The sequence below is a fragment of the Tachyglossus aculeatus genome, chromosome 14, assembly GCF_015852505.1.
Source record: "Tachyglossus aculeatus isolate mTacAcu1 chromosome 14, mTacAcu1.pri, whole genome shotgun sequence".
NCBI classification, from domain to species: Eukaryota; Metazoa; Chordata; class Mammalia; order Monotremata; family Tachyglossidae; genus Tachyglossus; species Tachyglossus aculeatus.
Genome location: NC_052079.1, coordinates 13,471,528 through 13,532,475, shown reverse-complemented (window position 1 = coordinate 13,532,475; position 60,948 = coordinate 13,471,528). Strand labels below are relative to the sequence as shown.

The window sequence follows — 60,948 nt, the reverse complement described above, 5'->3', positions numbered from 1 at the left end:
CCCGGGGGCGTGTCCCACAGAGGGGCGCGAGCACAGCCTTGTACCAATCTCGGGGGCGGGGTCCATAAAGGGGGCGTGTCCTCGGGGCGGGCGGGCGCGGTGACGTCACGATCCGGGGCGTGGCCCACACAAGGGGCATGGGCACAGTGACGCAACAATCACAATCTCGTGGCGTGGTCCACAGAGGTCCACGAGAAGCAGTGTGGCTCAGTGGAAAGAACACGGGCTTTGGAGTCAAAGGTCAATGGGTTCGTATCCCAACTCCGCCACATCTGCAGTGTGACCTTGGGCAAGTCACTTAACTTCTCTGAGCCTCAGTTACCTCATCTGTAAAATGGGGATTAAGACTGTGAGCCCCCCGTGGGACAACTTGATCACCTTGTATCCCCCCAGCGCTTAGAACAGTGCTGTGCACATAGTAAGCGCTTAAGAAATGCCATTATTATTATTATTATTATTATTATTATTATTATTAGAGGGGGCGTGGCCGCAGGGCGGGCGCTGTGACGTCACGATCCAGGAGCGTGAACACAGTGACGCAACAGTCTCGGGGGCGTGGTCCACAGAGGGGGCGTGGCCGCGGGGAGAGCGGTCGCGGTGACGTCACGACCCGGGGCGTGACCCTCAGAGGGGGCGTGGGCACAGTGACGTAACAATCACCATCTCGCGGCGTGGTCCACAGAGGGGGCGCGGCCGCGGGGCGGGCGCTGTGACGTCACGACCCCGGGGCGTGTCCCCCAGAGGGGCGCGAGCACAGCGATGTACCCACCTCGGGGGGGCGTGGTCCCCAAAGGGGGCGTGTCCTCGGGGAGGGCGGGCGCGGTGACGTCACGATCCGGGGCGTGGCCCACACAGGGGGCGTGGGCACAGTGACGTAACAATCAATCAATCAGTCAATTGTATTTATTGAGTGCTTACTGCGTGCAGAGCACTGTACTAAGCGCTTGGGAAGCCCAAGTTGGCAACATCTAGAGACGGTCCCTACTCAACAGTGGGCTCACAGTCTAGCATCTCGGGGGCGTGGCCCACAAAGGGGGCGTGGCCGCAGGGCGGGCGCTGTGACGTCACGACCAGGGGGCGTGTCCCACAGAGGGGCGCGAGCACAGCGATGTACCCATCTCGGGGGGGGCGTGGTCCATAAAGGGGGCGTGCCCTCGGGGGAGGGCGGGCGCGGTGACGTCACGGTCCGGGGCGTGACCCACACAAGGGGCGTGGGCACAGTGACGCAACAATCACAATCCCGTGGCGTGGTCCACAGAGGGGGCGTGGCCGCAGGGAGGGCGCGGTGACGTCACGATCCGGGGGCGTGGTCCGCAGAGGGGGCGTGTCCTCGGGGAGGGCGGGCGCGGTGACGTCACGATTCAGGGGGTGATCCACACAAGGGGCGTGTGCACAGTGACGTCACAATCCCCATCTCGCGGCGTGGCCCACAGAGGGGGCGCGGCCGCGGGGAGGGCGCTGTGACGTCACGACCCGGGGGCGTGTCCCACAGGGGGGCGCGAGCACAGCGATGTACCCACCTCGGGGGGGGGCGTGGTCCCCAGAGGGGGCGTGTCCTCGGGGAGGGCGGGGGCGGTGACGTCACGGCTCGCGGGGCGCCCAAAGGGCTCGCGGGCGGGCGGTGCGGGGCGGTGCGGGCGAAGCATGCCTCGGGGGCCGGCCATGCGGCGGGACCTGGAGAAGCTGGCGCTGGAGTACATCGTGCCCTGCCTGCACCAGCTGGGCTTCTGCTACCTGGATAACTTCCTGGGCGAGCGGGTGGGCGACTGCGTGCTGGAGCGCGTGAAGCAGCTGCACGGCGGCGGCCAGCTGCACGACGGCCGCCTCGCCGGGCCCCAGGCCGGGGTCTCCCGGAGGCACCTGCGCGGGGACCAGATCGCCTGGCTCGGGGGCACCGAGGAGGGCTGCGAGCCCATCAGCTTCCTCCTCGCCCTCCTCGACCGCCTGGTCCTCTGCTGCGGCGCCCGCCTGGGGAACTACTACGTCAAGGAGCGCTCCAAGGTGACGGGCCGTGAGCCGCGGTGGGGTGGGGGCTTGCGACTCGCAGGGCCTGGGTTCCAATCCCGCCTGCACCCGGGTGACCTTGGGAGAGCCACTTCGCTCCTCTGAGCCTCAGTTCCCTCATCCCGGGAAATGGGGATGAACGAGGGACAGCCTCATCACCTTGTATAACCTCCCCAGCGCTTAGAACAGTGCTTGGCACATAGTAAGCGCTTCAGTGGAAAGACCACGGGTTTTGGAGTTGGAGGTCATGGGTTCCAATCCCGCCTGCAGCTGGGTGACCTTGGGAAAGCCACTTCCCTCCTCTGAGCCTCATCCCGGAAAATGGGGATTAACGAGGGACAACCTCATCACCTTGTATAACCTCCCCAGCGCTTAGAACAGTGCTTGGCACATAGTAAGCGCTTCACCAATACCATCATCATTATTATTCACTTCTCTGGGCCTCAGTGACCTCATCGGGAAAAAATGGGGATTAAGACTGTGAGCCCCCCGTGGGACAACCTCATCACCTTGTATAACCTCCCCAGCGCTTAGAACACTTCTTGGCACATAGTAAGCGCTTCAGTGGAAAGACCACGGGTTTTGGAGTTGGAGGTCATGGGTTCCAATCCCGCCTGCAGCTGGGTGACCTTGGGCAAGCCACTTCGCTCCTCTGAGCCTCAGTTCCCTCATCCCGGGAAATGGGGATGAACGAGGGACAACCTCATCACCTTGTATAACCTCCCCACCGCTTAGAACAGTGCTTGGCACATAGTAAGCGCTTAGCAAAAACCATTGTTATTATTAAAAAGAGAAGCAGCGTGGCTCAGTGGAAAGACCCCGGGCTTTGGAGTCGGAGGTCATGGGTTCCAATCCCGCCTGCAGCTGGGTGACCTTGGGAAAGCCGCTTCGCTCCTCTGAGCCTCAGTTCCCTCATCCCGGGAAATGGGGATTAACGAGGGACAACCTCATCACCTTGTATAACCTCCCCAGCGCTTAGAACAGTGCTTGGCACATAGTAAGCGCTTCACAAATACCATCATCGTTATTATTCACTCTCTGGGCCTCAGTGACCTCATCTGGAAAATGGGGATTAAGATTGAGCCCCCCGTGGGACAACCTCCTCACCTTGTATAACTTCCCCACAGTTTAGAATAGTGCTTGGCACATAGCACTTCACAAATACCACCATCATTATTATTCACTTCTCTGGGCCTCAGTGACCTCATCTGGAAAACGGGGATTAAGACTGTGAGCCCCACAACCTCATCACCTTGTATAGCCTCCCCAGCGCTTAGAACAGTGCTTGGCACATAGTAAGCCCTTCACAAATACCGTCATCATTATTATTCACTCTCTGGGCCTCAGTGACCTCATCTGGGAAACGGGGATTAAGACTGTGAGCCCCACAACCTCATCACCTTGTATAACCTCCCCAGCGCTTAGAACACTTCTTGGCACATAGTAAGCGCTTCAGTGGAAAGACCACGGGTTTTGGAGTCGGAGGTCCTGGGTTCCAATGCCGCCTGCAGCTGGGTGACCTTGGGAAAGCCACTTCGCTCCTCTGAGCCTCAATTCCCTCATCCCGGAAAATGGGGATTAACGAGGGACAACCTCATCACTTTGTATAACCTCTCCAGCGCTTAGAACAGTGCTTGGCACATAGTAAGCGCCTAACAAATACCATCATCATTATTATTCACTTCTCTGGGCCTCAGATACCTCATCTGTAAAAATGGGGATTAAGACTGAGCCTTCCGTGGGACAACCTGTTCACCTTGTAACCTCCCCAGTACTTAGAACAGTGCTTTGCACATAGTAAGCCCTTAACAAATACCATCATCATCATTATTATTAAAAAGAGAAGCAGCGTGGCTCAGTGGAAAGACCACAGGCTTTGGAGTCGGAGGTCCTGGGTTCAAATCCCGGCTCTACCAACCGTCAGCTGGGTGACTTTGGGCAAGTCACTTCACTTCTCTGAGCCTCAGTGACCTCATCTGTAAAATTCAATCGTATTTATTCATTCATTCAATCTCTGGGCCTCAATTCCCTCATCTGGAAAATGGAGATTAAAACTGCGAGGCCTCCTGTGGGACAACCTGATCACCTTGTCACCTCCCCAGCGCTTAGAACACTGCTTTGCACATAGTAAGCGCTTAACAAATACCATTATTATTGCCAACTTGTACTTCCCAAGCGCTTAGTACAGTGCTCTGCACACAGTAAGTGCTCAATAAATACGATTGATTGATTATTATTGTTAATAATAATAAAAAGAGAAGCAGTGTGGCTCAGTGGAAAGAGCACGGGCTTTGGAGTCAGAAGTCCTGAGTTCAAATCCCGGCTCCGCCAACCGTCAACTGTGTGACTTTGGGCAAGCCACTTCACTTCTCTGCGCCTCAATTCCCTCATCTGGAAAATGGGGATTAAAACCGCGAGCCCCCCCCCCCCCCCCCCGTGGGACAACCTGATCACCTTGTAACCTCCCCAGCGCTTAGAACAATGCTTTGTACATAGTAAGTGCTTAACAAATACCATCATCATCATTATTGTCATTATTATTCACTTCTCTGAGCCTCAGATACTTCATCTGTAAAAATGGGGATTAAGAGTGTGAGCCTTCCGTGGGACAACTTGTACACCTTGTAACCTCCCCAGCGCTTAGAACAATGCTTTGCACATAGTAAGTGCTTAACAAATACCATCATCATCATTATTGTCATTATTATTCACTTCTCTGGGCCTCAGATACCTCATCTGTAAAAATGGGGATTAAGACTGTGAGCCTTCCGTGGGACAACTTGTACACCTTGTAACCTCCCCAGCGCTTAGAATAGTGCTTTGCACTTAATAAGCGCTTAACAAATACCATCATTATTGTTATTATTATTAAAAAGAGAAGCATTGTGGCCCAGTGGAAAGAGCACGGGCTTTGGAGTCAGAGGTCGTAGGTTCAAATCTCGGCTCCTCCAATTGTCAGCCGTGTGACTTTGGGCAAGTTACTTCGCTTCTCTGGGCTTCAGATACCTCATCTGTAAAAATGGGGATTAAGACCGTGAACCCCCTGTGGGACAACCTGATCACCTTGTAACCTCCCCAGCGCTTAGAACAGTGCTTTGCACATAGTAAGCACTTAATAAATGCCATAATTATTATTATTATTCTCTGTGTCTCAGATACCTCATCTGTAAAAATGGGGATTAAGACCGTGAGCCCTCCGTGGAACAACCTGATCACCTTGTATCCCCCCCAGCGCTTAGAACAGTGCTTCGCATATAGTAGACTGTGAGCCCACTGTTGGATAGGGACCGTCTCTATATGTTGCCAACTTGTACTTCCCAAGCGCTTAGTACAGTGCTCTGCACACAGTAAGCGCTCAATAAATACGATTGATAGTAAGCTGTTATTATTGTTACTATTACTTCACTTCTCTGGGTCGCAGCTACCTCATCTGTAAAATGGGGATTAAGAGTGTGAGCCCTGTGTGGGACTGGCTCCAACCTGAGTACCTTGTAGTAGCCGCAGCGCATAGAACAGTGCTTGGCACATCTCGGCGCTTAACGAGTACCATAATTATTATTATTATTTCCAAACCATTTGGCCGCCCGGACCTCTCCGGCCCCAGGGGGTGCTTGCCGCCAAAGACTCGGATATTGGATGACTCTATCAAGTGGAAACTAAGCCGTGTCTTCAGTGAGGGCTGAGGCCCAGATACTGCATGCACGAAGTTTACCAAACTCTCTCCGTGGGTGTATTGTTACTGTCATTACTATTAAGTCCTTACCATGTGTTAAATCACTGTTCTAAACGCTGGGTTAGAAATGAGTTAATCAGATCGGACACAGGTCCCTATCACATAAAGGGTTCCGTATCTTGGAGAGAATAATAATAATAATGATGGTATTTATTAAGCGCTTACTATGTGCAAAGCACTGTTCTAATACAGGCATGGGATTCCCCCACTTTACAGTTGAGGAAACTGAGGCACAGAAAAGTGTGACTGCCTCGCCCAAGGTCCCATCTCCCTCTGCTTGCTGTCCCTCCAGTTTGCTCCCCCTCTGCTCCCCACCCCAGCAGATGCCCTTGGCCTGTTGACCCCAAGATGTAGTTAAGCTATATGTTTGCACGTATTTACACTCTATTTTACTTGTACATATTTATTCCATTTATATTATTTTGTTAATACGTTTTGTTTTGTTGTCTGTCTCCCCCTTCTAGACTGTGAGCCCGCTGTTGGGTAGGGACCGTCTCTATATGTTACCAACTTGGACTTCCCAAGCGCCTAGTCCAGGGCTCTGCACACAATAAGCGCTCAATAAATACGATTGAATGAATGAATGGCATTGCAAATCCTTGTTCAAGTCCTTCCTTTCTTGCAGCCCCCGAACGCACTGCCAAGGTACAGATAGTAAAATGCACCTGAACCTGATTAATTGGCCACAGGGGAGTAGTCACGTCCTGTAATGAAAACTTCACCTCTCCTTAGGTGCTTCCCTTGCTGGTGATTTCTTCTCGGAGATGTTTACAGCAGGTAGATTGGCAGAGCCATATGGAAGGTGGAAAGTACGTTAACTGTTGCACGTACGCTTCTCTGCACTCCCCTCAGTGGCATGCAGACGCTTAAATTGTCTTTAGATGTTGCTCCAGCCGTTTTTTTTTTTGTTCCCAGATGTTGTTTCAAGTGGCCAACACCATTTTTTTAAATCATGGGCCAGTCCTGAATTCAAAAGCGCCTTAACATTTAAAAAGCCCGAGGGGTCACGGAGAAAGAGCAAACTCAGAACTGAGATACTGTTTTGCCATCCAACTGATCGGCTGAGATGATTGTAACCCGGACAAGAATGGAAAAAAAAACAACCCTACAATAAAAAACAAGGGTTTTTTTTTATCAGTAGATGGGGAATATCTGTAGCCTTGTAGCCGGAGTTCATTCTTTTCCTCGGTAAAGGCAAAGGTGGTTTGAGGGCAAATAGTTGCTTTTAATTAGAGGAAACTAGTTTGCATTAATTGGGTTCAGAGGATTATTGCTGGTTGTTGGAATACTCTTTGTTCTCATCACTTTGCCCAAGAAATACCCAAGTTAATAGTTAATTGAATTATGTATCTTGCCTTTTCTGTACTTTTTGTCCTTCTTAAACTCAGGATTTCGTTCAGGGTAGTAAGTGGGGGGCCCTGTAGGGAGGAAATAAAGAGCCCAGGGGGGAGAAATCGCTGTCAGTTTATTATTCGCATAACTTCAATGAAATGTGGGATAGGATTTCGTGGTAAGGAGAGAAAGAATTGAAAAGCCCGTTTTCAGAATTCTGTCGGAGGGATCGGTCGTCATTTGAATGAACTGGTTTGTTAGATGATTTCGTTTCTGCGTGAGTTCAGACCTATGATTCTCCAGGGTGAGCCTGCCAACGAAGTTGGGAGATGAGAGGGAGGGGGGCATGCAGGGGATGAGTTTGGGGAGCCCGAATAAGTGCCTACCAAACTCTTTCAGAAGAAGTGAGAGTTGGAGCGAGGCAAGAAAATGGAACGGTTGAAAAGAGATTTGTGATTCTTCGGGAGGGAGTTTCCTCTATAAGTACCTAGATTGTCATTTACTGACAGGTTAAAGTTCTTTATAGTATCCTGGAAAATGATCAACTGACTAAGGGAATTCTCATGCCAACTAGAACAAATTTAAATGAGGTTTGAGCAAAGCGTACTCATTGAGGAAGAAATAGGGTTGCTAAGCGATGCTTGTATATTGAAAGCTTAGTAGCCTACATTGGGTTTTTCTGGACAGCATTGTGCTAGTCCACCAAAATTGAATCATTTTACAAAACGTATCTCTTTTTTCCTTCTCCCCTCCCCTTTTTATATACTTGCCAATCCCTTTATCCTTTATAACCTCACCACTCTTAGCCATGAAGCAGCATGGTCTTGCGGAAAGAGCACAGGCTTGGGAGTTGGAAGTCCTGGGTTTTAATTCTGGCTCTGCCACTTCAATTGTTCCTTCTTATTTATAGAGTGCTTACTGTGTGCAAAGCATTATACTAAGCACTTGCAGCGTGGCTTAGTGGAAAGAACACAGGCTTGGGAGGTCGTGGGTTCTAATTCCGGCTCCGCCACTAATCAGCTGTGTGACTTTGGGCAAGTCGCTTGACTTCTCTGTGCCTCAGTTACCTCATCTGTAAAATGGGGATTAAAACTGCGAACCCCACGTGGGACAACCTGATCTCCTCGTATCTACCCCAGTGTTTAGAACAGTGTTTGGCACATAGTAAGCGCTTAACAAATACCATCATTAGTATTATTATAAGGAGAGTACAGTACAGCAGAGACGGTAGACATGTTCCTGTACTTGCTGTATGACCTTGGACAAGTCACTTAACTTCTCTGTTCCTCAGTTTCCTCATCTGTAAATGGGACTCAGATACCTCTTCTCCCTCCTAGTTAGCCTCTGAGCCCAATGAGGGACAGGGACCAAGTCTGACCTGATTATCTTGGATCTCTACAGTGCTTAATTATTATCAATCAATCAATCAATCGTATTTATTGAGCGCATACTATGTGCAGAGCACTGTACTAAGCGCTTGGGAAGTACAAATTGGCAACACATAGAGACAGTCCCTACCCAACAGTGGGCTCACAGTCTAAAAGGGGGAGACAGAGAACAGAACCAAACATACCAACAAAATAAAATAAATAGGATAGAAATGTACAAGTAAAATAAATAAATAAATAAATAGAGTAATAAATATGTACAACCATATATACATATATACAGGTGCTGTGGGGAAGGGAAGGAGGTAAGATGGGGGGATGGAGAGGGGGACGAGGGGGAGAGGAAGGAAGGGGCTCAGTCTGGGAAGGCCTCCTGGAGGAGGTGAGCTCTCAGCAGGGCCTTGAAGGGAGGAAGAGAGCTAGCTTGGTGGAGGGGCAGAGGGAGGGCATTCCAGGCCCGGGGGATGACGTGGGCCGGGGGTCGACGGCGGGACAGGCGAGAACGAGGTACAGTGAGGAGATTAGTGGCAGAGGAGCGGAGGGTGCGGGCTGGGCAGTAGAAGGAGAGAAGGGAGGTGAGGTAGGAGGGGGCGAGGGGATGGACAGCCTTGAAGCCCAGGGTGAGGAGTTTCTGCCTGATGCGCAGATTGATTGGTAGCCACTGGAGATTTTTGAGGAGGGGAGTAATATGCTCAGAGCGTTTCTGGACAAAGATAATCCGGGCAGCAGCATGAAGTATGGATTGAAGTGGAGAGAGACACGAGGATGGGAGATCAGAGAGAAGGCTGGTGCAGTAGTCCAGACGGGATAGGATGAGAGCTTGAATGAGCAGGGTAGCAGTTTGGATGGAGAGGAAAGGGCGGATCTTGGCAGTGTTGCGGAGCTGAAACCGGCAGGTTTTGGTGACGGCTTGGATGTGAGGGGTGAATGAGAGAGCGGAGTCGAGGATGACACCAAGGTTGCGGGCTTGTGAGACGGGAAGGATGGTAGTGCCGTCAACCGAGATGGGAAAGTCAGAGAGAGGACAAGGTTTGGGAGGGAAGACAAGGAGCTCAGTCTTCGACATGTTGAGCTTTAGGTGGTGGGCAGACATCCAGATGGAGATGTCCTGAAGGGAGGAGGAGATACGAGCCTGGAGGGAGGGAGAGATATATTATCATTATATCCCTATTATTGCATTTGGAACCATTGGAAGGTTGGCAGTTTGGGATCCACAACTGTTGAAGGAATCTGAGAGCTCCCTTTAGATACTTTTTAAATTGACCTTTTTGCTGTTCACACTTGTATTATTTAACTTCCAAATCGTTTCGTTTGGTTTAGCTGATGTTCTGCATTCTGTGGACCTTTCTTCCCCTGCCACCCAAACCCCCCAAAATCACACACTTAGATTGTGAGTCCCTTTTGAGTCAGAAGTCTGTTTTATTGATTTTTTTTGTTAAATTTACCCCAGTGCTGCATATAGTGCTTTACATATTGAAGGTGCTTAATAAATGTTAGTAAATAACACATGTCTGCAATAGATGCTATAGCTAGCTTTATGAGAAGAGGTAATAGAGGAAAGGCAACCTGTGCTAAATTTCCCAAGAGCAGGATGCCGAATAATGTGTGTACAAGTGATCCCTTTGCCCACCTAAAATGCTTATTTTGGGGTCTAGTGAGGTATTTAGCGGCCCTTAATTGCACCTGACAAAAAAATGGGAAATTGCAAAAGGGAGTAGATGGTTATACATCTACGATGTAGCTTCCATTCAGAATTTAGCCACAGCATCCAAGTGAACTGGTAGCACCAATACCCGGTTCATCTGTGGGAAGGGCTGTAGAGGGGTGAGCAATCCCCCGGGAAGTCCTTTAAGAGCTATTTTTCTGTGAAAGATAGCGGCACAATGCCCCCTAACTCCAAGCACAGACTCTGCTCAGTAACCCTCAATTGAGTAATTTCAATTCAGAAGTTACCAAAATAAGCTGGTCACCACTGTCGTCCCGAAAAAACTCTCACTGGTATTTCACCCAGTTGTATTTATTGAGTGCTTACTGTGTGCAGAGCATTGCACTAAGTGCTTGGGAGACTACAATATAACAGTAAACAGACACACTGCCTGATCATAGCGAGCTTACTGCCTAGAGGGATTTATCTTCCAATTGAACATGACTAAAATCACCCTGTTTTACAATAGCTTATTTGATGACTTACAGGTACAGGTTTCTAAGTAGAAGTCAACCCATTTAAACAGCAGATCTCATTAATTCTCACTGCACCATAGTGAGACTCTCTGCTTCAAAAACTGAGGATGTGTAATAGTGCCTCTTGCCATTTAAAAAGATGGACTTTACTATTCCATCAATAGGCTTAATGCAAGAAACTTAGTGCAAGTGAGAAGCAATGTAGCCTAGTGGATAAGAGGACAGGCCCAAGAGACAGAAGGACCTTGGTTTCTAATCCCAGCTGTCCCACTTGTCTGCTCTGTGACTTTGGACAAGTCACTTCTTTGTGCCTCAGTTACCCCATCTGTAAAATGGGGATTACTACTGTGAACCCCATGTGGGAGATGGACTGTGTCCAACCGGATCTTGTATCTACCTCAGCCCTCAGTATGGTGCCTGGCATATAGTAAGCACTTAACAAATACCATTAAAAAACAACAACAACAACAAAACTCCCCATGATTCTGTGGTTAAGGACATGTAGAAAACCATTCCTTTCAAGGATTTACAAAGTAAACAAAGGTCAGACTTTTTTCTGCCTAAGATAGCATCACAATGATTAAAATCACCCAGTTTGTTGAAATAAACAGAATGTGGCATATTTAATAATGTGGGATTTTTAGTGATTTTGATCCCTTGCCAAGGAGCAGCACTTTCAGGTTTTTTTCCCCACTTCCCCTCACATAATGGTCCATATGTATCCTGCAGCTATGGAACTGGTGATTTTTTTTTTTCCCACCAAATGGTTAATTGCATGTGAAAGTGGGTCCCATTCCCGAGTGTGAGATGAGGGCTTCCAGATAGGCTTGTTCGAGTCATTGGTGCAAAAGGACCCAGCCTGACCCGGACTTGGGCAAACAAGTCAGTATTCATATAACCAGGTATGGTCCTGTGCCAAGGTTCAGCCCCTGAGTGCAGTTTGTGAAACTGAGCTGTGCAAGTGGATGCCACTAGCCAGCCCTGTACTAAATTCTGGGATAGATACAAAAGAATCGGATTGGACACAGGGCTCACAGTCCAAGTGGGAAAGAGCTGGATTTAGTCTCCATTTCACAGATGAGGGAACTGAGGCACAGAGGACTTGCCCAAGGTCCCACAGCAGACAAGTGGCAGAGCTGGAAATAGAACCCTGGTCCTCTGACTCCTTGGGCTGTATTCTTTCCACTAGCCCACACTGCTTCCTATTGATACCACCGATTGATTATGGCCGAAATAAGCCACGATCAAATGAGCAAGGCTTATGATTGTTTGGCACAGGCCAAGACTGCTTGAGCCTAGGCCAACCAGAGCCTACCCTGGGCAGCAGCAGCTTCAACAAAACCTACTCTGTGGAGCAGGGACTGAGTCCAACCTGATTAACTTCTATCCCCCACAATGCTTACCATAGTCATCATCTTTGGTGGGTCCGACTCCACCTTGGAGCATCCAGGAAGGCTTGGCCCAGTTGGGTCCTCCCATGCAACCCTGAAGTATGAAGCAGTCAGTGCTCTTACATAACGACGCAGGTAGCAGTCTTCATTGGTAATCCAGGGGCGGTTGAGCACCACTTGAAATACTATATTGAAAGGAGTTAGACACAAGCCATCTATCCTGTGCTTAGCCCCCACACACCATTCCTGTTAATTCAAGGCACAATCTCCACATAAATGCATCCTTGAACTATCTAACCAACTCTTCATATGTAGTAGTAGTAGCATTGGCGTACACACACAGAGTAAAGCACTGCACTAGGCACCTGGGAAGTACAAAACAAGCCACTGACACATTCCCTTCCCTCAAGGAACTTACACTCAACAGGGAGGTTAAACACCACAGTATTTACAAACAGAGTGATAGGCCAAGGATGGGTATAAATAGTACGAAGTGCATAGAGAAGCAGCATGGCCTAGTGGCTAGAGCACGGGCCTTGAAGTCAGAAGGACCTGGGTTCTAATCCGAGCTCCACTACTTGTCTGTTGTGTATGAACTTGGGCAAGTCACTTAACCTCTCTGTGCCTCTTACTTCATCTGTAAAATGGGGATTAAGATTATGAACCCTATGTGGGACAGGGACTGTGTCCAACACAGTTACCTTGTATCCATCCCAGCACTTGGTACAGTGCCTGACACATAGTAAGTGCTTAACAAATAACACAGTTATTACTGATGGTAGCTGAAGGGTTTTGGGAACTTGAGATGGGGGGGAATTAATCAGGGAAGGCAGATTGAGGAAGTGGGTTTTCAGGAGAGCTTTGAGTATGTGAAGGCTGTGGTCTATCGGATTTGGGGGAACAGTGAGTGGGGCAGTGGAGATGGGAGTTAAGAATGAGATATAGCTGGAAGGTTGGGATGAGAAGAATAAAGAGAGCGGATATGAGGTGGGTTGAGTTGGCTGAGACCCTTGAAGCCAATTGTGAATTTTTGTTGGATATGGGGGTAGACAGGTTGCTGGTGGCGGGGTTTTGAGGAGCAGTGAGTTGCGCCGAACTCCACCCTTAGAACAGTGCTTGACAGGGAAGCAGCACATATTAGAACACTTATTAAGCGCTTAACAAGTATTTTTTTTAAAGTGGAGGTAGCCCAAGCTGCAAAGCAAAATCTAAATTAGAGGCAAGGAGGCTGATAGAATATACTGTGCAGAGTTTTCACCAGAGTGGTAACTGTATGGGTGAGAGGAAGAATCTGCAGGATTTTTAGTAGATAGAGTTGAAGGAAAGCTAGGAGTTAAGGGTGATGCCAAGGTTATGGAGTTCTGTTGGCTGAAAGACGGGAGTGCTGTTGACTGAGATAGGAAAGTTAAGAGGAATAGATTTAGGAAGGAAAGGGAGTAGCTCAGTTTTAGACATTCAAGCGGGGTTGTTCTTGAGAGAAGAGCGATATATGACTGTGCAGGGAGACAGATTTGGTAATCGTCCAGGTAGAGGTAGTAGCTGAAGCCATGGCAACAGATAAACTACCTCCCTAGGAGAATGGGTGAAGAGCAAAGAGAGAAGGGGATTCGGAAAGGGCTTGCAGGACACCTAAACTTAAGGGATAAGAGCAGCCTGCGAAGGAAACTGGAGAGAGGTCAGAGATGTAGGAAGAGTACCAGGTTAGTAACGTGTCAGCAAAACTGAGGCCCGCGAATGTTTCGAGGAGGAGGGAGTGGCCCAGTGTCATATATAGTTTCATTGAGGAAACTATATATTACTCCCCAGAGGCACAAGAGGTTGTTGTCTTGATGAGAGAAACTTTTCCTTAAGCCCTGAGTCAATTGTGTGGGGCTCTTAAGGAAATTTTCAAGTGATTTAATGAATCCTAAAAGGGATAAGTCCCATAAGGGACCTGGACTCTAGTCCCTTTTTTTAAAGTAAAATTGGGTTTGCTGAACACTGATTTGCCTTGCGCTGTCAGTTTGCACAACACAACCTCTGTGAAAAGCAAGGGAGAGCTGTATTCCAATATCAAATAATGATGGTGGTGGTCTCTGCTGGCTCCATTGTGCCACTGGCTTCTGTGGTCCCCTGTAAATCACTTAATATTTTTGTTCGTTCTTGGTTTCACCATATGCAAAAAGGAAATGATCAGTTGGGTCACTGTGAGGCCAATTTGCAGTGTTTGTACAGAATTTGCAGTTTTTCTATTGCCGATTGTGCTCTGTAAAGTCAGCCCAGGTGGAAAGGAGGAAAACTTATCCCCATCTCCTGCAGGTTTTTATATAATTGAATGTATTTGGAGCCTCATGTGTAGGACTGATAAACTAAGTGATTATTGCAGAATTTTAGAGTTCGGATTTCTTGCTCAGCATTTTGTTTAGCTGGATTGAATATCACTTTATTAGCAATTTTTCGTGGGGATCTACAAAAGGTGATTATAGTTGTTACCCCAACTCAAACTGATAAGATTAGTCATTTGGTCCAAAAGTTAGACCCCAGTCAGGTACAAGTACTTGTTCACTTCTTTCTAATCGATCAGTTGTATTTGAGTGGTTACTATGTGCAGACTGCTGTACTGTACTAAGTACTTAGGAGAGTAAAATATACAGAATTAGCAGACTCGTTTGGACCTTTGGGCAGGAACTCAGTGGGTTCTGTATCATTGGATCTCCCTCAGCCGGGGGCCCAGTTTAGAGATGGTCCTGTCAGTCCATGGTTGTCAGCAATGAACTGGGGACTATTATTTAAGAGTTTTGATTTTCCTTGAAGAATCTGCACAGCCAAATATCTCATCTAAGATCACCCATCAGGGTAGTGGCAGAGTTTCTTTAATAGCTTCATTTATTTCAGATACAATTTCAAATGTGTTCTCATGGCACCGATGGCTAGGGGAGAAGTCAAAATGGGAGCTTCTTCAATATTCTACCCCAGTAGCAAGTTCAATAGAGTTGGATGAGGAGGTTGCAGTAAGTCTCCAAAAAGCTGCATAGCAGCATGCATTGCAATTAACCAACAATAGCCGCTCTGATGATGAGTGCCATCCTGAAGAAATATGTTTCATCCTCTCTCTTCCCTCTAATCAAATGCACATGTTTTGGCATAATGGTGCATTGAGTTCTGTTCTACTGGTCTCCTGTCAGAGTGCCCAGTGTGGAGTGGAGTCCAGAACCACTGGAACTGTAAATACAACAGACAAGTCCTTTTATGATATCAGACTATGGAATTCTTCTTGGCAGGAAACCAAGAGCAGTTAAGTTGGCTAGGATTCAGAGCTGATGTTTATATCTTTGTTTGTCCAGCAGGATTAGTTAGCTTGGTTAATTATACACAGGATTGATTCTCCTTCTACCCCCACCCCTTGATTTCAACAGAAAAACTAGTACAGTATGCCCTCCCCCTTCTTCATGTTGATTGTGTGGTTGTTTTTGTGCTTGGCTCTGCAAATGAGCTAGGGTAGATTTAATATATACGTGTGTGTATGGTATTTAGCTGGAAGTGTCGGTATATATGAGTGTATATACATATATATGCATTCACAGGGATGAATCTTGCAGCGTTATTTTACCAAACATAGCTTCAATAAACACAGTTACTTCTCAGCGTTCAAGGGGAATGGGATTGTGGAGATGACCTAGTTTCTATGTGCCCTTAAACCGAGGTAGTGACTTTTCATTTTGAGTCTGGGGACGAAAACAGGTTGGATGAGAACTGGGAGAGGGAGGGCTTCAAAGAGCTAAGAAGTCAGAAAGCCACCATCTTGGACCTTGCATATGGGCATCTCATTCAGTAGTATGTATTGAGCACATACTATGTGCTGAGCACTGTGCTAAGCACTTGGGAGAGTACAGTAGAGTAAAAATAAAACCCGCTCTCAAGGAGCTTACACTTCACCCGTAGATGTTACTTTTTCTGTCTTCAGTAGCAACCGGCTATGAGTGTAGGGTAGGAAAGTTTTATTTGCCTTGTGTTTTTAACCAAAAGTCAGTGAACTGACTCATTCCAGCAAGCAACAAATAGGGAATACAGCAGCAGGGGCTGGAAGGACAGAAAACTTCCTGTTTACCTCTCTGCTTAGATTTAAAGAGAAAGGTCAGGAAAGGCAGCAGGTATGATGCAAAACTCTACTCACTCCCAGGGAGAGACCCATGCACACGGAGGCTCTTAAAAGGAGATAACCATTTTACATGAGTACGCCTTAAGTACCTGTCAATAGTTTTAATTATGAAAAATCAGATCAGGAGAAAATAAACCCCAATTTCTTTCTGTGTTGGTTTTTTTTGTTTGTTTTTTGTTTTTACATAGAGAAAGAAGAAGATAGGAAAAAAGGGAGTTGCACTAACGTTTCTTTGGATGGTGGCACTCCCTGTACATAAACGGACTGGTGAGCCCATTTTCTGGCCTTTCCAGAGAAGCCAATGGGTGAGGGATAGCAATGAGCTCCCAGTCTTCCTCTCCTGTGATGATGATGGGATTTATTAAGTGGTTACTCAGCGTGGCTAAGTGGAAAGAGCACGGGCTTTGGAGTCAGAGGTCATGAGTTCAAACCCCGGCTCTGCCAATTGTCAGCTGTGTGACTTTGGGCAAGTCACTTAACTTCTCTGTGCCTCAGTTCCCTCATCTGTAAAATGGGGATTAAGACTGTGAGCTTCCCATGGGACAACCTGATCCCCAGCGCTTAGAACAGTTCTTTGCACATAGTAAGCGCTTAATAAATGCCATCATTATTATTATTATTATCATCAGGGGCTGTTCTAAACAATGGGGTAGATACAAGTTGATCCCATTGAACACAGGGTCTTTCTTACAATGGGTTGTGAGGCAAGGTTCTAGACTATAAGCTTCCTTCCAGACTCTAAGGTACATGTGGGCAGGGAACGTGTCTACTAATTCTGTAATACTGTATTCTCCCAAGTGTGTAGTCCAGTACTCTGCACACAGTAAGCTTGTTAAATACAATTGATCATTAATTGAAGGTTTCTGTTTGTGGCCCACCATCTTGATTTGACTAGGAATGTGAAGAAAGCACACAAATCAAACACCCGCCCACCAAATCAAGATATTGGCAAGTGAGAGGCAGCATGGTGTAATGGTTAGAGCATGGGCCTAGGAATCAGAAGGACCTGGGTTCTAATCTCTGTCTGCTGTGTGACCTTAGTCAAGTCACTTAACTTCTCTGTGCCTCCATTTCCTCATCTGTAACGAAGGGATTAGTGCTGTGAGTCCCACTGTGTCCAACCTTGATTATCTTGTACCTACACCAGCGCTTAGTACAGTGCCTTGCACAAAATAAGTGTGTAACAAATGCCATTTCTTTTTTTTTTTCTTTGAAAAAAAGTGCATGAGATTGCCAGGAGACCCAGGCTCTAGACGCAACTCTACCCCTGGCCCGATGTGAAGCAAATGTTATTTAACTGCATGTTTCCTCAGCTTCTTCATCTGTAAAATGGGGATAAGATAGGTTATGAGCCCCATGTGGGAGATGGTTTCTGTTTGATTTGATAACCTCATATCATCCCCACTAAGTGCTTAATAAATGCTGTAGTGAACTAGGATGGTGTGCCAGTTGGGAATGACTGATCTAGGGATTGGATTCTTTTGATATCAATGTTTTAAGAGGAAGTTTAAAAAAAATATATATATATATTTGTTTTTTAAAATTCCACGATTGAACAATTTTCAGGCTCAGGGATGGGATTTCATTTGTGATATCTTTTTAAAGTTGTCAGACTGCATGGCTCAGGAGACCGAGTGGCAGTATGGCCATTCCTAACAAAATAGAAGTGTGCTTTTGATGGGTGAAAGGAAGGGAACAGAAAAGAAGCAGCTTTCAGTTAAGGGATTTGGGAGTCCTCATTTCAAGTACCTTCTACAAACAAGAGTACTTAAAGTCAGCTTCTTCAAACGAAGACCCTCTGAAGGATCCTGTTAGTAAACAAAGTAATCTTTTCATGACCTGCTCCAGACACTAACATCCTCACCTCCTTGCCTCCTGAAAAGATGGTTCACGGGTTGTCACTAACTGTTGGAATACTGAATATGGAACCTTTCTCCCAAGGATTTATTTACTTGCACTTAGGAATGAACGAATGATTCTGATGGGAGAAACCTGACTTGCTTGGTATTTTGAATGAACCATAGTGAAGATTTTCCTTACAGAGAATCTGACATGCCTCATTCATTGAGTAATGTAAATCAAAGCACAAATACCCCTCCCCACACACATAATTCAGGCTGATAGGAAGATAATGGGTGTTTAGCCCTGTTCCCTAAGGCATTAGCTGGGAAGAACTGGGGGCTATGCACAGGGGGGTACACAAACTCTTCTCCCCCGCCCCCAACCCCGACATTTCACTTTGCTGTCTCAATTTCCCTGTGCCTGAGCTCCAACCCCAAAGATTTTGAAATATTTTCAGGAGTTGGAGGACTCCCTCCTAGCTGTCACCAAAGCTCATATTGGAGCTGCAGCATTGGACGAGAGGATGGACAGTGGGGTGGGTTGTTTCTGTTAATGTCATAAGGTGCTCTGAGGCCCTGAAGCCAGTTCTTCTGGCAGGTTGCCTCAGTTCCCATTAGGGAAGGAGCCAAGATTCTCTTTGAATCCATAGCTCTGATATCCCCTCTGACTCCACCAGAGCAGCCCCAGCTTCAAGCAGATGGCTGTCCGTTCCTGATTGCATACACTGGCACCACACTACATTGGAAGCCCATACAACTTAACAAAAAGATGTTATGCGGAAACCTATTTGAACACCCAAGCTTAAACCGTGTCTCTAGAAGAGGTTGTAGATCCACCCCATTGCTCTGGAGCCAAGTAGTTTCTCTCACGATGATCTTAAACTAGCCCTAGTAGAGTAACTATGCTTTTCCCCACTTCAGGAAAGTGCCTCACTAATCCATCTGTGGTATTTATTGAGTGTTACTGTATGCAGAGCACTAAGAACTTGGGAGAGCATAATGCAGTAAAATTGCCAGACATGATCCCAGCCCACAAGGAGCTGGTTGGGGCAGGGACTCTGAGAGCCTCGGCGACTTCTGAGCCATAGTTTGATTATCCTTTGTTTTTATTTTAAGAATGAATAGACAAGAGCTTTGTAATGATAGAATTCATTTAATAAATGAGGCAGAGTGGCCTAATGTAAAGAGCACAGGAGTCCTGGCTCTGCCGCTTTCCTGCTGTGACCTTGGACAAGTCACTTAACGTCTCTGTCTCAATTACTTCAGCCATAAAATGGGGATAAAATACGGTTCTCTCTCCCATTTAGACTGAGTCTCATGTGGGACAGGGATTGTGCTTGATGTATATACCTTATATCTGCCACAGTGCTTAGCACTATGCTTGACACTTAGGAAACACTGTAGTAAGCTCTGGGGTAGAAAGAAGATAATCAGGTTGGATCCAGTCCTTGTCCCAATTAGGGCTCCCAGTCTTAATTCTCATTTTACAGATGAGATAATGGAAGGGAAGGCCTGGGGTAGGTTGTCTGAGAACATGGGATGATTTGAGAGGGAAATTTTCTGCCCCCAAGTGCTTTTGGGACATGCATACTTTTTTGTGTGGTATTTGCTAAGTGCTTACTATGTGCCAGGCACTGTAGTAAGTGCTGAGATAGACTGTGTCCAACCTTATTAGCTTGTATCTATGTCCCATATTTTCCCCACTTCAGGAGAGTGGCTCATAAGGCTCACAGTCTTATTCCCCGTTTTACAGATGAGGTAACTGAGGCACAGGGAAGTGAAGTTACTTGCCTAAGGTCCCACAATCGACAACTGGCAGAGCAGGATTAGAATCCGGGTCCTTCTAACTCCCAGGCCTGTGCTCTGTCCATCAGGGAATGTGTCTATCGACTCTATTCTACTCTCCCAAGTGCTTAGTACAGTGCTCTGCATGTAGTAAGCACTCAATAAATCCAGTTGATTGTAGTCCTAGTCCTGTTTGTAGGACTTCAGATCCCCCAAAGGGCCCTATTTTTTTTTTTTTTAACACGGTGGAGGTACAGCCCCATGGAACCACTGTTCAGCTGAATATCCCCAGTGTAAAAAAGGGGGCTGTTGTGTTCAGCAAGACCTGCTGCTGCTGCCCTGGGAAAGCAGTCGTTTTTACATTGCTAACAAAGAAACTCCGCAAAGGAATCGACTATTCAGGCAGCTAATCAAATCTTTCATGTGCAACTCGCTGTAAAATTAAGGTAATGGTATTCGGAAGTTCATTGAGGGTTACTTGAGAGACCCAAGTCCTTCACCACATGTTAAGCACCACATGTTAAACAGTAGTCAACTTTTTTAGTAGCAAAAATACTAATGGACTGTGGAGGAATTTATCCAAAGTCTAATGGTTTTCATTTGTCACTTTTTTGAGGTCCTAACTTTTAAGTTTTTGGGCCCATTTCACCTCATTACCACTAGTTTTGGACGGGGGTGGGGTGTTGGGGTTCTTATTGTTAGGGTCCCTTCCCATCCCATTTTCTCTTCCTCTCACAAGTAACTTCTAGCTCCGGTTTCTTCCATTACAAGAAAGCCCACTTTAGGTCTCTGGATCCCCTGGGGCCCTGGAGCCCCTTGGGAGCCCCAGCTGACAAATTCTAAGGAAATGATAGATCAGAACAACACCTGGAAAAACCTATGTTACAAGGGAGTTGTAATTTATGGGCCACTGGGAGGAGGAGGGTATTTTTTGGTTGTCTCTCTGCTTGAATCGGAATCTTTTCAGGGGCTTGAGGACAGATTGTGTAAATTGCTAGGTCATGAGTTGAAGCAGATATATGGGTTAGCGGATGTCCTCCTTAAAAACAATAAATAAAAGGAAGCAGTCTTCCCCTTGTCCGTATTGACATTCCCTATTCTTTGTAGTTGTCAAGACGGCCTCAAAATTTCCATTTGTTTCTCTGAATAATTTGTGCCATATTTCCTCCTTTGAAGCAAGAACTGTAGAGGATCTCCGACCAGGCCAACAGAAAGGGTCATTGTGAGGTTGAATGTTTTACAGGAGTCCTCCTTTCAGGACTGGGAGAAAAAGAGCTCGAAGGTACAGAAAACATGTTCGGCAAGACTGTGACAATAGAGCCTGTAAGCTCCTCGAGGGCCGGTTCCATGTCTAATTCTTTGTTCCCAAGCACTTAGCTTATTGCTCTGTACACCGGTAGAGCTCAATAAATACTGATAATGATGCTGCTGCTAGTTTACAAAGCCCGCGGGGGCTGTGCCTTGTACAGGCAAACTTCAAACCTTTGCAGAGCTGGTTTAAGAATTATATGGAATTTCATTCAATTGTATTTATTGAGCGCTTACCGTGTGCAGGGATAATGGAAAGGATGGGATTCAACCTACAGCCATAGTACTTAGAAATAGGAAAAGTGAGAATAACTTTTATTCAAACCGAGGTTATTTTGATGGTTGATTCAGGCCTCTAAAATTCTATGTACAGGGTTGAACTTGGCAGTAAAGACTTTTTTTTTTGTCTTGAATCGTTTTACGCCTCCTCTCCCCACCCCTACAAGGTTTTGATTCAGGGAAATCTGTAACCAGTTTTTTTCCACCCTCCCCAGAGTTGCTTATCTTTCCCATTTCTTTCGATGGGGAGAAAAAGGAGCAAGGGTTAGATCAAATTCAAATAATTGGAGACTTCATCATGGTTTTATAGAGTTTGGTATAACAGCACTAACCTGGATGTGTTGTAAATTCAAAAGACCTTTAATCTCTTAAAAGGTCTTTGGGTTCAAATCCTGACTCGGTCACTTGTCAGCTATGTGACTTTGGGCAAGTCACTTAACTTCTCTGTGCCTCAGTTACCTCATCTGTAAAATGGGGATTAAGATTGTGAGCCCCACATAATAATAATGATGGCATTTATTAAGCGCTTACTATGTGCAAAGCACTGTTCTAAGCGCTGAATAATAATGGCATTTATTAAGCGCTTACTATGTTCAAAGCACTGTTCTAAGCACTGGGGAAGTTACAAAGTGATCAGGTTGTCCCACGGGGGGCTCACAGTCTTAATCCCCATTTTACAGATGAGGGAACTGAGGCACAGGGAAGTTAAGTGACTTGCCCAAAGTCACACAGCTGACAAGTGGTGGAGACGGGGTTTGAACCCATGACCTCTGACTTCAAAGCCCGTGCTCTTTCCACTGAGCCACATGGGACAACCTGATCACCTTGTATCCTTCCCAGTGCTTTGCACATAGTAAGCATTTAACAAACACCCAAATTATTATTATTGTTTAATTCATTAATATCTAATTTATTGTTATTAAAATTATTGGTATTGCTAATAAGTATATTATTATTATTACTCCCTCCCTCTGCTCTACCCCCTTCCCCTCCCCACAGCACTTGTGTATATTTGTACATATTCATGACTCTATTTTATTAATGATATATTTATAATTCTACTTATCAATTTTGATGGTATTGACACCCATCTATTTGTTTTGCTTTGTTGTCTGTCTCCCCCTTCTAGACTGTGAGCCCGTTGTTGGGTAGGTATTGTCTCTACCTGTTGCTGAATTGTACTTTCCAAGCACTTAGTACAGTGCTCTGCACAGTGGAAGCCCAAGCGCTTGATTGATTGATTGATTGATTCTAGACTGTGAGCCCACCGCTGGGTAGGGACCATCTCTATATGTTTCCAACTTGTACTTCCCAAGTGCTTAGAATTCATTCATTGTCAGTTGTATTTATTGAGCGCTTACTGTGTGCAGAGCACTGTACTAAGCGCTTGGGAAGTACAAGTTGGCAACATATAGAGATGGTGTCTACCCAACAGTGGGCTCAGTCTAGAAGGGGGAGAGAGCGTGGCTCAGTGGAAAGAGCTCGGGCTTTGGAGTCAGAGGTCTTGGGTTCAAATCCCGGCTCCACCAATTGTCAGCTGTGCGACTTGGGGCAAGTCACTTCACTTCTCTGGGCTTCAGTTCCCTCATCTGTAAAACGGGGATTAAGACTGTGAACCCCTCGTGGGACAACCTGATCACCCTGTAACCTCCCCAGTGCTTAGAACAGTGCTTTGCACATAGTAAGCGCTTAATAAATGCCATCAATATTATTATTAGAAGTGGGAGAGTCTAGAAGGGGGAGTCTAGTACAGTGCTCTGCACACAGTAAGCGCTCAATAAATCCGATTGAATGAATGAATGGAAGTGCTCAATAAATATGGCTGAATGAATGAATACGATTGAATGAATGAATGGATGTGCTCAATAAATACGATTGAATGAATGAGTGGAAGTGCTCAATAAATATGATTGAATGAATGAATACGATTGAATGAATGAGTGGAAGTGCTCAATAAACACGATTGAATGAATGAATACGATTGAATGAATGAATGGAAGTGCTCAACAAATACGACTGAATGAATGAATGAATGGAAGTGCTCAGTAAATACAATTGAATGAATGAATATGATTGAATGAATGAATGTATGGAAGTGCTCAATAAATACGATTGAATGAATGAATACGATTGAATGAGTGGAAGTGCTCAATAAATACAATTGAATGAATGAATACTATTGAATGAATGAATGAATGGAAGTGCTCAATAAATACGATTGAAAGAATACAATTGAATGAATGAGTGGAAGTGCTCAATGAATATGATTGAATGAATGAATGAATGGAAGTGCTCAATAAATACGATTGAATTGGTGAATATGATTGAATGAATGAATGGAAGTGCTCAATAAATACGATTGAATGAATGAATACGATTGAATGAATGAGTGGAAGTGCTCAATAAATATGATTGAATGAATACGATTGATTAAATGAATGGATGAATGAATGAATGGAAGTGCTCAATACATACGATTGAATGAATGAATGAAGGCCCCCAATTGGTCCAGCCCGTGCGAAGGGAGGCAGGAGGAGGCAGCCGATAAGCGGAAGGGGGCGCTGCGGAGCGGCGTGCGCGTGCGCAGTGCGGCTTGGTCCGGGAGGGTGGAGGGGTGCGCGCGCGCGCGGCGCGCTGTGGCGCGAGGCGGGTGGCGCGAGGCGGATCCTCCTCACGTGCCGCACGTAGCGCTGTCATGGAGCCGTCAGGCGATTGGCGGCGAGCCAGGCGTCGGCGCGCCCCGGACGGCAGGGGGCGGTCGGGAGCGGCAGGGACTGCGCCTGCGCCGCACCGCCGCCCGCCTTCGGGCGAGGCTGCACAGCATTTGAGCGCTTATTATCATCAATCGTGTTTATTGAGCGCTTACTATGTGCAGAGCACTGTACTAAGCGCTTGGGAAGTACAGAGCCCTGTACTAAACACTTGGGAGAGTACAGTGCGACAGAACTAGCAGACACGTTCCCTACCCATAACGAAATTACAATCCATGATATTTATTGAGCGCTTTATAATCATAATTATATTATGTTAGAGCACTGTACTAAACACTTGGGAGACTACAGTAAAATCAATCAATCAATCGTATTTATTGAGCACTTACTGTGTGCAGAGCAGTGGACTAAGCGCTTGGGAAGTACAAGTTGGCAACATATAGAGACAGTCCCTACCCAACAGTGGGCTCACAGTCTAGAAATTGAATAAACATGTACAAATAAAATAAATAAATAGAGTAATCAATACGTACAAACATGTATATATGTTTGTACGTATTGATTACTCTATATAAATAAATAAATAGAGTAATCAATACGTACAAACATATAGACTGTGAGCCCACTGTTGGGTAGGGACTGTCTCTATATGTTGCCAACTTGTACTTCCCAAGCGCTTAGTACAGTGCTCTGCACACAGTAAGCGCTCAATAAATACGATTGAATGAGTGAATGAATGAACTAGCAGACACGTTCCGTACCCATAAGTGTACAATCCATGATATTTATTGAGCGCTTATTATGTTATTATAGTCATATTATACAGAGCACTGTACTAAACACTTGGGAGAGTACAATGCAACAGAACTAGCAGACACGTTCCCTACCCATAACGAGTTTACAATCCATGATATTTATTGAGCGCTTATTATGTTATTATAATCATAATTATATTATTATGCAGAGCACTGTACTAAACACTTGGGAGAGTACAATGCAACATAATTAGTAGACACGTTCCCTACCAATAACGAGTTTACAATCCATGATATTTATTGAGCACTTGTTATTATAATCATAATTATATTATTATGCAGAGCACTGTACTAAACACTTGGGAGAGTACAATGCAACATAATTAGTAGACACGTTCCCTACCAATAACGAGTTTACAATCCATGATATTTATTGAGCACTTGTTATTATAATCATAATTATATTATTATGCAGAGCACTGTACTAAACACTTGGGTGAGTACAATGCAACAGAATTAGACATTCCCTACCCATAACAACTTTACAATCCATGATATTTATTGAGCAATTATTATGTGCAGAGACCTGTACTAAACACTTGGGAGAGTAAAATACAACAGAATTAGCAGACACGTTCCCTCCCCATAACGACTTTACAATCCATGATATTTACTGAGCGTTTATTATGTCCAGTGCACTGTACAAAACACTTGGGAGAGTACAGTGCAACAGAATTAGCAGACACATGCCCAGCCCATAACGACGTTACAATCGATGATACTTATTGCCTGCTTTCTGTGTGTGGGGCACTGTACTAAGCGCTTGGGAGAGGACAATATAACAGAATTGGTAGGCAAGTTCCCCTCCTACAGTCAAGCTCTGTGCACATAGGGGAAACCCAGCTAGACGTTGAAATCCTTAAGGGGCAGGGATTGTGTCTTCCAGTTCTTTTGGACTCTCAATCAATCAATCAGTCGTATTTATTGAGCGCTTCCTGTGTGCAGAGCACTGTACTAAGCGCTTGGGAAGTACAAGCTGGCAACCTATAGAGACAGTCCCTACCCAACAGTGGGCTCACAGTCTAGAAGGGGGAGACAGAGAACAAAACCAAACATACTAACAAAATAAAATAAATAGAATAGATAGGTACAAGTAAAATAAATAAATAAATAGAGTAATAAATATGTACAAACATATATACATCATGGTATTTTTTGAGCGCTTACTATGTGCAGGGGCTCTGTACTAACCACCTGGGAGAGTACATCTGAATTAGCAGACACGCTTCCTGCCCAAAACGAGTTTACAGTCCATGGTATTTATTGAGCGTTTACTACGTGCAGGGGCTCTTTACTAAACACCTGGGAGAGTGCGACTGAATTAGCTGATACGCTCCCTGCCCAAAATGAATTTACAATCCATGGTATTTGAGCACTTCCTATGTGCAGGGGCACTGTACTAAACACCTAGGAGAGTACATCTGAATTAGCAGACGCGTTCCCTGCCCAAAACGAGCTTAAAATCCATGGTATTTAGTGAGCGTTTACTATGTCCAGGGGCACTGTATTAAACACTTGCGAGAGCGTGACACTTAGCAGACACATTCCCTGCGCAAAACGAATTTACAATCCATGGTATTTAATGAGCGTTTACTATGTTTAGGGCTCTGTACTAAATACTTCTGAGAGCGTGACAATTAGCAGACCCGTTCCCTGAGCAAAACGAATTTACGATCCATGGTATTTACTGAGCGTTTACTATGTGTAGGGCTCTGTACTAAATACTTGTGAGAGCGTGACACTTAGCAGACAAGTTCCCTGCGCAAAACGAATTTACAATCCATGGTATTTACTGAGCGTTTACTATGTGTAGGGCTCTGTACTAAACACTTGCGAGAGCGTGACACTTAGCAGACACGTTCCCTGCGCAAAACGAATTTACAATCCATGGTATTTACTGAGCGTTTACTATGTGTAGGGCTCTGTACTAAACACTTGGGAGAGTACAACTGAATTAGCAGACACATTCCCTGCCCAAAGCGAGTTTACAAAACACGGTATTTATTGAGCGCTTACTATGTTCAGGGGCACAGTAGCCAGTGCTTAGAACAGTACTTGGCACATAGTAAGCATTTAACAAATACCATCATTACTGTGATTATTACTAAACATTTGGGAAGAGTATAACAGAATTAGCAGACACATTCCCTACCCGTAACAAGTTTACAATCCATATTTATTGAGCGTTTACTATGTGTAGGGCTCTGTACTAAACACTTGTTACATAGTAAGCACTTAACAAATACCATCATTATTGTTATTATTACTAAACATTTGGGAAGAGTATAACAGAATTAGCAGACACATTCCCTACCCCTAACAAGTTTACAATCCATATTTATTGAGCGCTTACTATGTGTTGGGCTCTGTACTAAACACTTGTTACATAGTAAGCACTTAACAAATACCATCATTATTGTTATTATTACCAAGCATTTGAGAAGAGTATAACAGAATTAGCAGACATTCCCTACCCGTAACAAGTTTACAATCCATATTTATTGAGCGCTTACTATGTGTAGGGCTCTGTAGTAAACACTTGTTAGCAAACAATAAAAATAGAATTAGCGGACACATTCCTAGCCCATAACGACATTACATTCGATGATATTTACTGCGTGCTTTATGTGTGTGGAGCACTGTACTAAGCGCTTGGGAGAGAACAATAACAAAATTGGTAGACAAGCTCCCCTCCCACAGTCAAACGCTGTGCACGTAGTAGATGCTCAGTATGAGCTATTGGTTTGTCATGTTTAGGCGGAATGGGGAGTGTGGATAACGAGGCTTCCAATTAAATTTTATTTTTTTTTATTTCAACCTGACAGTTGCTTTTGTGAGAATTCCCCATTTAAAAGGATGCACTGTTTTCAGATGTGAAGGTGAAACTTTGAAACTGATGGAGTCCTTGAATCACTCTTTTGGTGATGGTATTTGTTAAGCGCTTACTATGTGCCAAGCACTGTTCTAAATGCTGGGGTAGATACAAGGTAATCAGGTTGTCCCATGTGGGGTTCACAGTCTTAATCCCCATTTTACAGATCAATCAATCAATCAATCAGTCGTATTTATTGAGCACTTACTGTGTGCAGAGCACTGTACTAAGCGCTTGGGAAGTACAAGTTGGCAACATATAGAGATAATCCCTACCCAACAGTGGGCTTACAGATGAGGTACAGAGAAGTGACTTATCCAAGGTCACACAGCAGACAAGTCGTGGCTCAGTGGAAAGAGCATGGGCTTTGGAGTCTGAGGTCATGGGTTCAAGTCCCGACCCCGCCACTTGTCAGCTGTGTGACTTTGGGCAAGTCACTTCACTTCTCTGGGCCTCAGTTACCTCTTCTGTAAAATGGGGATTAAGACTGTGAGCCCCCTTGGGACCACTTGATCACCTTGTAACCTCCCCAGCGCTTAGAACAGTGCCTTGCACATAGTAAGCGCTTAATAAATGCTATTATTATTATTATTATTATTATTATTATTATTATATAGAGATGGTCCCAATCATGCAACCCTGGCACCCAAACTGGTGCTGGCTGTGGATAATCCTGATCACACTTCGGCATTTTGGCTTTCCCATTTCTCAAACAATAAGATACAGCGGAGGCGGAAATTCGAACCCAATCACCAAACTTGCTTTAGGTCAATTTTTTTTTTTACAAGTTCGTTATTTTAGCTTCCTCTAAAGCGTGAAACCGCTGCATACAGTCGAGGTGTGCTACTGCCCGTTATAAACCCGCGGGGAAAAAAAAATGCAGAAAAAGTCAAGCAGACCAAACAATCAATCGTATTTATTGAGCGCTTACTGTGTGCACAGCACTGTACTAAGCGCTTGGGCAGTACAAGTTGGCAACATATAGAGACAGTCCCTACCCAACAGTGGGCTCACAGTCTAAAAGGGGGAGACAGAGAACAAAACCAAACATACTAACAAAATCAAATAAATAGAATAGATATGTACAAGTAAAATAAATAAATAGAGTAATAAATCATCATCATCATCAATCGTATTTATTGAGCGCTTACTATGTGCAGAGCACTGTACTAAGCGCTTGGGAAGTACAAATTGGCAACATATAGAGACAGTCCCTACCCAACAGATACATATTACAAACAAAAATGTGCATGTACAAACAAAAATAAATGTGTACAAACATACATAAATATGTACTAACATGTAAAGACCAGAGCTCTTTAACAGGAAAGTCTAGGCCTGCAGTTTGGGGGCTGTAAATTCAGAGTATGTAAAATAATGACGGGAACGCCCAGGAGGCAGTCACAACCAGGGGGTGATTTCTTGATAAGTATGTTAGTTTACTGAATTCTTATGCAAAAGTAAAGATATGCAAACTTTGTCCATTCTGCTTCCAATCCTGATGACAATGGTCATGGCTCTAGCTGCAATCTATGCTTATAAGAGTTATTGTTCCTTTTCTTCTCTACCATTACCAGTTAGCCTAAGCAATCACCCGCATTTATCGAGTACCTACTAGGTACTGAGCACTGTTTTAAATTCTTGGAAGAGTACAACAGTAACTAGAAAGGTCCCCCGCCCTCAAAGAATTTACAGTCTAATTCACACAAAAGAACAGCAACCCCAACTTGTACAGAAGAGTGATAAAAGAGGATGATGATGATGACACAGTCCCTGTCCCACATGGGGCTCTGTGTTAAAGCAGATGTTCCTCTTGACCATAGCTACTCCATTTTGATCTTATCCTCCATTTTGTTCCTCACGGTTGCTGAATCATTAAACAACTGAGGGGCTATCACGTACCACACGAGGCTCACGAGCTCAACAGATGCAGATTGATTGTTGCAATGAAGTCAGTTGGATGTGGTCGGACTTGCGTGAGCTTGCGGTCGAGTGTTACGCGAACTCCCCCCCTTTTTTCCAATAAAAGGGGGCCGCCTTGGCTGGATCGGGGCTGTTTGTCACTCGTACCCCAATCAATCAATCAATCGTATTTATTGAGCGCTTACTGTGTGCAGAGCACTGTACTAAGCGCTTGGGAAGTACAAGCTGGCAACATATATTCACCCCACTGGGGTGAATGGGCGGACAGCCACTTTTCTACTCTTTGCTGTTCTTTGACTCAATCCTCCAGAGTCCATTCTGACTTAACTCCATCAGGGTTTAGCGATACCTGTGCCGTCCCCGTCCAGTAAATGGGACTGGACTAGTTAAAACCCTTTAACCTTTGACAGTTTTCCAACAGCTCACAGTCTTAATCCCCATTTTACAGATGTGGCAGGTGAGGAACAGAGAAGTGAAGTGATTTGTCTAAGGTCACGCAGCAGATATGGGATTAAAATTCAGATACTTCTGACGCCCTGGCCTGTGCGCTATCCATGAGGCCACGCTGAAGGGGAGTCTGGAAGCCCAAGGCCTAAGAGCTGCGGAGAGGGGGAGCGAGCTTATATTAAGACCGCATCCCTCGAGGAAGGTTATTGGCTGGGCATTTAGGTTTTCACCTAAATGTTGAAATTTAGGTTGTTTTGGGGAACTCTTACCCTGTCAAGAGATCCCTAGATAGACCTCTTACTGAGTTGTTCTCCCCCTCTAGACGGTAAGAGACTGTAAGCTCACAGTGGGGTGGGAACGTGTCTGCCAAATTTGTTGTATTGTACTCTTCCAAGCACGTACCAGTGCTCTGCACATAGTAAATGCTCAATAAGTGGTCCATTCTTTGTAACGAAAAGAGAGCAGGGGGAAAAAAACCAAAGGAATCATTTGGTTTTCTTTTACTTTTCTCAGTTAACTTTCAAGTAGGATTTTATCTTTTTAACCAAAAGAATTTCTATTAGAAATTCTGCCTCTCGCCTTCAAATTTTCTTTCTTTATACATCACTGAATTCCCTTTTTGGCAGCCTGGTTACTGGTTTAATGGGTTAGAGGGCCCTAGTATCTGAAGTATTTAAAGACGTGTATTCTCAAAACATGTACCATGCACAACCCACATAAAAATAAACCCTCAAAGTACAGCCTCAAACAAGACAGAAGTTATTGTGAGCCGCATGTGGGACAGGGAGTGTATCCAACCTGATTAACTTGTATCTACCCCAGGGCTTTGAACAGCTAACAAGTACCATAATTATCTGAGGCTCTTCCAGCCTGTTGTCAAAGCCATTTAGACAGTTAGTACTGGCCCGGGACAGCCTCACTAGACATCCTCACTAGACATCGTCCCCAGTTTACCACTTAGTCAAATATTAAAGATTCTATATGAGTGGTCTGGAGCCACAAGTAATAGGGCTTGACTGGTAAGATAAAAGGCAAGATTTGGGATTTCCCATTCGAGCCAACAGGGCATTTCTCAGGCTTCTTCTTGTACTTGCTGAGCCCTTCCCTAATTTATCCCAGAAGTCTGTTGGAATTCTTGGGTAAGGAGATGGGTGATTCCATCTGATCACTCTGGTAACCATCCCCAGTGCTCCTTTCCTTGAAGTCTTCATTTTGCAATGAACTTTGATTATAGATTATTAAGTTTTTTATGGTACTCATTAAGTGTTTATTATGTGCCAGACACTATACTAAACTCTGGGGTAGACAGAAGATAATTGGGTTGGGCACCTTCTCTGTTCCACTTGGGGCTCATGATCTTAATCCCCATTTTTTGGATGAAGTAACTGAAGCAGAGACAAGTAGTTGTAACTTGCCAAAGGTCACAAAGTAGACAAGTGGCGGAGCTGGAATTAGAATCCAGGTCCTTCTGACTCCCAAAGCTGGAAGGAATTGATCCCTCTAATTCCCTCAAATTTCAAGAAGTGGTTCTCTGTCTCCGGGCATGATTACATACGGGCAGAGTGGATTTTGGATCTTTTCAATTCTTGACTCTTGTGACATGGCACTACAGACTTCTTGGTTATGTGTGCAGCGTGGTTTAGTGGAAAGAGCACGGGCTTGGGAATAAAATGTCATAGGTTCTAATTCAGACTCCACCACTTGCCAGCTGTGTGACTTTGGGCAAGTCACTTAACTTCTCTGTGCCTCAGTTACCTCATTGGTAAAGTGGGGATTAAGACTGTGAGCCCCACGTGGGACAACCTGATTACCTTGTATCTACCCCAGCCCTTAGAACAGTGCTCAGCACATAGTAAGGGCTTAACAAATATCATCATCGTCTAATGGTAAGGGAAGACAAGACAGACACCTCAAACAGAGGTCCTGTAACAAACCTACTATATTAATGCAACAAGGGTCTTAGCTGGTAACAGAAACTCTGTGAATGTCAGAAGTTTCTGGCCAATCAACATCCCGCTAGGAAGACTGAGAAGAAAACTCCCTCTTGTTGATTCCATAAAGCTGTGTTTTTTCTCAGGTCTGCCAGATTCATCATCACAGTTCCTCCCCCAAAACTGATGATTTCTTTTGGCTGCTCAGAGTTCTCTTTTACAGCTATGAACATACCCACTGCCTCTTCTATAGGGCCTAATAACCGGGCACAGGAATAACCGACCAGACATAGGAAAATATTTATGCCTCATTTCAGTCAGTCAGTAATATCAGTAAAGCCCATTGTGTGTGGAGCACTGTACTAAGCTGTTAGGTTGCAGACTTGTACATCCCAAGCCTGTAGTACAGTGTCCTGCATACAGTAAGCACTCAATAAAAGATTAAATGAATGAAAACAAAGTGCTTGAGGGAGCACAGTAGACTTGGTAAGCATGATCTCGGACCTCAGGGAGCTTTATAATCTAGTAGGGGAGATAGATGCTAAAGTAAATTACAGAGAGGAGGAAGTAATAGAGTATGTAAGATATGTTATCTAAACAAAGAAAACCAGGCCTGTTGTCTTTGTTCAGTTTTCAAGAAAATCAGTATTTTGAAGGGAAGTGTTAGGAATAATTATCAATCAATCGTATTTATTGAGCGCTCACTGTGTGCAGAGCACTGTACTAATAATTGCTGCAAGCAGCAATGTAGGAAGTTAAGAGCAGCTAGAAGAGAGGTGGAGGTGGCCTTGTTCAACATGGGTGAGGCCAATACAAATTTTGTGTGTCTGAATTCCTTAGAGCTGAGTGATCTTTTTGGGAAAGTTATTTGTGAGGCTCTGAACAGGGCTAGAACAGAGTTCTAGGTGTCCTGTGAGCACTTAGAAAATACACGGTGGTACACAGTGGTACAGTGATCTGCACACAGTAAGTATAACTGATTGACTCCTTGACAATTTCTCCAACCGCTAAATGGAATTAGTCAGAATGAGAATGTGGGTCTGGCTTACCCGGTGTTCTTAATCCTTTAAGCAAATGTTTTCATCCAGCTATTAAAAGAGTAAAGTAGGTTATGGGCAGAGAATGTATCTGCTAATTTTTTTTTACTCTTGCGAGTGATTTGTACAGTGTTCTGCACAAAGTAAGCATTCAGTTGATTGACTGATTGACTGACAGGTGTATTCTCCCAACCCAGGCCCATGGTGTATGTTGTACTTGATGTGTTAGTCAGGCTACATGGTGTTGACCTGACTTTCTCCCCTATCCTGCTCTCAACTCTCAGGACTGGATAGCAACTTGATGGACTTGATCAGTTTCCTGTTTTTGCAGGAGAACAAAAATGGCCCTGGCGAGCAAGCGGCCAATTATCCAAACGAAGTCCAGCCTACTCAGCTCATCTGCTTCTTGGGTTGCATTAGAGGGCGTCCGGAGGCCAAAGGAACAGCCGGGAGCCTGCCCGGGCCGGGCTCATCTCCCGGGCCTGGTGCCAAGCAGCACGTTGATTGAATGGGATGCTGATATAACAGGCATCGGGAGGCCCACAATGATTTCCTTCCATTGTCTCAGGTGCCAGGAAAGCGGATATGCACGCAGCAAGTGAAGTCACCTCCTTTTCACCCACGAGCAAGCACGGTTTGGGGCTAATTGGCATCTTTGCTCATCTCCCAGTTGGCTTTGCCTTTTCCTTTCACCTTAAAGAGCCAATGGGTGGAGTGCCTCGACGTGGGCTTGCCTTTGAGTTGGATCCTGCCGTGAATGTAGTATTTTCTGCCTGTCGTGATTTACTAAATGAGGCTTTGGAAAAGCTCACCCCAAACGGATGAATCATATATTCCCAGAGGTCCCTACTTCTCCTGCTGCTGCTGCATCAAAGGATTAGCTCTATCCCATTATTTACCATGTGTTGAGTGCCAAAAACTTGTCAGGGCTGGGGGTGGGGAAATACTGCCCATCATTGTTTAAGGCTTCAGCGACTTCCCTTGAATTATTACCTCAGCAGAGTTTATTTTTTTCAAGGTACATTTAGCTTGTAATGTGTTCTCTCCCCCTCCCCCCCTTTTTTTTAAAAAAAGAAATTCTTTTGTGTGCCGCTCTGAGTATTACCTTCGCCTAGGTAATTGTCATCCACCCTTCCTACCATCTGGGAACTCTTGAACCAGACAGTGTTTTATTGGAAGAGCTTATCCTCAAGCATTTACCGCTGCGCCCCCCCACCCCGGCCCCCAATCCTCTCAACAGAAGGTGTCGGGAGAGCTAGCCCTCATTCTATAGGGAAAAGTGTCTCCCAGATGGTGGGAGAGTGAAGTGGGGAGACAGAAATGAAGGCAACGACTAAAGCAGTTGACCATCTGCTTCTAGGCTTTCTCTCAACAGGCTCTCACCTCCTTTCTTGCTATATGCTTTCTTTCTCCCCCTTTTAGACTGTGAGCCCACTGTTGGGTAGGGACTGTCTCTGTATGTTGCCAATTTGTACTTCCCAAGCGCTTAGTACAGTGCTCTGCACATAGTAAGCACTCAATAAATATGATTGATGATTGATGATGATATCCCTAGGGCTCTTTGCTCTTCTGAAACTGACCTTCTTACTCCTTCTCCCCCTCCACCCCCCCACAGGACTCTCCTGCCTCTATTTTTTCTCCAGCTTGGAATGCCCTCTCCCCTTAGCTTCTTCTAGGGTGTCCCTCCCTTCCTCCAAATCATCTACACTGTAAGCTCCTTGTGGACAGGGAGCTTGTCTAATACTTGTCTATACTTGTCTAATAGAGTTGTCATTTTTTTTAAAAAAAGTGTACGTGCTACGAAGAACATTTTTGGGTGTTGAGAAGGTTTTTCTGAGGGGGGGAGTGGAACAACGACGATTTCATTCAGTCTCTGAGGACAAAAAATCTTCCATATCTTCAGGTCTGTTTTGTGGTCTCAAAATTAATATTTGGTCTCATCTTTGGTTTTCCTCTTAATTTATCTGACCAATAAAGGTGACACTGTGAGAACCAAGTAAACTGTGGTCTTATCAGTAAGTTTGAAATGATCAGGCAGGAAAGAGACAAGATTTCTAAAGTGTGCTTGGTTACTCCTGTGGCTTGTCCCATGACAGCAGACACGTACAACTAACCACTAGCAGAGGAAGACAAGTTTGTTTTTGCTGACAAGCTTAAGAGCTTTCTTTCTACTGCTCCACTTACTCTCTTCCTCCTTCTGCCTGAGCCCGTTAACTCAGCAACACCAGTGACTCTTTCATTGACAAGTACTGAATGTGAATATTTTGATGGAGAACAAGAATTTTGAAACCCTCTGCCTTAGAGCAAAGAGGTAGAGAGCTCAACTTGGTGGGAAATGAAGCTCGCTTTTTCCTATGCTTTTCATTGCTGAGCAAAGTAACAAAACAACTGGAAGGAAGGACCAAGTTGGGTCAGTGGGAGCAGTTTCAGAATGATGATTCAGTGTCATGAAGTTTCAGTTTAGCAATCACCAGCCACCTGGGGAATACCGGAGAATGGCGGGGTGATTCTGTCACTGCCCCTTGTTCCAGCAACTCTCCAGCTGCTGAAACTCTTCCCCTTCCTCCTTCCCCCCCCTTTCTCCTTCCCCCCCTTCCTCCTTTCCCTCCATCCTCCTTCTCCTCTGTCTCCCTCTCCCTCCCCCTCCTTCATTCGGAAGGCTGTCCTGCATAAAAGGATATAGGGTGATGATTTGCAAACCTATACTTAAGCCTACTAATGTAAACTTCTTTTTAGGAAGCTAAGGACCTCATATTTTTACATATTCACTCGCTCCTCTGCCTCTAATCTCCTCACTGTGCCTCATTCTCTCCTGTCCTGCTGTCGACCCCTGGCCCATCCCCTACCCCTGGCCTGGAATGCCCTCCCTCCACACATCCGTCAAACGAGCTCTCTTCCTTCCTTCCTTCAAAGCTCTAGTGAGCTCTTACCTCCTCCAGGAGGCCTTCCCAGACTGAATTTTCCTCTGCTCCTCCTCCCCCCCATTGCCCCCACTCCCTCCCTCTGCCCTACTCCTTTCCCCTTCCCACAGTACTTGTGTATATTTGCACATATTTATTACTCTATTTTATTAATGATGTGTATATAGCTATAATTCTGTTTACTCTGATGGTATTGACACCTGTCTACTTGTTTTGTTGTCTGTCTCCCCCTCTTAGACTGTGAGCCCATTGTTGGGTAGGGACCATTTCTATATGTTGCCGATTTGTACTCCCCAAGCGCTTAATACAGTGCTCTGCACATAGTAAGTGCTCAATAAATACGATTGACTGAATGAATGAATGAATATTCTTGAGGTGCTTGTTAATTGTGCAGTTGACACTTGGGCTTTCAATAAACCTCATTTGATTGTTTCAATTTCAAGATGATCTGATGAAAAGATGGTGCATTTGGAGGCCATACTGGGAAGCAAGAAGAATCACTGGAGTCAATTAGATTAGTATTATGATAATGAAAAATCTGGATTAGCATGCAAAACATGACATTGGGCACAGCCGAAGGAGGTGCCTGCAAACATCGGGTTGTGGGAAAGTAAAGGGGTGTTTGGGGATGGGTAAGATTTGGGAGTCACATGAAGAAAAGGCCCTGGTTTGGGGAAAGCACCGAGACTTTGTTGACGGGATGTCTGTGGGCTTCCTTGCAGGCAATGGTAGCTTGTTATCCAGGGAACGGAACCGGTTACGTCAGACATGTGGACAACCCCAATGGTGATGGGCGCTGTATTACCTGCATCTACTACCTGAATAAGAACTGGGATTCCAAGGTATGTTGGGGAAATATGTATTCAGGAAAAGAAACTGTGGGGGCAAGGAATGCTTGAGTGAAGACCCCCTGAAACAGAAACCTGTTGGTTCATCCCGGTTACCTGTTACCCTCAGAAAATGACTTGTTCCTTCCTGAGGAGAATTGCGGACGGGCAGTTTTAACGGGTCAAAGACACAATCTCCTTCGAGCTCCCTCTGGGGCAGAGGGGAATCAAGCTTTTGGCCTGGCTCAGAGCTGACGTGACCCAGACAGCAGAAACCTAATTAGAGGCAGCAAGATTGAGTGGTCCTTCCGGAAAAAAGACTGAGACTTTAAAACCAAACGGAGGCTGGAGGCTATAAAGTCATCCCCAAGAGGGAATCAACTTCGCTGTCTCTGTGTCTCTCTTTCTCTCTCTCCTTCTCCCAGGATGAAGGATTGTATCGGTGGCTGCTTGCCATAGTTGACTCTGGTCTTATCATAAGAACCCCAGATACTTGTCTACTTATGTGTTTCAGAGTCACTGTGTGATTTGTTTAAATAAATGTCAGTATTTCCAACTTGTAAAAGCAAACACATGTATGCAGCTGCGTGGGATTTTTATTTTTGCATTGAGTGATTTATTGGTTTGGGAAGTGAAGGACTTTCTCAAGCTTATTTGGCTTCTGAACCTTCAGCATCCCCATTTCCTGTCAGTTGGGGTCACAGACATGGGTTGCTGTAAAGCGATTCTCGTAGTCTTATTTGAGACTCTAGGAACTCTTAATCCACCAGAAAACATGGAAGACACTTGGGAAAGTTTGTCTGTCCCCAAGTGAATTTTCCCACTTGATGGTGGGGCTGGACCCCCCCAAGATAGATGTCTTTATGAAGCTGGGTTTGAAGGATTGGACGGGGGTAGCAAAAATAAATTCCTTATGGAGAGCACACTGCTAAATATCAGCTCAGGTGGCATAGAGAGCCTGCTTATTTTTCTGAGGCACTCCAAGCAAATAGAAGGTGAAGTGGCCATTTTATAACCGAGGGATCTTAAGCACAGTTAGGCCAAGGCTTTGCTAATGGGAAACCCTGACAATGGAAGCCTCTGCCCAACACCATGGTACGGGTAGAGACGGGGGAAGCTCCTTGTGTGTATTGTCCCCAGAGTGAATTAGTGGTAATTGATGAAGTATACCGGGCACCCGGAAATTATTCTGCACTGTTGTTTTCAGCTGCATGGCGGGGTCTTGCGGATATTCCCAGAAGGAAAGTCTTACATAGCAGACGTGGAGCCGATCTTTGATAGACTACTCTTCTTCTGGTCAGATCGCAGGAACCCACATGAAGTACAACCATCCTATGCAACCAGGTAAATAAGATTCCAAATTCCAAAGGGAACCGTTAAGAATTGGTCCCAAGGCATCTTGCTTCCTCTGACTCTTCACTTTTTCCTTACAGGAAAGAGTTGGAATCTTTTGGTCCATGAGTTTGTGAGCATCTAAATTCCGGTTTAAGTCTGGGACTAATAAGTGGCTCTTCTTCAGGGTGGGTCAGGAATACTTCCCAGCGTGCCTTTCTTTACCGTGAACAAACTGGCCCCGAGGATGGTTTGTTGAAGGTCACACGACAAAGAAGTGGCAGAGGAGGGATTAAAACCCAGGTCCTTCTGACTACTGGGCCTGTGCTCTTTCAACCAAGCCAAGTTGCTTCTTAAGAAAGCCAAATGTTGGTATCCTGTGGGTGTGAGGTCTCCTTTCTCCCCCACTCTTCTCTTAAAGACTTTCCATCAGCTGACAGTCAATCAGTATTAGCTATTGAGTGTCTGCTGTGTGCAAAGCACTGTGCTAAGTGCTCGGGAGAGGACTGTCCATCCCCAGATCATAATTGCCTCCATGGGGCACAAACAGGTGCATGACTGGCCGGGTGAATGGACAGGTATTCATATATCCCGTGGGCTGGGATCTTTGCGTGTAATCGTAAGGTTTCCTTAAAGAGCCCGGGCTTTGGAGTCAGAGGTCATGAGTTCAAATCCCAGCTCTGCCACTTGTCAGCTGGGTGACTTTGGACAAGTCACTTAACTTCTCTGCACATCTGTCAAATGGGGATTAAGACTGTGAGCCCCCCGCGGGACAACCTGATCACCTTGTAACCTCTGCAGCACTTAGAACAGTGCTTTACACATAGTAAACGTTTAATAAATGCTGTCATTATTATAAAAGACCACAAGCAGAGCCCTTCGGCTGGCCTCAGAACTACCTTGACTTCACTGGCCAAGAGCTGAATTTTGAATGCTGCTTTGCTGCTAGTGTGTGATACTGTCCCTTTGTTGGCTTTGCAGTCATAAAGATGAACCTGGTTCTTGTTACCTATGATGATGGTGAGATTGATTTGTCATCTCTGTCCTTACGGTGTTCGGAGAGATTCATATACATAGACTCTGGACTTTTCTCTGTGCTCACTGGGCTCAAACCTTGGGTTTTTTGGACTTGATTTGGGAAAGCCAGTGGGTTTTTTTGTGTGTGTTTTTTTTAAGGCATTTATTAAGTGCTTACTATATACCAGGCAGTTCTGGGGTAGGTGCAAGCTAATCAAAATGGACACAGCCCCTGTCCCACATGGGGCTCACAGTCTTAATCCCCGTTTACAGAGGAAATATCTGAGACATAGAGAAGTTAAATGACTTACCCAAGATCTCACAGCAGGCAAGTGGCAGAGATGGGATTAGAATCCAGGTCCTTCTAACTGCCAGGCCCATGCTCTATCCACTAGGCTATGCAGCTTCTCAGAAAATCCCGGATGTAGTAAGTATTTGATGTAGCAGTCCTGTTTAATGAGCACACCAATTCAATACTTGCTTTGGGGGACACTTCTTTGCAAGCTGCCCACTTCAGGGTTTGTCATCAGAATTAGCTTTCCACGTTCTAGAACATTTTGCTCAGCATTTTAACAGTGCTTCGGTCAGTTAGGTCACTGTACATACCCCTTCAACTCTTATGAAATCTCTTCCATAGTAGGAGATTCCTTTTGTCTTCTGCTTCTTATGCCCATCTGATGACTGACATTTGGAGTGCATAGGCTGCTATTGATGCTAACGATTTTTTAGTCAATAAGAACCTTTATTCTTGTACTGACTTTCATGATAGGCCAAGTAAAAGAATGGTGAATGAAATGTCCAAGAGAAATAAGAAATTTGAGCCTCATAACCTGGGGAAAGGGAGAAAGGAGAGTTGGATATTCTTTATTTTCAAAGTTACAAAAGTACAGTGTGTAAAGAGAAGGCCAGGCCTTTGTTTAGGGTTCTCTGCTTGGGATCCAACAATGTAACACTGAATGTTTGGCATCTCCTCCCACTAATATCTTTGTCAATCAGTTGTATTTATTTAGTGCTTTATGTCTTGTAGGTATGCCATGACCGTGTGGTACTTTGATGCTGAAGAAAGAGCAGAAGCCAAAAAAAAGTTCAGGAATTTAGCAGGTAGGTGGCCTTGTTCACACTTTTTCAATTAAATATGGTCCAGGATGTTGGATCGCAGTTTTCCACATGCTTTACTCCTAAAGAAATCAGAGCAATCCCAGCTGCTTTAAAGCAACCCAACCCTCATTTTTACTGAGTTCTTACAGGGTTTAATCCTGAGAGCATAGCACTGCATGTTAAAAGAAGGAGTACACATTTTAGGTCATCTCTTTGGCATTTTTTGATGATTTTTAAAAAATGAATCCTAACATTCCGTTTTAATAACTGACCTGGAAACATTTTGCACTCAGCATCGCATGTGTCAGAGGTGCTTATATTTAGTAGTACTTACAGCTGAGGTTCAGAAAGGCCAATTTGGAATAGACTGACATCTTGTCAGCCATATGATTTAAAGAGCATCTTCTAGGTAGGACAGTAGCTTCTCTTTTCTCCCTGGCCTCCTCCTGAGAACTGTTTTTTGTTATTGAACTTGGGCTTTTTTTTTATGTCCCCCCCCCCCGCCATTCAGGGAAGAAAGAAGCTGCCCTCAATGAACACTAAACACCAGTCTGCCGACATTTCCTCTGAACCTGAATTCTCCGCAAGTGATGCGATCCAAAGATGACCTCTCCAGTGGCTAATTGGGAGATGAATGTTCTTCCCACCCACCAGAATGCACTGTTTGCCAGTCTCTCTTGCCTGTGGTACTCGGAGCAGCCTCTTACCAGGCCTGCATCCATCTCCAGAAACCGGACTTGATTTTTCTTTGTGTGGGAAGGGGACCTTACTTGGGTTTGCTAAATCTAGAGTAGGGTCTAGCCCCTGGCTGGCTAGCAGCTTAATTGCTGGCTTTGGGTAACATCAGTCATAAAGGTAATGAGCATTAGAAAGGTATTAAGGGAGGGATGGATCTCGTTTGCACTTTATATAAGCTGCCTAGCTTGAAAGGAAGAAGCTTTGCAGAGACAAATCGGGTAACAGGTGGCTCATGTAGGCGACGCAAGGCATTGGCAATGAAGCTCCCAAGTCTTCCCAGAGCAGTTTTTGGACTGACTTAAGGCCCAGCCGTTGGCTTACCGTTCCAGAAATGTAGCTTAGCTTCATGTGTGGTTACCTTTGAGGGGACTGTTCTTTACCTGGTTATTGACTTGCCTGTTAACCATGTTTGATGGATGCCTCAGATAACAGCTGTTTGGAAGTTCAGCCCCCTCCAAGCCCTAGAACTGAATGAAGACTCCGAGGCGAAGGGAGCCCGACTCATTCCCCATACAAGTCTCCTCCCCTGGAGAGACTGGTTCTACCAAGTGGAGCTGGTTCTGTTCCCCATACAGCTGCACGTCCTGTCTGGAATCCAAACTGAAATGTACTATCTGCCCGGCCGCTGTGGAAATCAAGCCTGGAACTGGTCAGCCTGAGTCTCTGATGGTGGCCACACCCCCTTGATTGCAAACTTGCATCTCTTTGGAATTTTTTTTTTTTGAGGTAAGGAAAAAGGAAACACTACTAAGTGGGATATCCTCACTTTCGTTTCCTTTTTTTATGAGCTCTCCCTCTCTTCACCTGCTACATCAGAAAAGGCATGGCAGGCTAAAGAGGAGGAGAAGTGGGCTTTTCATTAAAAATAGAAAATGGAAATTTTAAAAAAATCCTTAAAGTTGGCATCACTTAACGGCCTCTGTTCTGACCGCTTTTATTCCCACAATCGGCATTTCTTCAACGATCTGCTCCCTTGGCTCTGTCCCGTTGCAGTTGGCAGCATTACAAGGGTTTCACGTTCACTCGGCTGGAATCGTGCAGCCGTTTCTACCACTGTATTATTCGACTCACTGTCCTTCCCGGGCTTCCGGGTTTCCTATGCCACCTGCTTTAGCTGCCAAAGAGGAATCTTGCTTTGGAGTACTCACCTGCAGTGTGTTGTGGGAAGGAGGCAGGAAACTTTGTGAACATGCTTCATTGCGTAGGGGCTTTCATCTTTCCCTCTGTGCATCTTGAAAGCCCCAGCACTGCCTTCCCCTCACAGACCCATGGAAAGCTGGCCTTTATTAATCTTCTTTCTCTCCCAGCCTCCTTCTCTTTTCCCTGGTTTAAGGCGGGAAGAAGCTTACTGGGATCGAACACATTCAGAGCTCTCCACCTATCTGTGCTAGGTAGAATTTTAGGATCTTTCCGGCTGGTGTGGTCTGATAACTTGCTTGAGGGAGAGGTGGAGGGTCCCAGAGTCACTGCACTCAGGCTGGGCCGAGGGCCAGCACAAAGCTGCATCTCTAACCCAAAACTCTCACCTGCCTAATTCTGCCCTGAAAAGCAGGAACTAAATAAGGTGGCTGACTAGCAGTCATAAGTTTCCCCCCAACCCAAGCAGTTCTCCAGGGCTAATAACTGACTGGTTACTCATTTATCAACTTGAGGAGTAGAACACCTGTCAAACTTTAACCAGCCCCTTTAAGACTTCCTGCAGATGTCTGTGATGGCAGTAGGAAGCAGTAGCTTGAAGCATTTATAGTAGCATCTAAGGTGACTCTTCGCTTTTTATTAAAAATGTTACTTGCTCATGATCTGATATTTTTTTTGAGGATGGGGCAGGCCCTTTTGCAAACCCTTCTGCAGAAAGGTACCATATAAATACAATCAAATAATACTAAGTCTTGACAAATTGGCATGACCAAATTAAACCCCCGAAAGTCCAGCCGGAATAGGGAGAAGATGGAGCCAGGCCCCCAGTGACTGCTCTTTGGTGTCTATCAAACTCCGAGAACTCTGTCTACTGAGAGGAAGGGGTCAGTAATCTTATCAACTGCATTTATCCTCTTGGCAATGCCATGTTGGCACCCCTTTAAAATTATATCATCTACAGCTGGGCACAGTGCTCAGCAGGATTGAATTGTGACCCAAGATCCAATTGCACTGAGGTAGGAAAATGAATTTAAAGGTACAGGTAGACATTATTTCTACAAATACATACAGAGCTGCCAGTGAACCATAGGTCAGGTTTGAACAAAAATCGTTCCAGTGCTGTGTTTTACCTTTTTAAAAAGAAAAATAGAATCAATGTCAGAACTGCCCCTGTCACAAAGAAGTCTTTTCTTCTGATCCTGTAGCTGAAAAAAACTGTTTCCTGGATGCCTGTTAGAAAAGGAGACTAGGGGATGACCAGACTTGGTAGCAGTGCTTGGAAAATCGCTCACTTTGGGAATTTTAGGTACTTTTTTTATTGCTTTCACACTGAAATGGTTGAATGTGGTGGTGAATGGGGTGTGGTATATGCATCTCTTGAAAAATAAAGTCATTGCTTTAGCTTTGCACTGTGTAAAGGAGATGTCTGGCAAAGTCAGGAATGGGTGGGAAACCTTTGCAAACTATTTTAATTTTTTTTCATATCAATTGAAATTGTTACCCATCGCACGATGGTATTAAAGTGACTTTCCAGAGTTTTGAAACATCCCTTCACGACGTACTGTACCCTGTACAACTTCCACATGGCAGACGATCTTGGGGAAATGTACCTGCCTATCAAAAAGCTGGAGTTCAGGGCTTAGTCTTGTTCCCAGCTGCTGTCTCTATTGAAGGGACTCAGCTAAACATCACAAGGGTAGCGATGCTGCCCCAGAAAAGTCATCTGAATGTTATTTATGTCTTAATGACAATGTTGGAAGTGAGCAGAGCTTGCCTTCTGGTGGAAAAAGTAGGCTGCAGTTTCTCCAGTGGATTTAATTTTGAGTCCTACCATGAGCACCATCATTTTGTTACACGTGTCTGCCGTCTGTCTTCTGCCTCCATGTCAGTACAAACGATGGGCCCCTGTAGTTCTGGCAGGGCACAGTTCTTTGCTCTGGGGACATATTTACCTTCCCTGCTTGAATTTGGCTGTAACTGCAATAGGGATGAGAGAGGCCTGCCAAGGTCATTATTGATGCCAATAGTATTGCTTTCAACTGAAGAGAAACCTGCCTAAGGGCAGGTGAATGAATTAAAAGACCACAGTCCCTTTCTAACCCTATGAAGTGCTTCGCTGTCTGCTGAGCTAAAGACAAGGTGAAGAGGAGCAAGAAGTTTATTTTTCAAAAGCACAATCAATTTATTGGTTCCTTCCTGGAGAATATATATCCCTCTTGATGACTCTGATCCTGTGAGTGGGCTCTGAAAGTTTGCAATAGCATTGTTTGTCTCTTTCCTTTTTTGTGGTGTCTCTTCCAGTCTCACTGGGGCTCTTAAAAAGGTCCAGAGCTTTGGATAAGGCTACCACTTACACCACTTGCAGTTAAAGCGTATGAAACAGTTTGCAGGCAAATCATTATTAATTTACTTTGGCACTAAAGCATTGTCAAAATCTCTCAAGATACTTTTGCGACTTCAAAGAACCAAAATTTCTCCGCTTTCTGGGTTGTGTGCTGGTCAACATGACCCACTTTCTAGACCGAAGCTGAAATGTGTTCTTGTGTATGTTCTCACTCAAAACTTTTTTGTGTTCTCGGATTGAAAACGGTAAATCATGGGGGGGAGTCTTTCAGATTACAGGAGTCAATAAACACTGGGCTATACCAAACTCTGCCAATGGGTCATTTTGTCCATTTTGTGCTGGTAAGGGACTGTCAAAGGGGCAAACCTGATGAAATGTTGAGATGGGAGGTCAATGAGGAATCTTAGAGGGTGGGGTACCACTGGACCTCCGACACCAACTTCTTGGGACTGCAGCAATGGTAGAACTTGGAATGAGAAGGGAGGAGGAGAATGGGGAAGGGAAATTTTGAAATTGGCCTTCTTCCTGATGGATCACTTCATTGGCCAGCAGCAGTCCTGACCAACACTCTGGCAGCCGATTTGACTCAATGGGATGAAGGAATCCTGAGGGAGAAAACAAGTCAGGTTATCTAGCCATGGAGCCTTTCCAGTAGCACTATATTTTTCCTCCTGGGTATGGGGCAGGGAGCAAGTGCCTTGGGCACGATACCGGAAAGTCAGCCACCTGCCAAAGGAACACCGAACCTTCCTGCCTGCAATTTTTTTTAATGCTCTTTTACCTTGGGGCCTCTGCTCTCTCCTTGGAGGTGCCAAGCTCTTTTTTTTTCACTCTCCTGCTAGGGCAGATAGCATTCTTAGGATCTAATCCTCATCTGATGAGCTCATTTTTACCCAACTGTACATCTTTAAATCAAATCTGGAGCTTCAAGGGCCACCTTGAATGGGTGTGGGGGGCGGTCGGAGAGCCTCCGAAGTTGCAATAATAACATGGAATCAAGTGAATGTGAGCCGCTTAATGGCTTTCTCTTCCATTAGTAGCATACTGGTTGGCTGGGAACTTTATGGGAAAAAGTGCTGTGGGATGGCAGCTTTCTCCTCCACTCACTTCCTTAGTTCAGATAGGGTGGCAAGGATATTACAGGTGTATGCATAATTTATGGGGTTTTCTCAGCAGGGTGGATCCTCGGAATTATCCTTGTCTAGAAGCCAAGTAGTACTCTATATTATAATACTATCCAGACGAATGAAGTGACTTGTCCACAGACAACCAGCTAGTCCAGAGGAGGGGGAGTAGCAATTGGAATACAAGCAGCGAATATAGCCCTCCCTACCCCAAGCCTTGTCTACTTGAGCCAAAAACATATTCCTTGAGCAGACATGAACAAAGCTGGCCACTCTCCAGTCAAATGTTGTCTTTTTCATGTAACTTTTGACTGCTGTTTCCCCAAGTGTGCGTGTGAGGAGTAAACTGTTATCTCAGCCATTTGGGATCATCTCCCAACTCCCCAAGGATAATGACTAAATATGGTTACAGCGAGACTTCCCAAACTCCGGCCGCTTTCCAAGATTGAAGTGCAGATTTCAATCCGAGGCAGGGGACGGGGAGAGCGATAGCGAACGAATGGCCCCGGCGGGTGTCTCTGAAGGCCAGTGTGTGGGAATGTCCTGTTTTTGTTGCATTTCTTTGGTCAATCAATCAATCAATTGTATTTATTGAGCGCTTACTATGTGCAGAGCACTGTACTAAGCGCTTGGGAAGTACAAATTGGCAACACATAGAGGCAGTCCCTACCCAACAGTGGGCTCACAGTCTAGAAGGGGGAGACAGAGAACAAAACCAAACATACTTTTGGTATGGTCAACATACATATGGTCAACATACATATGGTCAAGGCTTTTAAAACGGTTAGTACATTTTCCCTTGTCACCTGTTAGCTGCACCTTGAGGTGGAAAAGCCATGTGGGGATTTAAGACCCAGAATGGGGAGATAGCAGCTTTCTCCAGTCAGTGGACACTTTATACATAGCATTATCTGTCTCTTCTCTTACCCCTAGATCATCCAATAATAATAATAATAATAATGGTATTTGTTAGGTGCTTACTATGTGCCAAGCACTGTTCTAAGCACTGGGGTAGATACAAGGTGATCAGATTGTCCCATGTGGGGCTCACAGGCTTGATACCGTGCTGTCTTCCTGTTCTAAAGGTCTCGCAGTTGTGCATTTACACAAACCCGGTGTGACCTAGTGGAAAGAGTCCTGGGAGTCAGAGAGCCTGGGTTCTAATCCAGGATCTACCACTTACCTGCCGGGTGATCCTGTCAGCTGTGTGACTTTGGGCAAGTCACTTAACTTCTCTGGGCCTCAGTTACCTCATCCGGAAAATGGGGATTAAGACTGAGCCCCACGTGGGACAACTTGATCACCTTGTATCCTCCCCAGCGCTTAGAACAGTGCTTTGCACATAGTAAGCGCTTAATAAATGCCATTATTATTATTATTATTATCCTGGGCAAGTCTCTGCTTCTCTGTGCTTTAGTATAATAGGGATTCAATAGCTTATTTTTTCTCCTAATTAGATTGTGAGCCCCATGATTATCTTGTATCTAGTACAGAGCTTGGTACGGTAAGTACTTAAATACTATTTTATTATTATTACTTCTTACAGTTTAGGGCACTACTGGAAGTTTCCCTAATAGTGTGGACTTTGGGAGGACCCAGCCCTGGTCTATCGTCTTGTTGGGGGAGGGAGAGGCAAGAGGAAGTGCCTATTTAGAGTCCAGAGTCCTTTCCTCTGGTTATCTTATCCTAACAGTGAGTCGCCTCCTCTGCTGTGACTGTTGAGTACCCACTGTGATATTGGCTATGCTTTGTACTCCCCCATTATCTATGTATGTGTGTCCCGCTCAACCAGACCCAATATTTCCTCTCCTCAACGGAGGATGGCATACCACCCCATTCCGGCTGCTGGGCCAGCCTGGGATCACACTACCAACGCTTCTCTTCATTCTTTCATTCAATTGCATTTATTGAGCGCTTACTGTGTGCAGAGCACTGTACTAAGCGCTTGGAAAGGACAATTTGGCAACAGATAGAGACAATCCCTACCCAACAATGGGCTCTTCCGGCAGGTCGGTGCCCTTCTGGGTGGCACCTGATAATAATTGTATTTGTTAAGCGCTTACTATGTGCTAGGCACTGCACTCACAATTGAGCCCTTCAATCCACCTCGGTAAGCAGTAAGGACACAGTGGTGGGGAGGGGGTTGTGTGTGTGTGTATCTGTGTGTGTGAATAGTATTTATTGAGTGCTCACTCTGAACAGAGCCCTATATGAAGCTCTTGGGAAAGTACAGTATAACAGAAACATTCCCTGCTTACAGTCTAGATGGGGAGACAGAAATTTACTATAAATAAATAAAATGACCAATATTTACATGTGGGTGTGTTTGTGTACACACCATGGCCACAGCAACCTCTGGGAGCCCCTCCCTTGTCCGGGTTCACTCTTCCCAGGCTTCCCCCAGGCTCTTCTTCAGGAACCACTGAAGACCTATCAATCAATCAATCGTATTTATTGAGCGCTTACTGTGTGCAGAGCACTGTACTAAGTGCTTGGGAAGTACAAGTTGGCAACATATAGAGACAGTCCCTACCCAACAGTGGGTTCACAGTCTAAAAGTCACCCAGTGGCTCTTGGGGTTATTGGGCAAGGAGATGCTTGTGATGTCACATGCATTGCATCATCATCATCATCAATCATATTTATTGAGCGCTTACTGTGTGCAGAGCACTGTACTAAGCATTGCACTGGGCATGCAGCAAAGCAGTGACATTGTGAGCATCATTTTGTGGAAGCACAACCATCAGAACCTTCAGCATCTTTGTCTGGGGGAAGACCCCTAAACCCTCCTTGGATCCAGAGCCCTTCAGTCCCCTTCCCAGAACCATGTGATCCCAGACTCTGTGACAGGTGATGTGGAGGGAGATGGACACATTTTTATTTTAGATTTTGGACATAAAGGCATTTATAGAACTGTGGCATCCTCTGGACTGTAAGCTGTTTTTTTACGATGACGATGATGATGATGATAATGGCATTTATTAAGCGCTTACTGTGTGTAAAGCACTGTTCTAAGCGCTGGGGAGGTTACAAGGTGATCAGGTTGTCCCATGGGGGGCTCACAGTCTTAATCCCCATTTTACAGATGAGGTAACTGAGGCCCAGAGAAGTTAAGTAACTTGCCCAAAGTCACACAGCTGACAATTGGAGGAGCCGGGATTTGAACCCATGACCTCTGACTCCAAAGCCCGGGCTCTTTCCACTGAGCCACGCTGCTTCTCCTTAGGCTGCTTATGGTATTTATCAAGCAGTTTCTATGTGCTGGGCACTGTACTAAGTGTTGGGGTAGATACAAGAAAATCAGGTTGGACACAGTCCGTGACCCACACGGGGCTCCCAACTTTAATCCCCATTTTACTGTTGATGTAACTAAAGCACAGAGAAGTTAAATGATTTGCCCACGGTCACACGGCAGACAAGTGGCGGGTCCGGGATTAGAACCCAGGTCCTCTGACTCTCCGGCCCGTGCTCTTTCTACTAGGCCACAGTGCTCACTGTGGGCACGGAAGGTGTCCACCAGCTGTGTCATATTGTACTTTCCCAAGTGCTTAGTATGGTGATTTGCACACAGTAGGTGCTCAATAAATACCATTGATTAATTGATTGTATTTGCAGGTGAAGCAGAAGAGAAGCAGCGTGGCTGAGTGGAAAGAGCATGGGCTTGGCAGTCAGAGGTCATGGGTTCTAATCCCTGCTCCCCCACATAATAATAATAATAATAATAATAATAATAATAATAATAATAATGATGGTATTTGTTAAGCGCTTACTATGTGCAAAGCACTGTTCTAAGCGCTGGGGGGATACAGGGTGATCAGGTTGTCCCACGGGGGGCTCACAGTCTTAATCCCCATTTTACAGGTGAGGGAACTGAGGCACAGAGAAGTGAAGTGACTTGCCCAAAGTCACACAGCTGACAATTGGCGGAGCCGGAATTTGAACCCATGACCTCTGACTCCAAACCCCGTGCTCTTTCACCCCTGCTCTTTCCACTGTGCCACGCCACTGTGTGACCTTGGGCAAGTCACTTAACTTCTCTGAGCCACAGTTGCCTCATCTGTAAAATGGGGGTTAAGACTGTGAGCCCCACATGGGACAACCTAATCACCTTGTATCTCCCCCAACGCTTAGAACAGTGCTTTGCACATAGTAAGCGCTTAACAAATGCCATCATTATTATTATTTATTAGTAATGGGAGCAGACTAGCAGAAAACCAGAATACCTGGTATAAAGTTGGGTGGCTGATGACTCCAGTGCTTAGAACAGCGCTTTGCACATAGTAAGCGCTTAACAAATGCCATCACTATCATTATTAGTAATGGGAGCAGACTAGCAGAAAACCAGAAGAGTTGGTATAAAGGTGGTTGACTGACGACTCCAGTGCTTAGAACAGTGCTTTGCACATAGTAAGCGCTTAACACAGGCCATCATTATCATTATTTAGTAGTAATGGGAGCGGACCAGCAGAAAACCAGAAGACCTGGTGTAAAGGTGGGTGACTGATGACTCCAGCGCTTAGAACAGTGCTTTGCACGTAGTAAGTGCTTAACACTTGCCATCATTATCATTATTTATTAGTAATGAGAGCAGACTAGCAGAAAACCAGAATACCTGGTATAAAGTTGGGTGGCTGATGACTCCAGCGCTTAGAACAGTGCTTTGCACGTAGTAAGCGCTTCACACATGGCATCATTATTATTATTTATTAGTAATGGGAGCAGACTAGCAGAAAACCAGAATCCCTGGTATAAAGTTGGGTGACTGACGACTCCAGCGCTTAGAACAGTGCTTTGCACATAGCAAGTGCTTAACACAGGCCATCATTATCATTATTTACTAGTAATGGGAGCGGACTAGCAGAAAACCAGAATCCCTGGTATAAAGTTGGGTGACTGACGACTCCAGCGCTTAGAACAGTGCTTTGCACGTAGTAAGCGCTTAACACTAGCCATCATTATTATTATTTTTAGTAATGGGAGCAGACTAGCAGAAAACCAGAATACTTGGTATAAAGTTGGGTGGCTGAGGACTCCAGCGCTTAGAACAGTGCTTTGCACGTAGTAAGCGCTTAACACTAGCCATCATTATTATTATTTTTAGTAATGGGAGCAGACTAGCAGAAAACCAGAATACTTGGTATAAAGTTGGGTGGCTGAGGACTCCAGCGCTTAGAACAGTGCTTTGCACGTAGTAAGCGCTTAGCACTTGCCATCATTATTATTATTTTTAGTAATGGGAGCAGACTAGCAGAAAACCAGAATACCTGGTATAAAGTTGGGTGACTGACGACTCCAGCGCTTAGAACAGTGCTTTGCACGTAGTAAGCGCTTAACACTAGCCATCATTATTATTATTTTTAGTAATGGGAGCAGACTAGCAGAAAACCAGAATACCTGGTATAAAGTTGGGTGGCTGAGGACTCCAGCGCTTAGAACAGTGCTTTGCACTTAACAAATGCCATCATTATTATTATTACTGGCCCAGGGGAAGGTCACGACTATTTCCTTTTCCCTCTGAGGGGTTGAGAGCATGCCAGCAGCCTGGAGAATGTCCCACCGGGTCCCCTTTTCCCTGTCATTTAGAAACCGTCCACTAAGGCGTTAAACGAGGAGATGACAGGGTTTTAGCGACCCCTTGTGGTCCCAGGCAGAGATGCTCAGTGAACCCAGGGTTGTGTGTACCTCCACAAAATCAGGCTCACAACTTTGTTGCTACACGGCATGCCCAGTGCAATGCGTGTGACATCTCAAGCATCTCCTCGCCCAGTAATCTCCAGGGCCACTGGGTGATTAGTTAGTACTCTATTTATTTTAGAACAGTGCTTTGCACATAGTAAGCACTTAACAAATACCATTATTATTATTATTATTTTACTTGTACATATTTACTATTGAATTATTTATTTTGTTAATGTTGTGCATCTAGCTTTATTTCATTCATTCATTCAATCGTATTTATTGAGCGCTTACTGTGTGCAGAGCACTGTACTAAGCGCTTGGGAAGTACAAGTTGGAAACATGTAGAGACGGTCCCTACTCAACAGCGGGCTCACAATTTCTATTTATTCTGATGACTTGACACCTGTCCACATGTTTTGTTTTGTTGTCTGTCTCCCCCTTCTAGACTGTGAGCCCGCTGTTGGGTAGGGACCGTCTCTATATGTTGCCAACTTGGACTTCCCAAGCGCTTAGTACAGTGCTCTGTACACAGTAAGTGTTCAATAAATGCGATTGAATGAATGAGTGAATAATACCCACCCAATGTGGTTACTGAAGAAGAGCATGGGAGAAGTGAACAGAGGTTGCCGTGGCCATGGTGTGGGAGTATGTAATTCATTCACTCATTTAGTCATTCAATTGTATTTATTGAGCACTTACTGTGTGCAGAGCACTGTACTAAGCGCTTGGGAAGTCCAAGTTGGCAACATATAGAGACGGTCCCTACCCAACAGTGGGCTCACAGTCTAGAAGGGGAAGACAGAGAACAAAACAAAACATATTAACAAAATAAAATAAATAGAATAAATATGTACAAATAAAATAAATAAATAGAGTAATAAATACGTACAAACATATATACAGGTGCTGTGGGGAGGGGAAGGAGGTAAGGCGGGGGGGGATGGGGAGGGGGATAATAATAATGTAATAATAATAATAGGTATTTGTTAAGCTCTTACTATGTGCCAAGCACTGTTCTCAGGTAATCATGTCATTATCCCACGTCATAATCCCCATTTTGCAGATGAGGTAAGTGAAGTGGCTTCCCTAGGTCACACAGCAGACACGTGGCAGAGTCGGAATTAGAACTCACAACCTCTGACTCCCAAGCTCATGCTCTTTGCACTATGTGTTTTTCTCTTTCTGTCTCTCTCTCTCTGTCTCGCATATATATAAATATATGGATATCTAGATATAGAGGGTAGCAGCGTGGCTTAGTGGAAAGAGCATGGGCTTAGGAGTCATAGGTCATGGGTTCTAATTCCGCTTTTGCCACTTGTCAGCTGTGTGACTTTGGGTAAGTCAGTTTCACTATGCCTTAGTTACCTCATCTGTAAAATGGTCACCAATGACCTCCTGCTTGCCAAATCCAACGGCTCATACTCTGTCCTAATCCTCCTCGACCTCTCAGCTGCCTTTGACACTGTGGACCACCCCCTTCTCCTCAACACGTTATCTGACCTTGGCTTCACAGACTCCGTCCTCTCCTGGTTCTCCTCTTATCTCTCCGGTCGTTCTTTCTCAGTCTCTTTTGCAGGCTCCTCCTCCCCCTCCCATCCTCTTACTGTGGGGGTTCCCCAAGGTTCAGTGCTTGGTCCCCTTCTGTTCTCAATATACACTCACTCCCTTGGTGACCTCGTTCGCTCCCACGGCTTCAACTATCATCTCTACGCTGATGACACCCAGATCTACATCTCTGCCCCTGCTCTCTCCCCCTCCCTCCAGGCTCGCATCTCCTCCTGCCTTCAGGACATCTCCATCTGGATGTCCGCCCGCCACCTAAAGCTCAACATGTCGAAGACTGAGCTCCTTGTCTTCCCTCCCAAACCTTGTCCTCTCCCTGACTTTCCCATCTCTGTTGACGGCACTACCATCCTTCCCGTCTCACAAGCCCGCAACCTTGGTGTCATCCTCGACTCCGCTCTCTCATTCACCCCTCACATCCAAGCCGTCACCAAAACCTGCCGGTCTCAGCTCCGCAACATTGCCAAGATCCGCCCTTTCCTCTCCATCCAAACCGCTACCCTGCTAATTCAAGCTCTCATCCTATCCCGTCTGGACTACTGCATCAGCCTTCTCTCTGATCTCCCATCCTCGTGTCTCTCTCCACTTCAATCCATACTTCATGCTGCTGCCCGGATTATCTTTGTCCAGAAACGCTCTGGACATATTACTCCCCTCCTCAAAAACCTCCAATGGCTACCGATCAATCTGCGCATCAAGCAGAAACTCCTCACCCTGGGCTTCAAGGCTCTCTATCACCTCGCCCCCTCCTACCTCACCTCCCTTCTCTCCTTCTACTGCCCAGCCCGCACCCTCCGCTCCTCCACCACTAATCTCCTCGCTGTACCTCGCTCTCGCCTGTCCCGCCATCGACCCCCCGGCCCACGTCATCCCCCGGGCCTGGAATGCCCTCCCTCTGCCCATCCACCAAGCTAGCTCTCTTCCTCCCTTCAAGGCCCTGCTGAGAGCTCACCTCCTCCAGGAGGCCTTCCCAGACTGAGCCCCTTCTTTCCTCTCCCCCTCGTCCCCCTCTCCATCCTCCCGTCTTACCTCCTTCCCTTCCCCACAGCACCTGTATATATGTATATATGGTTGTACATATTTATTACTCTATTTATCTATTTATTTATTTATTTTACTTGTACATTTCTATCCTACTTATTTTATTTTGTTGGTATGTTTGGTTCTGTTCTCTGTCTCCCCCTTTTAGACTGTGAGCCCACTGTTGGGTAGGGACTGTCTCTATGTGATGCCAATTTGTACTTCCCAAGCGCTTAGTACAGTGCTCTGCACATAGTAAGCGCTCAATAAATACGATTGATTGATTGATTGATTAAGACTGTGAGCCCCACGTGGGACCACCTGATAACCTTGTATCTATCTCAGTGCTTAGAACAGTGCTTGGCACATGGTAAGTGTTTAACAAATGCCATTATTATTATTAAACATCATGTGCCAGGAACTGTACTAAGCACTGGGGTAGATACACGCGAATCAGGTTTTACACCGTCCATGTCCTGCATGGGGCTCACGGTCTTAATCCCCATTTTACAGATGAGGTAACTGAGGCCCAGAGTAGTGAAGCGATTTGCCTAAGGTCACACAGCAGATGAGTGGCTGAGACAGGATTAGAACTCAGATCCTTCGGCCTCCTAGGCCAGTGCTTACTCCACTGAGGCCACGTTGCTTCTCATCTCTCTATAATTCTATTTATTTGTATTGATGCTATTGTTGCCTGTCTACTTGTTTTGCTTTGTTATGTTATCTGTCTCCCCCCTTCTAGACTGTGAGCCCGTTATTGGGTAGGGATTGTCTCTGTCACCAAATTCATTCATTCAATCGTATTTATTGAGCGCTTACTGTGTGCAGAGCACTGGACTAAGCGCTTGGGAAGTACAAGCTGGCAACATATAGAGATGGTCCCTACCCAACAGCGGGCTCACAGTCTAGAAGGGGGAGACAGACAACAAAACAAAACATATTAACAAAATAAAATAAATAGAATAAATATGTACAAGTAAAATAGAGTAATAAATATGTACAAACATATACATATATACAGGTGCTGTGGGGAGGGGAAGGAGGTAAGGCAAGGGGGAGGAGGGCCCGTTTTACCTCCTTCCCTTCCCCAAAGCACCTGTATATATGTATATATGTTTGTACAGATTTATTACCCTATTTATTTTACTTGTACATGTCTATTCTATTTATTTTATTTTGTTAATGTGTTTGGTTTTGTTCTCTGTCTCCACCTTCTAGACTGCAAGCTCGCTGTTGGGTAGGGACTGTCTCTATATGTTGCCAACTTGTACTTCCCAAGCGCTTAGTACAGTGCTCTGCACACAGTAAGCGCTCAATAAATATGATTGATTGATTGATTGATTGAGAGGAAGGAGGGGGCTCAATCTGGGAAGGCCTCCTGGAGGAGGTGAGCTCTCAGTAGGTTCAAAAGTCATGAACCGTTATGATCTCCGTCTCTCTATGTTGCCAACTTGTACTTCCCAAGCGCTTAGTACAGTGCTCTGCACAAAGTAAGCGCTCAGTAAATCCGATTGAATGAATGAATGAATCTCCCTGGTGGTACTTCAGCAACAAAGAACAAATCGTACTCTCCAAGCGTTCAGTACAGTGCTCTGCACACAGTAAGTGCTCAATAAATACGATTGAATGAATGAATGAATCTCCCTGGTGGTACTTCAGCAACAAAGAATGAATCGTAATAATAATAATAATAATAATAATGATAATAATAATAATGGCATTTGTTAAGCACTTACTATATGCAAAGCACTGTTCGAAGCGCTAGGGAGGTTACAAGGTGGTCAGGTTGTCCCACGGGGCAGGGGGGTTCACAGTCTTTAATCCCCATTTTACAGATGAGGTAACTGAGGCACAGAGAAGTGAAATGACTTGTCCAAAGTCACACAGCTGACAGTTGGCGGAGCCGGGGTTTGAACCCACTCTCCAAGCATTCAGTACAGTGCTCTGCACACAGTAAGCGCTCAATAAATACGATTGAATGAATGAATGGATGAATCTCCCTGGTGGTACTTCAGCACCAAAGAGCGAATCGTACTCTCCAAGCGTTCAGTACAGTGCTCTGCACACAGTAAGCGCTCAATAAATACGATTGAATGAATGAATGAATCTCCCCGGTGGTACTTCAGCTACAAAGAGCGAATCGTACTCTCCAAGCGTTCAGTACAGTGCTCTGCACACAGTAAGTGCTCAATAAATACGATTGAATGAATGAATGAATCTCCCTGGTGGTACTTCAGCAACAAAGAACGAATCGTAATAATAATAATAATAATAATAATAATAATAATGGCATTTGTTAAGCACTTACTATATGCAAAGCACTGTTCTAAGCGCTAGGGAGGTTACAAGGTGGTCAGCTTGTCCCACGGGGGGGGGGGGGGGTTCACAGTCTTTAATCCCCATTTTACAGATGAGGTAACTGAGGCACAGAGAAGTGAAGTGACTTGTCCAAAGTCACACAGCTGACAATTGGCGGAGCCGGGGTTTGAACCCACTCTCCAAGCGTTCAGTATAATGCTCTGCACACAATAAGCGCTCAATCAATACGATTGAATGAATATCCCTAGTGGTACTTCAGCAACAAAGAGCGAATCGTACTCTCCAAGCGTTCAGTACAGTGCTCTGCACACAGTAAGTGCTCAATAAATACGATTGATTGAATGAATGAATCTCCCCGGTGGTACTTCAGCAACAAAGAGCGAATCGTACTCTCCAAGCGTTCAGTACAGTGCTCTGCACACAGTAAGCGCTCAGTAAACCCGATTGAATGAATTCCTGCTTTTTGGACTGTTGGAAATTGGGCAGGTGTACAGAACTCCCCCCTCCCCCGCATCCCAGCCCTGTTGATTGCTCTCCGCCCCTCCAGCCGCTGTGCTAAGCACCTTCAGCTGGGAGCTTCCAGAGCCGCACGAGGAAGGAGGCGAGGAGGAGGAGGAGGAAACAGGCCGTGTCCTAGGCCAGAAAAACAGCACGGCTGCTGCCTCGGTTTACCAACTTTAACCCAACTGAGATCGGGTCCGCCTGGGTGAACAGATGTAGAGGAGGGAGATTTTCCTTGAATTTCTTTTCCAGAGGGAACCGCTCCCTCTTCCCACCTCCACGTTTGGGAGTTTGGACGCTGGCCTGGCTTGAAGGAAAGCTCATCCAAAAGAGCTTTAAAGCCAGTGCAAAATGCTGAAACTTTCTCGAAATGTACACCCCGTGCAACCCTGTCGTCCATTCCCCAGGCCTAAGAAGACCCAGGTAAGTCCATTCATTTATTCTTATTTATTGAACGCTTACTGTGTGTATGATGATGATAATAATAATAATAATAATAATTGGCATTTGTTAAGCGCTTACTATGTGCAAACCACTGTTCTAAGCGCTGGGGAGGATACAGGGTGATCAGGTTGTCCCACGTGGGGCCCCCAGTCTTCACCCCCGTTTTACAGATGAGGTAACTGAGGCCCAGAGGAGTTAAGTGACTTGCCCAAGATCAGAGTCGGGATTCGAAATAGTACATAATTGGCATTTGTTAAGCGCTTACTATGTGCAAACCGCTGTTCTAAGCGCTGGGGAGGATGCAGGGTGATCAGGTTGTCCCACGTGGGGCTCACAGCCTTAACCCCCGTTTTACAGATGAGGTAACTGAGGCCCAGAGGAGTTAAGTGACTTGCCCAAGATCAGAGTCGGGATTCGAAATAGTACATAATTGGCATTTGTTAAGCGCTTACTATGTGCAAACCGCTGTTCTAAGCGCTGGGGAGGATGCAGGGTGATCAGGTTGTCCCACGTGGGGCTCACAGCCTTAACCCCCGTTTTACAGATGAGGTAACTGAGGCCCAGAGGAGTTAAGTGACTTGCCCAAGATCAGAGTCGGGATTCGAAATAGTACATAATTGGCATTTGTTAAGCGCTTACTATGTGCAAACCGCTGTTCTAAGCGCTGGGGAGGATGCAGGGTGATCAGGTTGTCCCACGTGGGGCTCACAGCCTTAACCCCCGTTTTACAGATGAGGTAACTGAGGCCCAGAGGAGTTAAGTGACTTGCCCAAGATCAGAGTCGGGATTCGAAATAGTACATAATTGGCATTTGTTAAGCGCTTACTATGTGCAAACCACTGTTCTAAGCGCTGGGGAGGCTACAGGGTGATCAGGTTGTCCCACGTGGGGCCCACAGTCTTAACCCCCGTTTTACAGATGAGGTAACTGAGGCCCAGAGAAGTTAAGTGACTTGCCCAAGATCAGAGTCGGGATTCGAAATAGTACATAATTGGCATTTGTTAAGCGCTTACTATGTGCAAACCACTGTTCTAAGCGCTGGGGAGGCTACAGGGTGATCAGGTTGTCCCACGTGGGGCCCACAGTCTTAATCCCAGTTTTACAGATGAGGTAACTGAGGCCCAGAGAAGTTAAGTGACTTGCCCAAGATCAGAGTCGGGATTCGAAATAGTACATAATTGGCATTTGTTAGGCGCTTACTATGTGCAAACCGCTGTTCTAAGCTCTGGGGAGGATACAGGGTGATCAGGTTGTCCCACGTGGGGCCCACAGTCTTAACCCCCGTTTTACAGATGAGGTAACTGAGGCCCGGAGAAGTTTAGTGACTTGCCCAAGATCAGAGTCGGGATTCGAAATAGTACATAATTGGCATTTGTTAAGCGCGTACTACGTGCAAACCGCTGTTCTAAGCGCTGGGGAGGATGCAGGGTGATTAGGTTGTCCCACGTGGGGCCCACAGTCTTAACCCCCGTTTTACAGATGAGGTAACTGAGGCCCAGAGAAGTTAAGTGACTTGCCCAAGATCAGAGTCGGGATTCGAAATAGTGCTGTACTAAACGTTTGGGAAGTACAGTTCGGCAACAGAGACAATCCCTACCTACCAACGGGTCGCAGTCTAACAGGGGGAGAATAATGGTATTTGTTAAGTGTTTAGTATTTGCCAAGCACTGTTGTTAGCCCTGGGGGGGAATAAAAGGTAATCAGGTTGTCCCATGTGGGGCTCACAGTCTTCATAATAATAATAATAATAATAATAATGGCATTTGTTAAGCGCTTACTACGTGCAAAGCACCGTTCTAAACGCTGGGGAGGTTACAAGGTGATCAGATTGCCTCACGGGGGGCTTATAGTCTTAATCCTCATTTTACAGATGAGGGAACTGAGGCCCAGAGAAGTGAAGTGACTTGCCCAAAGCCACACAGCTGACAATTGGCAGAGCAGGGATTTGAACCCATGACCTCTGACTCCAAAGCCCGGGCTTTTCCCACTGAGCCACGTTGCTTCTCACTTCATCCCCATTTGACAGATGAGGTAACTGAGGCACAGGGAAGTGACTTGCCCAAAGTCACCCAGTTGTCAGATGGAGGAGTCGGGATTAGAACTCACGACCTCTGACTCCCAAACCCGTGCTCTTTCCACTAAAGCAGAAAGCCCGACCCCGTTTTTGGAGCCTGCCTTCCCCGTGGACACAGGGAGCCCCGGGGAGAGCCCTTTATTGACCGTCAGCAGGAGACTTTGGTCTTCGAAAGTGACTGGTGAAATAATCTCTTGCGTCTTTCGCTTGCCTGGAAGTTCTCATCATCATCAATCGTATTTATTGAGCGCTTACTGTGAGCAGAGCACTGTACTAAGCGCTTGGGAAGTCCAAGTTGGCAACATAGAGAGACAGTCCCTACCCAACAGTGGGCTCACAGTCTAAAAGGGGGAGACAGAGAACAAAACCAAACATACTAACAAAATAAATAGAATAGATATGTACAAGTAAAATAAATAAAGAGTAACAAATATGTACAAATATATATATATATATTTGTACATATTTGTTACTCTGTTTTACTTGTACAAATGTATATACAATGTACATATGTACATTGTAAATATGTACATATGTAAATATGTACATATGTAAATATTTGTACATATTTGTTATTCTATTTTACTTGTACATATCTATCTATATCTATCTATATGTATATCTCGAAGCCTCACGGAGTGCAGTCTAATAATAATAATAATAGATCAACTGTGGCGCTGTTATATCCTGAGCCAATGTCCTGTCCTTTCAGATTGACTCTTCTAGGAGAGAATGTCTTGCATGGTGTAATGCCTTCATTAATAATAATAATGATAATAATAATGGCATCTGTTAAGCGCTTATTATGCGCCAAGCACTGTTCTAAGCGCTGGGGGGATACAAGATAATCAGGGCCTCACAGCCTTAATCCCCATTTTACAGATGAGGTAACTGTGACTTGCCCAAAGTCACCCAGCTGACAAGTGGTAGAAGCAGGATTAGAACCTATGACCTCTGACTCCCAAATCCGGGCTCTTTCCACTGAGCCACGCTGTTTCTTCATTAGGGGGTTTGAAAGCGTTTTACTAAGATTAGACCCATGTAGCGGATGAAAGGTGAGCAGAGTGGTGGGGCAGCGCGGCTGAGATGTTCACGCAGAATTGGGTGTCGAGGAAGGGGAGGTTGTGGCTGGGAGCTTCCTCTGTCCCTCTGAGTCCATCTTTTCTGCCCAAGTATCTTGTTAATAATAATAATAGTAATAACAATAATAATAATAATAATAGTAATGTATTTAAGTGCTTGCTATGTGTGAAGTGCTGGGGTGGATACAAGGTGATCAGGTTGTCCTACGTGGGGCTCACAGTCGTAATCCCCATTTTACAGATGAGGTCACTGAGGCACAGAGAAGTAAGTGACTTGCCCCGAGTCACACAGCTGACAAGTGGCGGAGTGGGATTAGAACCCATGACCTCTGACCCCCAAGCCCGGGCTCTTTCCACTGAGTCAAGCTGCTTCTCTTCTCTTGTTGACCCCAGCGCCCCCCCCCCCCCCCCAAACGAGGGACGTGGGGAACTTGGCAGTTAACCCTTGCGTCATCGACAATGGTATTTTTTGAGCGCTTACTATGTGCAAAGCACTGTATCAAGCACATGGGAGAGAGCACAGTGCAGCAGAGGTGTAGTGCTCTCCCTCCTTCCTCCAAGAACTTCTAGCCTGGAGAGGCCCTAACTTCTCATGAGATCAGTTTTCCCACC

The 60,948-nt window shown here is 45.4% G+C and overlaps 1 protein-coding gene across 1 annotated transcript; it reads left to right on the top strand.

Annotated features, from left to right (window-relative positions):
- Nucleotides 1-1,644: 1,644 nt before the first annotated feature.
- Nucleotides 1,645-44,836, top strand: EGLN3 (egl-9 family hypoxia inducible factor 3). The gene is made up of 5 exons (XM_038756284.1): nt 1,645-2,001; nt 36,760-36,879; nt 38,072-38,208; nt 40,241-40,314; nt 40,823-44,836. Exons 1-5 carry the CDS (start codon nt 1,645-1,647, stop codon nt 40,852-40,854), a joined length of 720 nt encoding a protein of 239 aa, XP_038612212.1. The 3' UTR covers nt 40,855-44,836.
- Nucleotides 44,837-60,948: the final 16,112 nt, after the last annotated feature.

Excerpts from the sequence above, each read along its gene's own strand:
- EGLN3 (XM_038756284.1), top strand. The coding sequence starts at position 1,645 with ATGCCTCGGGGGCCGGCCATGCGGCGGGACCTGGAGAAGCTGGCGCTG. Across the intron at positions 38,209-40,240 it reads CAACCATCCTATGCAACCAG|GTATGCCATGACCGTGTGGT; the intron begins GTAAATAAGATT and ends TATGTCTTGTAG. Across the intron at positions 40,315-40,822 it reads AAAGTTCAGGAATTTAGCAG|GGAAGAAAGAAGCTGCCCTC; the intron begins GTAGGTGGCCTT and ends CCCGCCATTCAG.